Source organism: Castanea sativa, chromosome 12, assembly GCF_040712315.1.
Source record: "Castanea sativa cultivar Marrone di Chiusa Pesio chromosome 12, ASM4071231v1".
Lineage (NCBI taxonomy): Eukaryota > Viridiplantae > Streptophyta > Magnoliopsida > Fagales > Fagaceae > Castanea > Castanea sativa.
In genome coordinates this window covers 10,254,952-10,327,040 of record NC_134024.1, presented here as the reverse complement: position 1 = coordinate 10,327,040, position 72,089 = coordinate 10,254,952, and the positions used below count along the sequence as shown (strand labels likewise).

General features: G+C 33.2%; 5 protein-coding genes across 5 annotated transcripts; 4 read left to right on the top strand and 1 right to left on the bottom strand.

Annotated features, from left to right (window-relative positions):
• Window positions 1–15,205: 15,205 nt before the first annotated feature.
• On the top strand, window positions 15,206–16,114 carry LOC142618912 (late embryogenesis abundant protein At1g64065-like). The gene has a single exon (XM_075791970.1). It carries the CDS (start codon window positions 15,308–15,310, stop codon window positions 15,863–15,865), a length of 558 nt encoding a protein of 185 aa, XP_075648085.1. The 5' UTR covers window positions 15,206–15,307; the 3' UTR covers window positions 15,866–16,114.
• Window positions 16,115–32,121: 16,007 nt separating this feature from the next.
• LOC142620017 (late embryogenesis abundant protein At1g64065-like) lies at window positions 32,122–32,907 on the top strand. Its single transcript, XM_075793454.1, has one exon. It carries the CDS (start codon window positions 32,210–32,212, stop codon window positions 32,843–32,845), a length of 636 nt encoding a protein of 211 aa, XP_075649569.1. The 5' UTR covers window positions 32,122–32,209; the 3' UTR covers window positions 32,846–32,907.
• Window positions 32,908–41,406: 8,499 nt separating this feature from the next.
• On the bottom strand, window positions 41,407–43,251 carry LOC142618435 (membrane-associated kinase regulator 5). Its single transcript, XM_075791375.1, has 3 exons — window positions 42,009–43,251; window positions 41,820–41,882; window positions 41,407–41,725 (listed from the first exon to the last, which is right to left on the bottom strand). The coding sequence occupies exons 1-3, from the start codon at window positions 43,000–43,002 to the stop codon at window positions 41,646–41,648; spliced, it is 1,137 nt and encodes a 378-aa protein (XP_075647490.1). The 5' UTR covers window positions 43,003–43,251; the 3' UTR covers window positions 41,407–41,645.
• Window positions 43,252–51,072: 7,821 nt separating this feature from the next.
• Window positions 51,073–53,297, top strand: LOC142620154 (uncharacterized). Its single transcript, XM_075793566.1, has 4 exons — window positions 51,073–52,062; window positions 52,111–52,271; window positions 52,355–52,432; window positions 52,574–53,297. The coding sequence occupies exons 1-4, from the start codon at window positions 51,073–51,075 to the stop codon at window positions 53,295–53,297; spliced, it is 1,953 nt and encodes a 650-aa protein (XP_075649681.1).
• Window positions 53,298–64,567: 11,270 nt separating this feature from the next.
• Window positions 64,568–67,247, top strand: LOC142621241 (reticulon-like protein B2). Its single transcript, XM_075794560.1, has 5 exons — window positions 64,568–64,807; window positions 65,974–66,154; window positions 66,236–66,377; window positions 66,656–66,725; window positions 66,824–67,247. The coding sequence occupies exons 1-5, from the start codon at window positions 64,606–64,608 to the stop codon at window positions 66,991–66,993; spliced, it is 765 nt and encodes a 254-aa protein (XP_075650675.1). The 5' UTR covers window positions 64,568–64,605; the 3' UTR covers window positions 66,994–67,247.
• The last annotated feature ends 4,842 nt before the right edge of the window (window positions 67,248–72,089 follow it).

The following is a 72,089-nucleotide window of genomic DNA, read 5'->3' as shown; positions in this document are numbered from 1 at the left end:
TTGATGTCTTGTCATTTGTTAAACAGAACCTTAGTTATGCCGGGTCCTCGGACCTCCTACTTTGGGAAAATTAACATTTGAAGCTATTGTTCTTAAAAATCAAACAGAAACTTGGTTAAGTGTAGTCCCCGGACCACAAACCTTGTGGAAATTGATGTCTTGTCATTTGTTAAACAGAACCTTAGTTATGCTGGGTTCTCGGACCTCCTACTTTGGGAAAATTAACATTTGAAGCTATTGTTCTTAAGAATCAAACAGAAACTTGGTTAAGTGTAGTCCCCGGACCACAAACCTTGTGGAAATTGATGTCTTGTCATTTGTTAAATAGAACCTTAGTTATGCCGGGTCCTCGGACCTCCTACTTTGGGAAAATTAACATTTGAAGCTATTGTTCTTAAGAATCAAACAGAAACTTGGTTAAGTGTAGTCCTCGGACCACAAACCTTGTGGAAATTGATGTCTTGTCATCTGTTAAACAGAACCTTAGTTATGCCGGGTCCTTGGACCTCCTACTTTGGGAAAATTAACATTTGAAGTTAATGGTCTAAAGAATCAAATGGAAAATTAGTTAAGTCTTGTCCTCGGACTATAAACTTGATCAAAGTTAACTTCTTATTGTGTAGAGTTAGTGCCTTACCGTTCAATAACTCGGATCTTAAGTTTTATTTCTTTAAAAGTATTAAGCAAATTTATGTGAGGAAGGAGTGGTCCTCGGATCTTACATCCTACTAAAAACAATGCTACACATTATAAGGTTTTAATCGTTATATGAGGTCTCTCTTTTTTAACCAAGGCATTGTTTAAACATATTAGCCATATCACTTTTTATTAAGTTTTTAATAACACACGAATGACTGCGTGGAGGTTATGATTGTGCAAAACTTGAAGTTAGATTTGTTTGCTCTGCCCCTTTTTGACCATGTACTAATGGCAATCTTTATGACCAATATAACAATAATAAAGTAAAATGGATGCGACATAAATGAGAATCAAACGAAATAGTTCTTCATTAATCACTTAAATGTACATTACATATTTAATCCGGATGAAGAAAAAGAGAAGTCCTAAAGCTAGGTCCTAAGCTTTTGGAGGGGGGGTTTTGGCGGGAGGAAGTGCGTGGCCTCGGTCTTTCTCAACTCCAAGCCTCGAAGGAGTCGGGACTTGGTTTCCTTTGTCTGTTGTCTTCGTTGGAAGGACGTTGGGTTCCACTTTTTGGCTCAAGTCCTTCTCTGCATCCCCGCCTCCTTCCTTCTCTTTGTTGGAACCTGAAGGTTCTGTAGGATCTGGAATTAGCTGTGGGACCATCGGAGGCAAAGCAGGGAGAGTTGACTCAGGGGTAGGAGTAGCAGCAGCCTCTTCAATCTCCGTATCTCCAGGGAAGCCAAACGTTCTCGGACTTCCTCGGATGCGAGGATAGAGGAACTCCGGCTACGTTTAGGGCTTCCCCAAGACTTTCTCGACAGGTACTCCCGCAAAGCCGCGAAGGCCTCTCGCGTCTCCTCGGTGGTTGCTACCCCTTCCTCGTAGCTCGTCTCGCTTGGCCGCACAGTAAAGAGTGTTGGAATGAGCCGGCTTCTTCCTTCATCGGCGCGAGTTCCTTTTCCAAATCCGAGCGTTCCACTTTGGGCTCGGGAGAGCTCATCATCTTTTCGTGAAGGAGCTTGCGCTACCCTTCTATCCGGGGTCTTCATGGTCTTCAGATTCGCTCGGCCCCATTCTTCTCTCTCTTTAGATCAGCCACCTCGAGGTAAGCTTCGTTCTCGGCCAAGGGTCGTGCCCAAGGACTTCTCGCTCCATCCTAATCTCCCGCTCGTTCGGCCTTCTTCCGAGTGTCTTCTATGAACTTCTCGGTTACAAAGACCTCCTGAATGGCCTGTAACAAAGTATGATGGAATCAGGAATAGTAAAAAACTTATGAATATTGTTAAAAGTGGAATCTTCCTAAAAAGGGGTAAACTTACCAGCGCTAAGTCCCTTTTTAAAGAGAAGAATAGTTGTGGCTGGCTCATTCTTTCCAAGGTTTCCATGTCCTTGGGCAGCAGAAGAGGGCGCTCCAACACTTCGGCCAAGTGGTGGGCATGGCCTTGTTGAACCGCCCTTATACTGGATTGGTAGGAGATGGGTGCACCATCCAGCCTTAAGTCAGGGGACCAGGTGGCCGGTGCTCGGCGCACTTCGGCCTCGTCCCTGATCTCCCCGCTTTCAACTGAGCGGGCCCTACCCTTGCCTTTGTCCAGCTTTTGCTGCTGAACCGGTGGAGGTTGTTGTCGTGGTTTTTTGGGTTCCTTGCCGCCTGTCCCCTCAGCCTCCCCCTTTCTTTTCTTTTTAGGATCCTCGGCTGGAAGTTTTGGCTCAGCTAGAGGAGGGGGAGGTGGCAAGGATGAAAGAGCTTGGGACCCCCCGTCTTTCTCGTAACAACCTTCGCAGCTCTATTGGTTAGGAGACCCTTCATCCTGTCCATATCGTCTTCGGATTCGTCCTCTGGTCGGGCAACGATTAATCCTGCAACTCTAGAGGCCTCAGTGGCTTCTTCTTCCTCATCAGAGAGTACGACGAACTGATTCCCTCGAGGTCTTTCGGTGTCTTCAAGTTGGAATTGATCTATCTCTTCGTCTAGTGTATGTGAAGAAGACACCTGCTCTTCTGGAACAACAGTTGCCTGAGAGTGCACGGCGAGGGAAATTGCCGCTATGGGCTGGTTGTACAAAACGGTGTGAGGGGCGTCAGGGAGATCGTGGTCGTCCAAAAAGTGGGGCCGGGCTACGTTTATTCTCCTTCGTCTTCGATCACCCGCGATTATGGCGTTTTCTATCTCCTGGAAGTCCGAAGAGATGGGAGTGTACCCCAGAATCAAATGAGCAGCTCTAAGTTGTAAGTCCTCGCTGACAAACACCTCGGAGCGAAGCACTCGGTTTAGATCGGCAACGCTGCAGTGGCTCAGGCGTGGACGCACGTGTTGTTTATCTGCAAAGAAAGACGTGAAAGTGAACAACGTGGTCAGATTCACACAGCAAGTGATAAAGTTAAACATATATAAATACATGTTAGTGTGCATGTTTGTGAGTATTAAAGGGAGTTGTGAGATGGGGCGGTTAATCCTAAGGTGTCGCACCTGGATCTCCCCACTCAACTGGGCAGTGGAGGCCGTCGTGCCAGTTCTCAGAGACGATCAGGTAGTCATCCTTCATGCCTTTGTTGGATTTGGGCAGACAGGAGATTAGCCTAACGACGCTGAAGCGGGATTTAATGTAGTAACCTACTTTGGAGAGTTTATGGGACTCGTACAGAAAGACGACGTCATGCCAGGTGAGGTTTAGACCCATTTGCTCGTTTAGAGTATCGACGCTACCCAAAACTCTAAAAACGTTTGGGAGGCACTGATCGGGACACAACCGATGGTTGTGAAGGTACTCCCTGGTTACAGGTTTCATTGGGAGGGTCATCCCACCCTCTATAAAGGCTATCATTGGGATGATAACCTCTCCCTCTTTTCTAGAACCGGCCACGGCTTCTGCCGGGCAATATTTCAAACCTACATCGCCGGGAACGTTATACTTGGCTCTGAAGCCTTCCATTCCAGCGGCGGTATCAACTAGACACTTAAACCTACCCATCAGAAAAGAACGAAAGGCTAAACTCTAAAGGGGAGAATATCTACGAGAACAGCCGAGGATTATATCCGAGGAGAAAAGGTTAAGAATAGAGAGAGCAAGAACTTACAAAGTTGAAGGTGTGCAAATTTCCACGGTTTTCTGCAGGTAAAGTATGATTGCTGATGTTTTGATGGGATTAGCCCCTGGGGAATTAAATGAGGGCGCAGGTTCCCGAAGCGTCACGATGTGCGGAAAAGCGGCCTCGAAATTATATTCGTCCCGCCCAAATTTTCGTGAAGTAACGAGGACCGTTGGATACCTATCTCGCCGTTGAACGTGGGGGACAAAGTGTAGCTTACAGCAATAAATGGGCGCGTTTTTGAAAATAAAACCGCCAAGTGGCATCTTCTGGGACGCGAAGCGATTTCCACACGTGCAATCATTCACAAAGTGTGTGGAGTATGTTCTCGTCAGATCAAAACCCTATTTTTCTCCTCGGACGTTGAAAATTAGAGTTTTGAGGGGCTATTGTGGGGAGTAAAAAGGCTCTGATGGGGATGTGGGCCTTTGGGCCATGCTAAGGAAGGCCGACCTGCTCTTGGGTTCAGAACTTGTTAGTACTACGGGTCGGCCCGTACGCCGAGGATCCGAGGGTCCAGCCGAGGATGAATTTCCCTTCAGACGGACACCGGAGAACCCGGGACTTCATGGTAAAGGTTAGGGAATGACACGGTCAAGACCAATGGTTAAAGAGGGTGAACCCTTGAATGTTCTAGAAGCACCGATGTTAGAGAAATATCAAAGATAAAGGCTGCCACCTCCACATTAAAGACCCTGCACCTACCACCCTGGCCGCATTAATGGGGAAGTGACGCCTGAACAGGTGGAAGGGAAACTTCTGGTTACTATTCAAAGGCACTGAGAAAAGAAATATCTGGGTTAAGGGGGAGTTGGGGCAACACGTGTACAAAGTATCAAAAAGAAGAGTATTTAAGGAGCAACCTGGAACAGGGATGGGGGGCTTCCTTTTTTTTGTAATCAAAAAGAAAAAGAAAAAAGAGAAAGAGATAATATAAGAACAGCTCTCGGCTTACGTCCAAGCAGGTGGATTTACAGTATTCCTTGTTGTTTTCAAGTGTTTGCAATCTTTGGCTTGTCATTTAATCCTCAGACACTTCTAACCTGGGTTTCAAGCCCACACTCTACAAATTCATATTGTTTAAGGCTCATTGGGCCTGAGCCCATAACTGTTCTTGGGGCCAGGTGCAATTGTGCGCTTACAAATGTTTAATTAGCAACTAAATACCAAAACATTTATCAAAGTATATGGAAAATATTTTCCAAGTTCTAAGTTTCAAGTTTAAAATCCAAAATAAGTTAGCAAATGGAAACTAGCTAATTACAATATGAAATCCAAAAGCAAGATGAATATTAAAGTGAAGTGAACATTTAATTATTCCTATTCTAAAGTTCTTATATCCACCATCCTAAATTCCTAATCATCATTATTCGTTTCATCATTTATGTAGAAATTATATATTTGTATACTAGAACTGCAAAAAATATCAAGATACAACTTCACGCTCAATTATTTAAGTTATATCACTCAGCAACAATTACAGAGCATGCTCAAAAAAATTAATCAATTAATATACAAATACAAGCATAACTGATAAAATTATATATGATGAAGCATTCATGCATTAATATAAAAATTTTAGTAATATTAGAATTAGTATATTGATTAAACAAATTTAACAACATTATAGCTTAAAATGCAGCAAAATCAACAACAAATTCTTCATTTAGAAATGATGAAGCATTCATGCATTTTGATTACAATTAAGTAAACTAAAAACTAGAAAACATTTGCTTAGGTTAACATGATTTTATAAAATAAAAAAAAAAAAAAAAGGCATACCATCACAGCACGAAAAAAAAAAAAAAAAAAAAACCCTTAAAGCTTCATCAAAACAAAAAATTTATTTCATAAAAAAAACCAAAAATTTATGTTTTTGGTAGAATTGGTAGGATCCCATACGATCTTACGTAAGCTCCTATCATTTTTACAATGCTAGTGTGATCCTAAATGTTTTGATGAGGTGAGATCATAAAATTATGCAATCCTACGATTCAGATCAAAATTTTGACAACCATTAATACATATCCTAAAATAGTTACATACTAATCTTATATCATTCAATGGGAGCCTTATCCAGTCTAAATAACCGTTGGTTTTACCTAGCTGGGCAATAGACGGGAGATTTGGGACAAATGTAGTTGCCATCAATCATGTCTGTTTCTCTAAAAGAAGAAAAAAAAATCATGTTTGTTTCAATGTGTAAATATGCTCCAACAAAACCTTTTTTAGTGTGTTTTTTTTTTATTTTATAAAATTTAGAAGAACCTCCATTAGTTGAGCAAAGGACTTCTCTCAATGCTAGTTTCTTTTTATTCTTTTGATCAGTAATCGATAATAATCTATAGAAGATAATAATCAAGTTGTTATTAAATTAATGTAATGAGTCCAATGTCCACAGCTATCATGTACTAGAATGGATGTTAACCTTAAAGCCCTAAATTCTTTAGCACTCTGACCCAAAAGTTGGACAATGTCTAGGGAACATTGGCATGATTACAAGTCCCAAGTTTAATCTTCCTAGTAAAAATCATTATCATTTATCTTGACCACAAGTTAAAGTAAAACCTCGTCAAGTAGCAGATTTAAGTGATGCCGGAAAACACATGGGGTGCATTTGGATATGTGGACATTGCTTGGGCGTAAAGAAATAGGGGCTAGGACCACAAGTGGACTTAATTAATCGCATAGAACAAAAACAAAATCATTAATTTTTTTTAAAATTTTTAATAGTAAGATAGTTTAAGTATGTATAAAGTGTTTTGTCATCATCATTAGATAAAAAAAAAAAATCATTAATTTTTTTTTTCTAATTTGATATAGTAAGATAGGTTAAGTATGTATAAAGTGTTTTGTCATTATCATCGTATAAAAGGTTTGTCATTAAATCTCTCCAATATTGACAAAAGAGGTTTAAGAAATGGCATATCAATATTTTCCTATTTATTTAGTTCATGGATTATATGACCTCCAAAATTAATAAAAATAATTTGTTGATTATAGGGGTCCAACCAGACCAAAGCAGGCTTAGTTGGGTCATATGAATTGTTTCGCATTGCTATAATTTATGTTGGTCACGATGAAGAGATAGAAAAGAGAAATAAATAGATAGCAAAAAGATATATAAATTCACTTGGTTTTACTTTTATTTTAGAGTATTAGTATCGGGTGTGCCAAATGCCAAATATTTGACATTTGGTACAGCAAACACCAAAAAAGCTCCATTATCAGATGTTTCAAATTCAAAAACTTTTAGTATGAGTGAACACTACCCTTTCAAATTTGGAATAGTACTGTTCACAAATTGTAAAATTTTTATTATTTTTTTATTATACTCTCTCTCCTCTCCTAACCTACTGTTCACAATTTTTATTTTGTATTGGGATGAATTTTAAGTAAATATTATTTTAATGTGTTTTATATATTATTTTAATATATAGAATTGAAGAATAGAACATGTGTTGTAAAGTGTATTGTAAAATAATGTGCTAAAATAATAAAGTAGACTTTTTGATGTATTAAAATGATATACTTTGCAACAGTTGATACTGCTCTTACGTTTATGTCTACGTGAAAATCATAACATTTTTATTTTATTAGGTTGTGTATTACAATAGACTCCCTATAGAGTATATATTAGAGAAATATTGAGCCTAGTATGATAACCCTAAAATTAGAGTAGCATGAGGTATAACAAAAGCACGATAGTCCATAGTATTAAATAAAACCATGATCTACATATTTAGGGTACAGCTTATTGTATGTAATGTATCCTCTCGAACTCAAGGTCAAGTTGAAGAGGCTTGGAGTTTGGAATGTAAAGACCATTAAAGAAAATATGACCAAGTTGGATCAGATTGCATTTGTAGAGAATGACTATTATGGCTAGAGGATGGCTTCATTGGAGTCAAAGGACAAGTGATATGAGAATGGCTTCGTCGTTGCACTACAACAAAATGTATATATTTTTGGTGTCGTGACGCTATATATGTATTTTTGGCGACGAAAAATTTTTCCTCGCTAATATTTATCACCAAAAATACATTTTGATGTAGTATTGGTGGGAGGACATTGGTAAAGAAATAGTGACTGAAGGATGGCAAAAAGTATTGTGAAAATACGTATTGTGTTGTTTAAATAACGAAAACTATTGTTTAAATAACACAACCTAACACCCCCTAAACCCCACACAAAAGCTGCTTTATGCTACACAAATTTGTGGATTGGATCAAAATTTCTGGTCCAATAAAGCATACTCTTTTCAAATTGACAGGGGAAAAAAAAGGACCAGATCAATTTGTAAGTTGCAACTTTGCAACAACTTGAACCCCAACTGTGAAGAAGGGAGACAAGGTCGTATATAGGAGCATGAAAATGACTAATGAGTCATATAGAAGCTTATAATACCTAAGTCAAAGTTGAGTGACTCTTGGGCCCTTGGTGTTTCGCAATTGACAAATGTAGCCTAAGAATAATAATTTTTCTCAGCACAGTTTTCCTTCACTTTCAAGATAAATCAATAACTTTCACATCCAATGTATGGACGAGAAAGATAACAATAACAATTAAAAATGTAAGAAATGATTAAGTGCCTTCGTACGTTTTGAATCTCTTGCTTTGTAGTGGGAAAATTAAAAATAACATGTATTATAGCACATTTCATATAATTAGCAATAATTTTGAGTTCCGTTGATTGTGTTTTCTAAAAAGAAGTTGGTAAAAATTGTTTTTAGAGAGTAAAAATAATATTAAATAAAAATTTATATTTTCTTCACAAAAAAGAAATATTAATTTTATATTTAATTATAAGGTGAAAACAAAACACAGTTGAAAGAAATGTCATTTTGATGTTCTTAATATATATATACTAGTCTCATCACACGCGCTTCGCACGTGCGATGAGACTTTTCTTTTTTAGTGGTTCTATTTTGTAGAAAAAAACTATATTTAATTATTTTATATATATATGATTTTTATTTCAAAATTTTAATTTATAAGTGAATAAATCAATTTAAAAATTAATAGGAGAGTTGTCCTATTTTTTAGACAATATTTTAGTAGGAGTTGGAGTTGCATTTTTACTGGATTGTCCTTTAGTTTTGTCTTTACTTAAACATAAAACTGTAGGGGCATCTTTGAACTAAAAAAAATGAGTTTTTACCGGATTGTCATTTTGTTTTGTCTCTATTTAAACATAGGACTATATGGGTATTTTTGAACTAAAAAAATAGGAATTCAAACAGGGGAAGCCCCTTAAATAGTAGTATAAATATATATATATATATATATATATATATATATATATATATATATATATATATATATATTCAAGAATAATTCTCTTCAAGTAATTTCTGAAAACACATTTATGGTAATGGGCTTTTACATTGTTTACTTTTTGTTAATTAAAAAGAATATATATTTTTTGAAACACTAACTAAAGTACTAATTAAACTACCTCAAATATTCTTTTTCTTTTTTAAAGATATTTACGTAATATATTTATATTTTTTTTTTTTGAGAAACTATTTTTATATATATTCGAATCTAGGTAATTATATTTTATATATTATATCTAAGGAAGTCAATATCGTACTGGAGGTTGTACCACTTTGGACAGCAGTACGATATATTTCGGGTACCAATCAATACCGGTGTACCGTTTCGGGTTTACCGCTATTTTATATATATACACACACACACACACACAAAATCTCTAGAACCATGTTTATAAGTATATAATATTTCACTAATATTATAATAAATATAAAAGTTTATCATAAAACATTACCTCAATTCAGAACAAATTATTCATATTTTTAGACTTTAGCATCAATTAAAAGAAAAAAAACGCAATATAAAAAAGAGAAAGCTTAATTGTTTATTGCATACTAAGAAAACAAATAATACTAATAAGTTAATGTAAATAAGTTACCATTATGCCCTTACAAAAATTCAAAAATTACAAAATTATAAATAAATAAAAAATTTTAAAAACTTTTTTTTGTACTGGCCGATACGCCCGGTACCGGTCGGTATTTCCCAAAATTGGCCGGTATAGCCGATACATGACCAGTACAGCCAATATTTAAACCTGTACGAAACGTTATCGTTTCAATACTGGTATATGTACCGGTACGATATCAACTTCACTGATTATTTCTAGTTTTAAATTTGTGGTGAAATAGTACATAAACATGACTTCATGCATGCTTAAACATGACTTCATGCATGCATCATTGTCTCATTGAATGCGCCCCCTTGTGGTAGGGGCCAAAAGTATAGTCGTTGTACTAGACCAGCCACCAATTCATATGTGTGTATATATATATATATATATATAGACGAAAATCACATTTTCGGCCCTACATTTTCAGGTGATTCCCATTTTGGTTCTTATCTTTTATTTTCATTGCTTTTAGCCTCTATTCTGGAAAACGCGTCTTATTTTTGTCCATGCCGTTATATCAAAGACAGAAAAGTCATAAGTGGTAGATGGAACTATTAAAATAATAATAATAAATTTTATTTTGGTATTCAATAATGCCACGTCAGCATTTAAATTAAAAACAAAATTAATTTATTAATTTTAACTAAATAAAAAAATTAAAAACCAAATCACATGAATTGAGATCTAAATGTCTCTTGAACAAGAAAACAAGAACACAAATTTTTGACTTTATAATTTTTAAAATTTTAATTAAATTAATTTTTTTTAATCTTAAATCTAAAATTGTGGTAAAAAGTGGTCAGAAGTTTTGAGGAACACTAATTAATGACCAAAGAGAAATGCTATACCTGGTTGGATTAAGACATAACTTTTACTTGTTTAAATAATAATTAAAGTGAAGTAAGATGAGGAACAACAAATAATAATTATAGCATATCGACATAATAACATTTATATTTAATTATAGGCTAAAAAGAAAAACTTACATTATAAGTTTTATCATTTTTTATTTCAGTCCTTTAAGTTTGTATTTTGCCATTTCAGTCCTCTAAGTTTTAATCATTTTCAATTTAGTCCTCCGTTAACATTTCATCCATTTCTGCCATTAGCCTGCTAAAAACTACATCGTTTTGTCCTTAATTTAATATTTAATATATATTTTATTATTTATTTCTTAATTTTAAAAAAAACGTTAATTAAAAAAATCAAAAATTAAAATAACATTCATCCTTATCCGAAGAACACGAATTGGATAAATGAACACAGATGGAACCTTAGATAAGTCCAGCTTTTCAATCATCTTCTTCAGTCAACACCAGCTCCAACAACCCTACCCAAAACCTCATCTTTGATAGCAGTGTCCAGATCTAGAACATGCCCATCTCCATCACCTTCATACCCAACAACTCCATCCGACCATCCATCCTAAAGGGCTGAAACATAGGCATTTTCAGAATCCCCTTTTGAAACTAAAAACCAAAACAAATACACAAAGCACCCATTCAAGGCACATTACACCTAGCTTGCACATGAGATGTGAAATGATCGGATAAAAGAGAGAATATAAAGGTCGTGAGTGGGTGGGTTTCAAGTCGTGTTCTTCAGATCGAGAGGGTTGCTATGTTAATTTCTGGGGTTTTTTTTTTTTTGTAATTAACGTTTTTATAAAAAAAATTAAGAAATAAATAGTTAAAATATATTAAATATTAAGTTAAGGCCAAAACGACATAGTTTTAGGCAGTTTAACAGTAGGAATTAATAGAACGCTAACGGAGGATTAAAATTAAATTGAGCAAAATTAAAAATTAGAGGACTGAAATGACAAAATATAAACTTCAAGGACTTAAATGAAAGTTGATGAAAAGTGATGACAAAATATAGCAACATTGAACATGCTAACATGTTTATGTTAATTAATGTAAATAAATATAAAATTAATATCAACATCTAACACCCTACTATTGTACAAATTATGATTAAAATTGACCAAATATTTTTACTTTACTTTAACCCCAAGAAATCATCCCGAATTTACAAATTAAAAACTACCCAAATTTATAAACAAAACATAATAATTGAAGCAAAATTCACTACAATACACATAAATATATGCACACAAAGAAACTCTTAATTCAATAATTACAAACTATATAAATTTCTAAACATTAAAAAAAATCTGGAATTAGAGTTAAAGTAAAGATACTCACATGAAAATTGAATTAACTTTGACAGCAAGAGGGAGGCAAGCGAAGTTATGTAGATTTCGCATCACCTTAAATATCCATTGTTTTTACATCGCAATTAATTTTCGGTCTATATTCTTTGTGGAATGATGTTCATTATCATAGTGTTGGATGCTCAAATCTTGGTCTCATGGCTACCTGTGGGATCTACAACATATTGGAAAAATCAGTGATAGTACCTTTTATATATATATATATATATATATAAAACAAATCTTTCAAAAAGAAAATAAGATTTTTGTTAAAATTATTCTGTTAGTTCTCATGGAAGATATACCATTGATTTTTGAAGACCGTAATAAGCATATAAATTAGATCCAAGTTAGCAAAAATAACTTAAATAAAAGACAATCCGCGCACAAAACATATTCAATTTGATGAAAAAAAATAAAGAAGGGAATTTTATGAAAAAACAAAAAGAAGAAAGCAAATACATACTTACAAGTTTCGTATGTAAGGTAAGAATGAGAATAAAAAGAATACATCAAGAAACCGTATGATAGGAAAATGGGAAAAATACACCAAAACCATATATATACCCCCGCTTTTATACTGTATTAAATAATATAAAGTTGTGAAGAAGTTGATAAATTAATATGAACAAAAAGAAAAAGAAGTTTTTGTAATCAAGAAGTTTACATTAATTACATATTAGTTCTTTTTTTACATTATCCCAAAAAAAAATTAACATCCTTAGATTTTTTTTTTTTTTTTTAAATTTAGTTTACATAAAGTTAATACATATTAACTTTTTTTTTTTTTGATACTTTATCCAAAAAAAAAAAAATTTAGAAGAAAAAATAATACTTTTAAATTTGTTACTTTATTATTAGGATAAATGTTTATCCCAAAAAAAAAAATATTAACCTAAGCTAAGAGTAAAGTTGTTACTTTATAAAATAATAATAATAAATTTAAAAAAGAAGAAGAAGAAGATAATTAGAACACTTATTGTTACTTTATCCAAAGAAGTCGATAAGATCAAAAACATTTTTTTTTAACCTAAAAACTTACTGTAATTTAGTGAAGTCACTTGACGCAACCAATTATATATATATATATATATATATATATATATATATATTAAATCTTAAAAAAATTCTACAATTTGGTCTCAAAAAATTTCTACAATTTGGTGAAGTCACTTGGTGCAATCACAACTTCTAAGTCCAATTTTTATTATATATATATAAGCTTCCACCAAATATATGTATGACATAAGATATAAATATTCCAGGTATGTATATAGGATAATTACTTGTATTGAAAATATTTTTTCGTAATTCTTATACTAGTTCTTGACTATAACCTATAATTATTCATAAAAACAAAAGAAAATTTTTATTTTAAAAAAAACCCCATAACATATGATTTAGTGACTGTTTACTATAAAAAAATTTTAGTTTTTTGCCATTTGTCTTTGATGTTTTTTAAAATAAAAAACATTAATTAATAATTTTTAACTTTTTATTATACATTTAGTATAAAATGACCAGAAACTATGAAATAAGTTGCTGGAAACTACATAATACTCAAATGTTCAAATATAATTTGCCTTGACCAAGTTTGATAGATTTTTACCCAAAAAAAAAAAAAAACACACAATGGAGTTGCTCAAATTATGATTGGTTTGAATTGCAACTTGTTCAACTTTTTTGAGTTATGGACAACTCTTTAATGATTTTTTAAGGTATTTTATTTTTGTCTAATTTACAAACAAAATGACTTAGTGAAAAGAAGTTACACCAAATTAGCCCCAAGTGGGACTTCAGAGTAACCCCCACTAACTCTAAAAATTATTTTGAAAAATTTTATATTCCTTCACATAATAATAGTAGATCTCGTTGATCAAATTTGTTTATGTAAGATGAGGGACTCTCATAATATTACATAATATTTTGATAAAATAGATACAAAATTCATTACTTTAAATTATCGCATTCAAGGAACCCATCTGTCTATGCATTTTGAGGGCTTTGTACCCAAACCCTCCCTTTTACTACTACTAGTAAAATCTACTAGATACCCTTTTTATCAAAATGTTATACAACTTTCTTTGACATTTGATGATGACCAGAATGGCAGAATCATCAACTCAACATAGGTATTTTTTCACCAAAAAAAGACTCAAGATAGGTATTGATCAATTAGGGACCTAGTGTTAACACTGCAAGATCAGTGATGGATGAGTACCATGAAGAGTGTGTCAATTGGGTTTCTACTTTCTAAGGACTCAATAAGTAAAGTCAGAAGGTGAAAATGAAGTTCAAAAGATTGGAAAAACTTAACCTATAACTCAAGTATAATAAAGGTGCAATAATGCTGCTCATAGTAGTTGAAATTTTGACCACCGAAAAGCCGAATAACAGTAACTCTCCTGTAGTCCTGGAAGATCCAAGTGATGTAAGTTGGGATTTCTTTATTCCAGAACTACTTCACGCCGTCACGGAAAGCTTGTTCACCCTCTTTTGACAGCCACACGAATATTTCTAACTTGTGCAACTCACTTTCATCAAAGCATTTGTTTTTCTCTAGCTCATGCCTTCAGCGTGAAACATTCTTAGTCAGTCTTTGAGAAAATTTCAAACCACATCTCTCTAGAAGATATATATAATCAACATCTCTCTAGAAGATATATATAATCAAGCAACGTTCAACACACTCTCAAGTCATTTTCCACCATGGAAACTGAACCCACTTTATTTGACTTTACAAGTCACTTTCTCAAAATGGGACAGACCCAAGTTACATAATTGCATCACATATAGGGTTCAATTTATAGGTTCAATTGTTGCTTATATAATTCAATTGGTAAAGTTTTTTATAATTAAATAAGAGATTTGAGGTTTAATTTCTGTTTAAATAAAAATAACTAACTGGTATCTTGATTTAATGATAAAGATCGGATTCCTAAGTTGAAATTCTCTTTAAAAAAAAAAAATTAAAGTTCGATAAGTGTGTTAATTGGGTATATATTATATTTCACTAAAACATGGAGCATGACTTTCGAAAGAAGAAAATACTGGGACATCCGGGCTAGTTAACACTAATAACTCAGCCATTTTTATAATTCACCTTGAATTTTAATTTTTAAATAAAGAAGGTTCTATAATCATTGAGTCATATAATTTATCTTATATCAAATCACAACGGCTATATATCATCAATAAAAGGTTTAGAAATTTGGGATGAAAAAGTCACGAACAACTAGTGTAGGTAGGGCCGCATTTATATAAATTATATCATCACCATCACACTATAAAAGTAGACCTTATTGCATCCAATTGCACACCATTCATTCCTACTTGAGCCTCTCAATTCTTTAGCTTCAATCCAAACCCAGACAAAGTCTCTCCTTCCACCTTAGTAAAAGCACTCAAAAATGACGAACACCAACAAAGATTCACGCAGTAAAAGGAAGAAGTGCTTGGCATACATAATTGCTGGGGTCATAGCACAAACCATAATCATAGTTCTCTTTGTGCTACTTGTTATGCGCATCAGAAATCTGAAGGTACGAATTGATTCAGTCTCTGTGGAGAGCCATACATACACTAATTCCTCATTTACTGTGAAACTAAATGCTGAAATCAGTGTGAAAAACACCAATTTTGGTGAGTTCAAATTCGACGACAGCACTGCTACAATCTCTTACAATGGTACTAAGGTTGGAGAGTTTACTATAATTAAGTCACGAGCAAAGTTTCGATCAACCAAGAGGTTTAATGTCACGGTGACAGCGACATCAGCCAAAGTTTCCACCAAATATCTATTGGCTAGTGACCTCAATTCTGGAAAATTACCATTAACAAGCTATGCCAAATTGAGTGGGAAGGTACATTTGTTAATGATTTTCAAGAAGAAAAAATCTGCAGAATTGAGTTGCAGCATGGCTGTTAATACCAAGTCACAAGCTATCGAGAATTTGACATGCAAGTGAAAGTGCTCAACTGCTCTTTTCTTTTTCTTTTTTATGGGTTTGTAATTGGATCGTTGATTTTCATCCTTTTTTTTTTTTTTTTGGATTTGTTTGTGTTTTTTTTTTTTTTTAAAGGGGGGAGAGTGTATGTTGAAAGCCAATTTCCCTATTTGCATATTCTTTGTAGCTTTTGTATGTGAAATTTGTGATTTTGTTTTACCTGATTTCAGTTTTGAAGTCATATTAATTATGTCCATCTCCTTTTATTAAGTTCTTTGCTTCATCTTCTGATAAAATAAAAATAAAAAGTTCTTTGCTTCAAAATAAAGGACAGGCTAAACAAAACAAGGACAATGAGTTTGGGTTAGCTTTTTCCTTTTAAAGTTGTAACTTCTTTTAAGATTTTTTTCTTAGGTATAACTATATTTTTGTCAAATTTAACTAATAAAAAAAATTAATCCAAATGCACAAGTTGAATAACCTTGGCTTGCTTAAGATATCTTCATTCACCTCAGATGCCTTGCAGTATAAATCAATATCATGACATTATCTTTGTAGGGTTCACATAGAATATATGTTTATGATGCCCACTAAGATCTTTAGTGAGAAGAGAGGATCTAATTCTGCAGAGTGCAAATCTTAAGTCAATGGATCATTAATGGGTTTGGCATTTGGGCAAGAACAAAGCTAGCTTTAATATTTTTATTAACCAATAAATGAGAAGTAATCTATCAAACCAAAATAATAATTTTACCACTGCACACCCTTAGTGCGATAGTCACTCCATAAGTATAAATGCTTGTGGGATATTAGGGGCATAGGCCGGGATTCAAGTCTCTAAGAATGAGCTTCACACACATATATACTTAGATTTAGGCTAGAGTAAAATTTCTATCTTATATAAATAAAAAAAAGGTAAAGCTGAGAGAAAATGCAATTAAATTCTAAATTGAAGTCTAATTTTGTGCCACGTGTCTTATCTAATTTTAAATTTATGTGTCAAATAAATTATTAGATGAAAAAATCAAAGAGTCTAAATTCAATTAGATTATAAATTGAATTTTAATTGAAATTCAATTTTGAGCCATGTGCCTAGGGATGGCAATGGGGCAAGGATGGTCTGAAAGATGAGGTTTTCGCCCCCGCCCCGCAAGATTTTGTCTTGCCTCATCCCCGCCCCGCCCCGCCCCACATGATGGAAAAAATTTCTTGCCCCATCTCTGTCCCTTGGGGTCTTGCGAAGCCCCGCCCCACCCCGTAAAACTCTATTTTTTGTTAATTTATCTTACAACTAGTATAATATTTTTAATGAAACTTATTTCATTAATAAAAATATACTTTAAATTACAATTAAATTTATCCCATCAAATCAAATCAATTTAAAAAAAAATTGAATAATATATCCAAGTGTTTAACAAGACAGTCATAAAAAAAATTTCATAGTATAACACATGATAAAATAAAAGTAGAAAATCACATTGGGTAGAATAAAATATTTTAGAGTATAAAAAATTTACAATTATAACCCTTAGTAACGCAAGGTGAGGCAGGGACGGGAAGGAGCGGGGTGGGGTGAGTCTAAAAGATCTAAACCCATCCCCTCCCTCCGCCTCGTGGTGCGGAGCTAAAATCTTGCCCCATCCCCATTCTACCACCTTTGCGGGGCAGGGAAAACCAGTGTGAGGAAAACCCGTGCGGGGCGAAGTGGGTAGGGGAGGGTTAAGTGGGGCGAGGAAAAATTGTCATCCCTTGATGTGCTCCATCTAATTTTTTTATTTTTGTAGCAAGTGAATTATTCAATACAAAAACCGAAGAGTCTAGATTCAATTAGATTCTAAATCATGTCTAATTTTGTGTCATGTGTCTCATCTAATTTTTTTATTTTTGTGTCAAGTGAATTATTAAGTGCAAAAATCAAAGAGTCTAAATTCAATTAAATTCTAAATTGAATTTTAAATGAAGTTCAATTTTTTGCCATGTACCCCATCTAATTTTTTAATTTTTATGGCAAGTGAATTATTGGGTGTAAAAACTGAAGAGACTAAATCCAATTAAATTTTAAATCATATATATATATAATTGTAATTGTAATTAGTTTTAAATATATATGTACATATACACAGAATTATACGCTAGTAAAAGTAATATGAATGAACGGTCTATATCTCAAATTTACTTTGAAAATTGGGATCATGATAGTTATTTTCCAACGACCAGTCAATCAATATGCAATATCATTCTACCGATGCTGCCATTGTCACAAAATTATTTCACCCACAATCATAATTGTCTTTCTAAATTATTACATAACAAAGACATTATCATATAATAAGATAAAGATGGCATAATGATTTATGGTCTTTTCAGAATAATGATCGAAGAGCAAGTTGTCCGAATATGAACTGTTCTTGAGTTCCATAAGTGATTAGACCAAAAATCATGTGGATTTCTTTGGAAAGTGAAAACAAAGACAAAGTCTGGAGGGTCACCACACCACTTGCTGGGACAGTGGTACCAAATAGTTTATTGAATTTGGGGTATGGATCCAGGAACCAGAATACAAGTAAACAGTACATAGTCACATGTTAAGGCCATTCCATGCATAAAAAAGTAACCCCAAAAAAAAAAAAAAGCTTGAGGAGACCATAAGAAGAGAAAGAAAGTAAAGGGCCTACTATAAAGTAATCAATAAGCATTATTCCTATATAAATGTGGTACTTTTACTTTCGAATAACTTGAAGAGCAGATTTAACCCAAAAAAAAAACTTAAAGAGCAGAAAAAATTTAAATAGCAGAATTTCCTAGAAAATTAAAAAAAAAAAATCTAAAGAATATAAATTACATTATTTGTTTCAAAGTTATATAGTTGGGAAAAAGTTGGGATACAAATTTGTTTGTAGTCAATGGCTACAACTTCTACTAAAAAAATTATCATTGCTACATATTTTGAAAATCTAACTGTTGAATTGCATGTTTTTTATTTTCTTAATATGTTAAATTTTGTGTCAATCGGATGTTATTTATTATTCGATTCATAAACTTAGTTTTTATGCATAAGTTCATACTACAAAAATTTGAAATTTAAATATTTAATTAATAATATAGCTATTGATTTCTAATTTTTTGAAAATTTTACAAGTATGGAGAATATAAGAAAAAATTGTAATCCAATAATAGATTGATCAAAATTCACATTTAAGAAAAAAAATATTAATTGAAGCTGTAATCATTGAGTACTATAACTAAGTTTGTAATCAAACTTTATCCATATGGTAGTAGGCCTAACCCAGGCTCTAATTTGAGAAGTCCTTAAATATCATATTATCACAATATTATGTCTTGCTCGGTCCATTTATCTCATCAGATTAAAATCTAATTTATATTTGTAATGTGAAATAACATGTTATGAATTTTGAAGGAATACGAGTAACGTTTAAGGCAAATCTTCTACGAGGGTCAAGGTTTTGAATACCAAAAATGATGATGATTCCAAAGGACATTTTCTAGCTAGTGCGAAACTGCTGTCATGATTAAGATACTGGAACTTCGACTGTGGATCTAAAAGATTGCATTTGATTAAATATTAATATCATATATCTTTAAGCTTATGGGGCACTTGATTTTAACCTAAACTGGTGCAGGGCAATCTTAATATTATATACCAAATTATGAACTTGCTCAAATTGATTCTCCAACCAAAGTCTTTTTTGGATGAGTAAACTCTCCAAGCAAGCATTGTCCCTTTGTGTTTGTAACTTTTTTTTTTTTTTTAAAGAGCTTCAACCTATAACGTTCGCTCTTGATGATAGCTTTTTATCATCAGACCAAGACAACAATCAATTTTTAGTATAGGCGAAAATTGAATCCCTAATATCTTATACAACCATCTGAAACTTTATCAGTTGAGCTAACTAGAACTCACTTTGTGTTTATAATTTTATATAACAAATTAGTCTTACATTTTGTCTTCAGTTTATATAAACATTTTTAGTTTACTTAAAAAAAAAAAAAAAGGTTAGATGTTAAAGAAGTAAATGCCAAGAAGAAGAAGAAGAAATTGCAAATTTTGGCTACACATAAGGTTAGGCACCCGCTCTTATCCAAAAAAAAAAAAGGTTAGGCACCCTATCTCTATTTTGTTATGAGCAATAGTACGCACACACTCTTTGAACAAAACACGGCTGACATGGTTGCTGGAGTGCAGTGGTCCTTAGGTGGTCCCCGGTCTCAAGCTTCAGTGACGCGTGAGGCCACCAGGCAAGAAAGGCTGCCAATGGTCCTCCTAGATGAGTCTTATGGAATTAGAGTAGGGACGAAGCCATTGGTTGATTTCGCAATTTTTTTTAAATAAAATTATACTTGCCAAGTTGCCCCTCTTAACAATATCAGTGTTCCTCTTAAACGTCATAAATATATTTATGGATCAAATATCCAAAAACTAAAATTAGCAAGCCCAAAAAAAAAAAAAAACTCATCAACAAAATCACCAATAGCAAAACTAAAGAAACTTTAGCATAATCAACCAATTTTACCAAAAAAGAAATGCCCTTTGAACAAAACTAATCTATGAACTAAACTATATGGTTATTCCATCAAATTCCAACTATGAGTGTCATCAAAACTAGCATTCAAAACAAAATAAAAGAACATTGTTATGACATGTTATACAAATTCAATATTTAGTGATTTTCGAGATTGTTTTAAAAAAATGTCCAGTTCAATGTGATAAGAAATAATGATCTTGTGTCTTTGTTAACAATTTGTTAATACTAAATAAATGCTTATTTGGAGTTTTATAATTTTTTTTATGTACTTTGACGCTCTAATTCCAAGTTTTAGCTCCGTCCAAAACTATGTGAACAATGGAAAGTATCCTCCGCTCAATCTCCTAGGAGCTAGAAAAATGGTTTTCAAAATAAATTGAACTCTTGAATACTAGAGCCAATGCATTTTTATTTTTATTTTTTTAATCTTAGATATGCCCACTTTCCAAGTTCAGCAAGTGTTATAGATGGAGCCTGGAGAAGCATTGGGCTTCATATTGAACCGCACATTGGAGTCCTTGTCTTTTATTCTTTTGTAGCTAACCCCCAAATCTTAGGGCCTGAGGCACAATTACAAATAATCGATTCGATTTAGTTCAGATTGATTGGCTTGGGCTTTGATGTTAAATGGGCCTTGATTTTCATTGCTTAAAATGTTCACTTTGGGATCAACTGATCAAAGGGCCTTTTCGAGTCAAGCTTTCCGATCATTAATCTTACAATAGTTCCACACCCATAAATCTTCATCTTAAAAAAATTCCCATGTAAAGTTTTTGTCTATTTTAATATAAGAATTTACTTTTTTTTCAACAAAAAAAAAAGTATTTTTTTTTTCACTATCACTTTTCAAAAACACCTATACTAAATTATCTATTTTACACTACATTTTATTAAAATATAATTTTTTATCAATTTTTTATTACTCTCTCCAATCATCTCTCTTTTTATGTATATGAATAAAAAAGTATTAAAAAATAAATTGAATATAAATAGTAACCATGTAAATATACACATTTATAAATTAACTAATGTAGATACTTTTCTAGCTTAAATATTAAATTTTACATTTTTTATTATACATACACTAATATGAGTGCTTAACAGTATAAAGTAAGATAAAGTTCAATAATTAATCTCTAAAAAGGGATTTGTTAACAAATATAAATCCCATTGATTATGCCAAAAAAATAAAAGTTAAAAGATTTATATATATATATATATATATATATATATATATATATATATATATATATATATATATATATATATATATTTTGTAGAAAATTACAGCTAATACAAAAGTTGAAAATTTTCAAACCCTCCAAAAGTCATTAAGAACTTGTCTTCAACCCTAAAAATTGAATTTAAATTAAATATTTATTGAAAAACTTTTCTCTCCCTGGCTCCCTATAGTCTTGGAAAGTTTTTTTTAAAAAAAAAACTAACTCGCATTTCATAAAATGAGATTCAAACCTCTCAAATCTGAGCTTTAGGTTGTGGTAGGGGATTTTGTTTTTATGCTTTGCTCATGATCCTTACTTCCTTCTCCCATTTTTTTTTCCTGCTATCCCCTATTTCCTTTCTATTCCAACATGGATGGTTCTTTGGTGGAATTATGAAAAAATTTCGATTGACTAAGAAAGAAAAATGTGTTATGGCTGTTAATTCTTAGGAAATGGCTTTTCTCCAAACAACAAGCCCAGTTTAGTCTTCTGTTCAAATTACAAATCAACAAAGACTACAAATAAAGAGGCTTTTAAATCTACTGTTCAACAACTTTGGTGCTGTTCTCATAGTGTAACTTTCAGAGAAGTTGGGAATAATTTATTTTTGGCTATCTTTGTCAAAGAGGAGAACATGATTGAAGTACAAGAAAAAAGCCTTTGGTCTTTTGATAAAAGACTTATTTTATTGAAATGTTTCAATGGTGATTTCAGTCCCAGTAATGTTACTTTTCAATATTCTCCCTTTCGGATTCGCGTTTTTAACATTCCCATCAAAAGTATGTATAAGGTTGTGGGTACTCGTATAGCCAACAAGATTGGTAATCCTCTTATGGTTGATGCTCTCAAAAGTGGTTTAGCTTGAGGTCCCTTTTTTCATATTAGGGCGAATATTGATATCACAAAACCCCTAATGAAAGGTAAAATGATACATATTGCGGATTTATAAGAAGGGTGAGTCTTTTTCAAATATGAGAAGTTGCCTATATTTTGCAATCAATGTGGTATATTGGCCATAAGGATCAGGAATGTCATAAAATTTAAATAAATTAAAAAAACGTTGTTATTCGTCAGATGATGATGATTTTCAATTTGGTCCATGGCTCCGTACTATGGCTCCAAGATTTGTTCAGAAAAAGGATAACTCTAGTCAATCTTGGACTAAGAGAGGAAGATGATGTTGAAGTGCATGTTTCCGAGGAAGAAGAAGGCGACTCATCTCAAAGCTGCCATCCATTGGAAGTTCCACCTCTAGCCAGGAGCACCAGTGACAAAATTAGGGGTGGCAAAGTAAGCCCAAACCCATTTGTCCGCCCAAACCCATTTGCCCACCTACTCTAATTGAACCTAAACCCACCCAATTATTAGTTGGGTTAAATGGGCATCAACCCAATTAGACCCAATGATTATTGGGTTTTAACTAAAAACCCATTGAAGCTCATTTAACCCAAAAACAATATACCTAAATTCAACCCAGCCATTCCCATAAAAAAAAAAAAAAGAATAAAACATAGTTTTTAATAATAAAAAATATGGACTAAACAAAAGAAAATTAACCATCTTGTGAGATTTTCTTAGTAACCAAACAGAGTCCAAATATTTAAGAAATTTAAGAGAACATTTGAAACTCAAAAATACAAATTCTCTTTCTCTTTTCCAGCATTTTTTCTCCAACCAAACAAAATATTACTCACAAACAAAAAAAAAATATAAAAAAAGAAGAAGAATAAAACATAGTTTTTAATAATAAAAAATCTGGACTAAACGAATGAAAATTAGCCATTCTATGATTTTCTCGGTAACCAAACAAAGTCAAAATATTAAAGAAATACGTTAAGAGAACATTTGAAGCTCAAAATCCAATTCTCTTCATCTTTTCCAGCATTTTCTCCATAGCTAAACAGAATATTACTCACAAATCAAACACTTTTTTTTTTTTTAAAGTCAAACAGTTTTTAATAATAAAAAATTTGGACTAAACGAATGAAAAATAACATTATGATTTTCTCGGTTACCAAACAAAGTCCAAATATGAAAGAAATTATAATTATCCATGGTGCATCCACGCCTTCTCCGATGTAGAATCTAATGATGATATCGGACTCGTTCGCCTGAGACGCGATTCTCGCGTGGTACCGTGGGGAGTTCACGGAGAACGCGATCATCAATGCGCTATACGCGCACTTACCTCAATTGGCTGGTATCGGAGTCGGAGGGGTGGCGTCGTTGGAATATGACGTGGTGTTCGTTGCAATACACTACCGGAGGCTAAACTGGATCCCAGTGCTCCAAATGCAGAAGTACCACTCCATCGCCGACGTTACGGTCGAGCTCCGACAAGTCGCTACCCCAAAGAAAAAGTATGATACAATCAATGAACAAGATTACACGGACTTGACCACCAAGGCTGAGACGAAGAAGAGCGAGGAGGTGAAGGTGGCGAAATTGGATGAGTAAGATCAGAAAGTTGAAGAGGAGGAGCAGAGCGAGAAAATCGATGAGAAAGTGACGGAAAATTAAAATGTTGATGTTAGGGGGGTATTTTGGTAATTTTAATAATTGGGTAATTGGGTGGGCTAGGGTTTAGCCCAGGGTGGTCGATACCGTACCGGTATCGGCCAATGCACCGGTACCGGTACACTTCTATTTTGTACCGGAAAAAATACTGGCCGTACCGGCCACGTACCGGCCATACCGGCCAATTTCGGGCAATAGCGGCCGGTACTAGGCGTATCGGCCGATACAGAAAAAAGTTTTTTTTTTTTTTAAGTTTTGTAATTTTTGAATTTTTGTAAGGGCATAATGGTAACTTATTTACATTAACTTATTAGTATTATTTGTTTTCTTAGTATGCAATGAACTACTAAACTTTCTATTTTTTATATTGTGGTTTTTTTTTCCTTTTAATTGATACTAAAGTCTAAAATTATGAATAATTTGTTCTGAATTGAGGTAATGTTTTATGATAAACTTTTATATTTACTATAATATAAGTGAAATATTATATGCTTATAAACATAGTTCTAGACATTTTGGTGTGTGTATATAATATATATATATATATATATAAAAAATAGCGGTAAACCCGAAACGGTACACCGGTATTGACCGGTATCCGAAATATATCGTACCAGTGGCCAAACCGGTACGGCCTCCGGTACGGTATTGACTTCCTTGATTTAGCCATTATAATTGGGTTGAGTTAGGTTTGGGTTAGAAGTAATTAGTTAAATGGGTTTTAATGGGTAAATGGGTTTTATATACCCAACCCAATTATACCCAACCCCAAACTACCCATTTGACACCCCCAGACAAAATTGAATATTTCTTTTCCCCAACAGTTGATTCCCTTTGGGCGGGAGAGTAATCCTATCCTTTCATCAAATTCAAAATTTCCACTTACTGATAAAATTTCTAAAGATAGTTTGGATTCTTTCAAAGATCCTTTGGTGCTTTTACATGATATGATCAATCTCTCAACCGATATAGTTGTTTCGAAATCAGCTACAACAGTGGCAAAGGGAGATATTGAGATAAGTTTTTAATGTATATATATCCAACAACTAGCAGATGAAACAACTATATCGAAAATTTCCCATATGATAAGGATAAGAATAATTAGGTATTTGAAGGAGAATTGAATTTGGATGCAGATACGGATAAGCAAAAGGTTAGTAAGGGGGATTTAAATCCTGATGTAGATATGGAGATAATTTCAAATATCTCGAATGTTTTTTTGGGTCCTACTAAATCCCTTTGGTCTTCGAAACGCGCCTCATACGTAAATCCAGCAACTCTTTCATTAATATTGAAGTCTCAAATATATTCTTTTCTCCAACTAAACCTCCTTCTGCGGCTATTGACAATATTTTTTCACCTTTGGAAATATCTCCTCATAAGAGACAAGCAATTGGTAGAGGTAAACCATTAGTATCTCATTCCACCCTTGGTTTGTTCTTCAGCCTCCTCTCCCAATATGAAAATTTCTCCACATCACACTGTTGCCTTAGTTAATCAAGAGGGTGTTGTTTGGCACTTTAGTGGTTTTTATGAGCATCAGAAAATTTTGAAAAGAAGATATGTTCTTTTGCAGTAACTTGGATTCTTGAAGACATTAAACTTATTTGTGATAGTTATGATTCACAATGCAATCATGCTGCTTTAGCTTGGCTAGTGTTGCAAAAGAGAATAAGGAGGTTATTGTTTGATTAGAAAAATGTCTCTTTTTATTTCCTATTGTATAACATAATTGTGTATAAAATTATAAATAAAGTCTACTATTGTTTCTCCTCCAAAAAAAAAAAAAAAAACTTGTCTTAAACCCTAATATTCTTCTCACATGCACCATCTCAATGATAACCCAAACTTGCTTCTCCTCAAATCTAAACTAGAGAAAGCAACGGTGAACTTGACCATTCAAACAAGTTATTGAAATCCCAAATTGTTAGATTAAGCATGTACAAAGTAAAATAATAAAATGTTCATAAAATAAAACTCATAGGCCTACAAATTGTATCTCAGATTAGTTGGAAAAAGTAACATATAATTTGCAACGAATTCCAAATATATATATATATATATATATAGCTACATGGGCATAGTCACCGAAATATATACATAAAAGTCATAAACATAATTCAGTATATGAAATATGATATGTACAATGCTTTTATATATATATATATATATATATATATATATTTCGGTGACTATGCCCATGTAGCTAGGCTGGGGGTTAGCTCCATAAGAAATCAGTTTATGTGCCAAATTATCATAATTATGGGTTTTCATACTTATATCATAATATCATTGTTCAAACACATATTTCAGTATGGTTCCTTTCGCTGAAGTTCACATTCTTGATTCAAGTTCGAAGGAAAATATAATTTTCTGAATAGCCAACTAATTCAAAGTCATAACTTTTGAATAATTAAGGAAGAAATTATGGGTTTTTTCTTTTTATTCAACGTAGCTAAAATGAATACATAAAAATTTGTAGGAAAAAGCAAAGGAATTTATAGATAAAAACATCACTTATCGGATAAAAAATAAAACAATATTGTATTTCGAACAAAATAAAACAATGTCAAAATTACTAAATTCCCCCTAAAAAAATCTTCTTCTTTTAATATGATGCGAACATTATTAGAATATTAGGCCGTGTGTGATCTTCATTATATCTGAACAAAGATAATAGAAGAAAAATATTCTCAACTAAATTATTGGGGGTTACAGATAAAATATTCACAACAATGCCCATTTGTCAACAAAACAAAAGACATATTTTTCATATTTAAAAAAAAGAAAAAAAGAAAAAGAGATATTTCTAAGTAAAATTATGACCTTAAAATTTTAAGTTCAGATATGAAGTCTAAAATATCTTAGTCAAAAAATGAAAAGTCTAAATTGTCTGTTTCACATTCCATAGTCAAACCCGAAGAGGAAATTTGTCTAAGATATGGGTAGCGGGGCCACTAGGAAATTTGCCTCTCGGGTCAGTTCTACAAGGCTATACCTACCAAAGTGATAATAACACTACAACAGTGCTCTTTTTTTTTGGGTTAAATAATTTTTTTTCTTTCTTTACTTTGGCTTCAATGATCAATCCTAATAAGGTTTAGCACTGGAATGACTCAAATTATATACTTTATTTTAGGGTTTGGTTTATCTTAAGTATTTTTTTTAACTGAACATGTAGTTAGTGTGCGTTTGGGCTAGAATTGAAAATTAAAATTATTTTACTATTCAGCTTATTTTTACTACTATGCATGAACCCCATTGTACTTTTTGTACTATTCATGAGCCTACTGTACTATTTTGAATAACTTTTATTTTTATCTACAGTACTTTCAGCAATAATTTTTTAGTTTTAGCAAAATAAGTAGTATCCAAACATACTCTTAGTTTCTCCTTTAGATAGAATGATGCAGCAGTGAGTTTTAATCTCTATCATATGTTTAGTTAGTACTATGTAGATGACATAACTAGGAACAGAGTCAAAACTTAAAGTTAGGGGAGCAGCTCTGCTACTAGCTGTGCGCGGCAATTCTGGCCCTTGGGCTAGGATTGAAAATTAAAATTATTTTACTATTCAACTTATTTTTGCTACTATGCATGAGCCTCACCGCACTTTTTAACTGTATTCATGAGTCTTATTGTATTATTTCGAATAACTTTTATCTTTATTTACAGTATTTTCAGCAATAATTTTTCAGTTTTAGCAAAATAAGCGGTATCCAAACATACTCTTAGTTTTCCCTTGAGATAGAATGATGCAGTAGTGAGTTTTAATCTCTATCATATGTTTAGTTAGTACTCAGTAGATGACATGACTAGGAACAGAGTCAAAACTTAGAGTTAGGGGAGTAGCTCTACTGCTAGCTGTGCGTGGCAATTCTGGCCCTTGACTCTACTAATTTATCACTAAGAATTTTTGTTTAAAACTTTTTAAATGACCAAGTTTTTTGTTTTGGGTAAAATAGATTGATTTTGCTTAATTTTTTTTAATTTTATTTGTTAAAGGCACTCGTGTCTCCCGCAATGTTGTCTTTTGGGAACATCGCCTCTTTGTCAAGCTCTCTCACTTCCGTGCTTCTTTATTTTCCTCTTCTATCTTAGATCTATTTCCAGATGAGACGCAAATTCCTTCTGTAGCTGCTCCTGACCCTCCTATAGCTGATCCTGATCCTCTCTCTTCCATGAACGGACTAAACACATCGAGATCGATTGTCATTTTATCCATTATCATCTTGTCCATGGTGCTCTCAAGCTAATCTCAGTCTCCTCTACAGATCAACTTGCAGATATCTTCACCAAGTCACATCCTAAGGGACGCCTTCGTACTTTGGTTGACAACCTCAAGTTGGTCTCACATCCACCTTGAGTGCACTCTTACTTGTACTACACTCATATTTACTTGTACTGCACTCATATGCCTCCTATATAAAGGCACTCATGTATATTCTTTCAGGGTGAAATACAATACTATTGAATTCAGTATTTCTAACATTATTAATGGTAATTTTTGTTGTTGGGCTAATTTTTTTGGACTTGTATATTTTGTTTTAGATTTAACCTATTAATTTTTATGGCCTTTAAAAAGTGGAAAATGTTAAAACTACAAAATTTTTACAAATCGCTAATGTGGTGAATTGTTATTGATAAGTCAAAAGTGATGCAAGTGTATAAACTAATAAGAATTTGCTACTTCAATAGTTTGTAAAAATGTTGTACAAAAGTGTGTGACTATAACATTACTCTATTAATGGCATTGTTAAAAGGACAAAATGTAATTTTATTAAACAAAATTATTAAAATTAGTACCTACTATTATTAATATACTAATATATTTTATTTTATTTAAAAAAAGGAGGGGCCATTGCCCCTAGTCAATATATAAATTTGTCTCTATGGTAATTTTTCATTAAAATAAAAAGAAATGTATGGTTAAAAAAAACCAAAAAGTAGCCCAGATCTTTATTTTAAGTATTTTGACTTTGCTCAATTGAGAAGTTGCCCATAAGTAACACGCCATAAATGTCATCAATATTATTGACTTTGAAAAAATGATACTTTGCACGTCAATTAGGAGAGCTTCTGCGTCCTCAGACTACATCACACGTGTCTTTCATGGTCTTTTCCTCCTTGGCAAAAAAAAAAAGAAAAACAGAAAAGAAAAGCTTAATAGTAGCATTTCCAGAAGCAATTAACCGCGTTTCTTATACAAGCACAAAGATATACGGATCCATTTAGGGACAGATCATTTAGTTGAAATTAAAAATAGAAAAAAATTGCTTAAAGTGAAATATAAAATTAAAAATTAATTAAATAGTACAATGAGACTTATTAATACTATTAAAAAAAAACTAAAAATACAAATAAGCTAAATTTGTTACTTATCTTAAACAAGTTTGGTAATATTTAATCAATCCAACCTAAAAACCTATATTGGCGTGTCATAAGGCACCACAGAACCCACCACAACCTCTTAAAATGCCATCTTTTGATGGTAACAAATTCGTTCATAATCCTCTACTTTGGCGAGCAATAATTAGAGCATCTTCAACAACTTAATTAAAGTCAAAAAATTTATATTTTAGAGAGTGAAATCTTAAAATGAAGACAATTAATTTTTCGCTGATGACTCTCTTTGTTTGGAAAGTCATTATTCATTAGTAAAAATAAAAATAAAAACACACTTGGGCTTAAAAAATAAAAAGATTATGGATTCTATCTTAGTAACTCCATACTAGAGTGGCCAGCTTTGAATAACCAATTCTCATTAAATTTATCTTAAAGGGATATTTTGTGTCTCTATAGAAAGAGATTATGGATTATATATTGAGAATATATGTTCCCTCAACACTACATGAACACTACATGCGATTACTTAACATACTAAGGTTTTTAGCGTTAAATTAGATCTCACTCCTAATATATCAAAATAACTTACATTTCATGATTAGGTTCACTATCCTCTCAAGTTTGAGAGTCTATGAAATTAGAAGTCATGAGATTAATTATTTAGGTGACAGTTGTTAATTAAATAATTAATCTCATAGCGGTTTTGTTCAATATGTCTTCCACACTTAAGACATATCAACTAGAAATCTCTACTTCCATGATCAAGACAAACCATCTTAGTTAATGTGTTATAATTTTCACAGATAAAACGCCATATTTCATTACCTACTACGAACTACATTTTGATTTATATCTTCTATAACTAAATCACATGCAATGCATCTCAAGGACTATGATAATGTCTAATTAGTTCATATATAAATGTCTCGTATAATTAAACAATTTAATTATTTATAACATGCCAATAAATTCGATTTTAGGGCATAAATCCTAACATAGAGATTATGAAAATTTGGCAACTAATTAATTTTGATTGTTTCTATTGTCAAAATTTTAGTATGAAAACCAAATTCATTCTTTGTTTTTTATTTATAATGATTACATTAGTTGGTTTACATAATACACATGTTTTAAATTATGCAAGAAATATTTTTTAAAAATTGCATACCAAATACCAGAAAACATTCTTAAGCTCATTTTCAATATTGTTACCACAGATTAGAAAATGAGACAGTTTTCTAAAAAATGCTCTTAGAAAAATGAATCATTTTTCAAAAAAAATATTAATATTAAAACAAACAGAACAATACATTAGTACATAATGTGGTAATTTCTCATTAAAACAAAAGAAAATGTCAGATTAAAAAAGCACATAAAATACGCCAGATCCTTATTTTAAGTATTTTGACTTTGCTTAATTAAGAAGTACGTTTCCCATAACTAACACGCCATAAATGTCAAAATTACTAGCTATACTAATACTTTGAAAAAAAAATTATATTTTGCTCAATAAGGCACCACAGGACCCACCACAGCCTCTTAAAATGACACATTTTGTACGATGGTACGAAATCCGTTCATAATTATCTACTTTGACTGGCAATATTTAAAGCATCTCTAACAACTTAATTAAAGTAAAAAAAAAAAAAAGTAAAATCTTAAAATAAAGAAAATTAATTTTTCGCTCATGACTCTCTTTGTTTGGAAAGCCACATTTCATTAGCCAAAAAAAAAACTTGGGCTTAAAAAATAAAGAATGAATGAGAAAGTGTGTTTGAAAGAATGAGCCAAGAGATTCTTTAGGAATGAAGAAAGAGATAATATATAAATAAGATAGCGAAATGAGAGAGATAGTTGAAAGATATATTTAAAAATGAAGGTAGAGGAAATGATAATAGTAACTTTCACTCTTAAATTTGGGTTAAGAATGTATACACTGCTAGAAAAGACATTATATCTTTTAGATATTGGGCTAATGGAGTAATACATTGCTACAAAATACATACTCACATGTCATATTTTTATATGCAATTATATAAAATTGTGAGTGTGTGTACTTTGTATGCAATTGTGTGTGTAAAATAAACATCGCTCTTCTTCTTATACTTTTTTACCCGAAAATGATTATTCTAAGAATGAGCGAATAACAACTCCAACTCCAAGCAAGAACATGCACAAAATAATTCTTTTTGTATATAGCATATTTGGTGGTTGGGGGTGGGAATAAACCCAACTTTCCTTTTTCTATTTTTAAATGGTTGTGTAATTTACCTCTTGAAATAGGTTTTGGTCAAAAGAAAGTAGAAGGCAATATATGCAATTGCTGGGCTGTCAACTTCTATATAATATAGACTAAGATTTTCTTTCGACCCCATCCGCATCGAACGTTCTGTACTAATTCACTATTAGCTTTATAAATATATCTTTGAAAACATAGCAAATATCATTTTCCACAATTAAAACTAGCCCATGAAGTCAAATTTTAAAACGCCGGACAGGACACGTTTTGGTATAAGAAACAGAAGAGTAGAAAAATTGGCCTTGATTGACACATATTCAAATGATAAGATTTTTTATTTTTATTCTTCTCACAACTTGTTCCTTATCATATTAAAATCAAAGCATATATCTATATATTCTTCATCTCACCCCCACAATTTTCACCATCAAACCGCATTTGAGAGAAACTAGAACTGAAAAGAGTTTCAACACCTTTGTGAAGAACATAAAAAAAAATGGCAGAGAAGGGGCAATCACCCTATCCCCTAGTACCAACCAATGGCCATGCCCGAAGTGATGAGGAATCAGACAAAGGATCTGCTTCAGAGCTGCGTAAAAAGAAGCGCATGAAGTGCATAGCATATATAGTTGCTTTCGCTGTGTTCCAAACCATAATCATAGTGGTCTTTGCACTATTTGTGATGCGTTTCAAAAGTCCTAAGTTCCGGGTACGTGATGCCTCATTTGTTAGTACTTATGATTTCACAAATTCATCATTCGACTTGGTAATGGGTACTCAATTCACAATAAAGAACACCAATTTTGGTCACTTCAAATATGAACATGGCATTGTTAGATTTTCCTATGACGGTATGAATGTTGGTGAGGTCCAACTTAGCGAGGCACGAGCCAGGGCTCGATCAACCAAAAAGGTCAATGCTTTAGTGACCCTGAGTTCAAGCAATTTGCCTACCAATTCTAAGTTAACAAGTGATCTGGGTGGGGGTATTTTGCCACTGACTAGCAACTCAAAGTTGGATGGAAAAATACACCTGATGAAGGTTATCAAGAAGAAGAAATCTGCTCTAATGGATTGCACTTTGGATGTTAATCTTGGAATGAAAAAAATCCAGAATGTGCAATGCAAGTGATAGTCTTTGGTTATGTGCCTAAGTTTAATTTTTAAAGATATATATATTCTTCTTTTCTTTTCTTTTCTTTTTTTGGTTTATTTCCTTTCTCTTTATATTGTAACTAGTTTGTAACCCCATGCATGTGCATGGATACACTTAATGATATATAATAAGATGCATAATATAATTCCTATATATAATTTAAATACTATTGATAGTCATTTTTATATTTTGTTAACTCTTTAAAAAATTTTGTAAGGATATTATTAGGTATAAAATGCAAATTAATCCATAGTTTTTTTGTTAATTATTTGAAGCTCTTTTTTTTACGATTAATTTATTCTAAATTATTTAGTTTTTGTACTTAATAACTCACTTGGATGAATATTCATGATGTGGTCCCGAATTTAATTCTAAAATTAAGAAATAAAACTCTTTAAGAATAAACAATTTAGAACACATGGCACAAAATTAGAACTCTAATTTAGAATTCTAATTTGAGTTTTCTCAGTTTCACCTATTATTATTATTATTATTATTATTATTATTATTATTATTATTATTATTATATTTGTGAACCAATTACTACCAAGGGACAACTTTTGTTGATTAGAGTACTTAGTCCCACATATGGCTACTCTTTGTATTGCGGTGCTCATGTTGAAATTTTACTTATAATTAAGCGTGTGATGAAATTTTTATCATGAAAAATGAAAATATTTTTCAATTTATAGCTCCATTACTCAGTATTTAATTGGCATTTTTTTTAATAATTAACTTGATAGTTTGAGATAAATAAATATGAAGTCTGTAGTGTTTGGACATAATTGTTTTTATCACTCAAATCTTAGTTTTGTTAACTCATTACTCAAAATAAGTGAGTCCCATGCATACAAACGTTGTTTCGCAATATTTCCTCCCTCAATTTCCTTAACTCGTTTCTCAAAAAAAAAAAATTTCCTTAACTCATTTTCCACTTTTTTGAGTTAAGAGTTACAAGCCTGAGTGAGGAGAAAAACTTGTTTTCAAAACACCAAAACTGAGTTTTTATGGCAAAGTTGTAAATACTCGCACACATATGGGCCCCCACGACAATGACTGGTCACATCACCCCATTAGTCTTCACTACCCCCAATGATCACATGCACTCCCATCTCAACCAACTCGCTTCACTCTCTCATCAGACGACCTAAAGCAAGTCTCAAGTTTCTTTTCTCCTCTCCCAAACCCACGGCAACACCACACGGTGAAACAAGCTCCAACCTCCAATCTTGCACACCCTTCCTGACCCTTGAAGCTCCAACTCCAGACTCTGAACATCTTCAGCTCCGCCGCTCCAATCCGATACAAGGCACTACCGCTCCCTCCATCGGTCTCTTCCACTTCCAAAGGTTACAATGTCTTGAGATTGTAGCAACTTTTTTATGAGGGACTATCCAACCATATTCCGCCATGTCATCGTATGGTGCAATGCCATTGTGGGTCCTAGCGAGCTGGTAGGATCTTGTAGTGAGAGTCATAATGGAAAGGAAAGAAGGGAAGGGAAGGGAATTTTATTGGTAGGTTTGGACATGGACATGGACATGGGGGAATTTCTCTTTTCTTTTCCTTTCTAAAAAGGAGTTATAGTTCTATCCACTTGGGTCCCACATTGCCCACAACTTCTTTTGTTGGTTCTCTAACTGTTAGTTCTTTCTAGTTTTTACCTCACATATTCTTACGTTGGGTCAACAATTTTCATGAGTTTCTTGCTATTTTTATGTGATTTTTAGTTTAAGTTTTGGTTTGTTTAAGGTGGGTTGATTTTGCTTACTTTAAAAGTACTTTTGCTTTTTTAGCAAACTTTCTGTGTTAGCGTTTGTTTATTTTTGGTTTTCAATAAAAAATGGTGATTTTGTGAAGTGGGTTGGTTTTAAGTACTTGTGAGTTAGGGAAAGGTGTTTGAGGAATTTTCTTTCCAAATGACTTTAAATATAAAAAAATTTAGTTACTTGTCAAGCTTCAAAACAATACGGGAAACTAACATCTTGAGTATCTAAAACTCGAGTTCCAAAATGAAACTCGAGTTTTTAAGACTCGAGTTCCACCATTTTCTTTCAGAGGTGAATAATATTTTTCGTGGAACTCGAGTTTTTCAGACTCGAGTTCCACCATTTTCTTTCAAATCAGACTATTCCACAGATCAGACGATTGTCCTACACCAGAACTCGAGTGTTTGAAGCTCGAATTTGTTACCAAACTCGAGCTTTAAACACTCGAGATGCTATTTTTCAGTTTCGTTTCCGCCGCATGCTAACCTATTATATCGTTTCCTCTCACTACGCTAGTTGGAAAATTGCCTCGGTGTTTGAGAGATGAAAGTGCAAAGCTAAAAATGAAGGGCTCTCCGCAGGTAATCGTTTTGTGCACACTACATAGTGGTCAGCTCATAGGTTCCACAAAAATGTGAGTTTTTTTTTTTTTGAGTTTTTAGGCAAGAAACTGAACTGGGATTAATTGCCAAACAAGGGTGGGAGTGTTTTGGGGATTTTTAAGTTATGAGAAATGAGTAATAGGGTGATGAGTGATGAGATCTGAGTGAGGAGTGATGAGTTACCTATCACTCAGCAACCAAACAAGAGGCACTTTGTCATGGATTCCAATGACAATGATGTGTAAACCAATTGAACTAATAAGCTCTTACATATCAAGAGGCACTTTGTCATGGATTCCGAGAATAGATTCATGCATAGCTTCTTGCTACCTATAAAAGCGTCTAAATTGCATTCTCGAAATCTAGAGAAGCAAATACGAATAACCATCCTGATGAAAATATTCTGGATTTTTCATTTGTAGTGATAGCAGAAAACAACTTGATTGGGCCTAGTTGAGGGAAAGGGACAATCAGCAACAGCAATGGTGTAATATACCATTTTTATTTTTTCTTTACTGGTATTATCTAATAAACTACATCACTAACTGAGTTACTCAGCAACACAAAGAGGAATTTCACTTAAAAAAAAAAAAAATCTATATAACTAAGTTACCTAACAAAGTCAAAGTCTTGCAGCTTAACTGACATCTTTTAATATTTTTTTAAAAAATATTCACGTTTTAAATAAAAACTATATCAATAAGAATATATTTTTTTTCACAATAACTAGGTATGGCAACTATATAATATCAGGAAATTGAAGCATAATGTTTATTGTTGTCACATTTTTGTTGAACCACATTAATGTAGTATTTTGGTTCATTAAGTTAGTTTGGTGATGCTTTGGCAAGAGAGAATTGTGTAGAAAGATGAGCTGCTTTATTGACAACTATGTCACATACTATGATATTGGTAGGTTCTTGATAATTCAAATACATTTTTCTTATATTTTTAAAGTCTTGGATTTTTTCCCCTAATGTAAGTGATGGATTTATTTATATGATTATATCTGCTTCCTCTTTAGGTCATTCAAGATTTATAGAAGATGAACCATTTATAAGGAAAAACAAATTTCAACCACACATTACATTATTTTCAAAATATCTCTCGCCTTATATAATAATTGAATGTAAAATGTATTATATTTTCATAAGGAAATTTTTTTACAAGATTTAAAATACTTTTAAATAACAAATATAGATAGCTTCATTTAAAAAATCCAATATATTGTATCAACTATACTTTGCTAGATATTGATTATATCATTTTAAGAATAGTTTAGGATTAACACTTATAAGTCTCGTTTACCATTTTCATTTTTCACTTAATAAAAAAATAAATTATCAAATTTTTCCATGCATCGCACAAGTCTACGATTAGTGTTAATAAAAATGGTATCAGTAATATACTATCTATATAAAAGTGATATAGCTCAAATTGCAATTTGTGAAAAATATTGTGGAAAAAAAAAGAGTTAAAAAAATGCTAAAGTTACTACAAATTTTGTTGTTAAGAAAAATATTAATGTTATTACAAATTTTATATATAAAATAAAAGTTATATATCCTTAGGATTGCTCCATCTAGATGGTTGGCTGAAAAGTCCTCAGATTAATTAGGTACCCTCTGGTATTCCAACCTCTTTATTTCAACATTGATTCTTTGACCTTGTAACTTGTATGCATCATTAATTTAGACCAAGGTGTTTATCACTTTATCGCCCCCACATCCTTATGATATATTATTTCAATGTCACATCTTAGGTTGAAAATTTACTTCAAATTTAGATCAATTACGGAAAAAAAATTAGGGAAATAATTTTTAAAATGTAATTTTTTCAAAAAGATTAGGTTTATGGGTTGGATCAAATTTATATTATATTAATTTCTCTTTTCTTTTTTTCTTTTTTAATTTCTCTTTCACACAAGACTTTCACTTGTACATGTATACAACACTATAAATTCTTCCTAACAAACACAAGGCACGAGAAATACATACCTCGTGTGGACATCTAAAATCATATAAATCACCTAAGTAATTATTGAATATTTGAATAGTCAAGTAGCATAAGATTTTATATATAGATAATTCGATAATTACAATGGTAATGAAAGTATTTGAACTTTGAATGTCGTTATTTAAAACATGAAATACCAATTGAGCTACCAAGCTCTAGGCTATTCACAAAAGATGTTAACTGTAAAGTGTGCATTTAGTTCAACTTTTGTTGATAACTTAATTAACTTAGTTACTTATTTATAGACCAAAACAGCTCTTTTTTTTTTCCCCTTTTTTTTGGTAATAAACAACTAATAATAATACAAGTTTTTATTTTTTGGGGTGGGGGGTTTAGTTCCAATCTTAATTCTTAATGTTTGAATTTGAAATGGACCTCTTGGAGACATCTTTCAACTCGGCATGCCAGGCCCATTATGTATTGCTTGGTGGCCCGCTTTTGTTTTTTATTTTTTAGTTTTTCAATAAAAATATTTTTTCATTCTCGCCTCATGAAGCCCAACGAAGCCCATTCCGCTTTCACGTTGTCCATGTTGTTGTAGATTTCTTGATTCAACAAAATTCCGAAACCTGCCAAACGGGTCATCAAATTGGGTATGGATTAGAAACTTATATACTTCTAAAACTTTTTTTTTTTTCTTTTTTGGATTCCATCCTTACCATAATTTTAATCGACTCACTCAATTTCAAAGCATTTTTTTTAAAGAAGAAATACCTCTAATTTTCATTGAAAAAATTTGCCATAATCTACAAAAGGAACATTAAAATGAATGTGGTAGAACACTCTCTATCCACGTAAAAATACCACTGACATGTCTCGGAGATTATAATACCTACACATGGAACCACCAGGGAGTACTTGGTAAAGTGAAGTTATTATGCATCAACTTTTGATACACATGTTGACACTTAAATATGTTGTGAAATTTGGTATAGTTCTCGGTATGTCATAGTTTTCCTTCTAATTGAGACATTTATGGTTCAAATCTTCCTTTAACAATTGAATTATCAAAAAAAAAAAAAACTCTTAAAATCCTATGAATATTCTAATGAGGACTCGCAATATAAGACGGATGAGGTACATGTAGAAATGAAAAGACCCCATTAGCAAAGACAGATCCAATGAACAAAAGCCATGAAAGACTAGTTCCAATTGTCCAGGGGTTACCATACGGGAACCTCGTTGGACCATAATGTTTCCTGAGTTTGTCAATTTTCTCTTAACAAGGAAAGCAAAATATTGGAAAGTGAGCTCACATGGTACTGCAACCATATACAGTGCCTTGATGCAGATGCCACACTAAACAGCACCAGAAATTGCGACATTTAATTAAGAACAGAATGAGACACATAATCAGTGGAGGAAACAGAGAAAATCTATATTCCTTGGACGAAAATATGGTGTCGGGTCTTTGTTTGTGTTGTGTCTGTTGGTGCATTGCATCCCCCTTACTTAAATTTTCTGAATAACACTCGTAAACCTCAACATCTTCGACGGGTTTTTATAATAAAAATTGGTACAATGAACCATCTTTTTTTGCGTCCATTCCTGAATTTATAGGCACACTTCTTTTTGTTTTACGAGTTACGAGCAATTTCATTATAAGAATAGAATATTCGTCCTAATAATTACATACTAATAAGTGTTATATTTGTCTAGTGACTTCTTTATAATTGTACATTTAAAAACTACAGTTTAAAATATTCAATATGTACAACATTGATGCTCTTAAGTTGTACTTAATTCCGCTAGTAAAGTAATGATTTAGAATTCAATAATCTGTTTATACTAAAAATCAATTGTTGTTTTAACTTAATGATAAATAACAATTATTATAGAGTGAACATCATATTTTTGGAAAAAAAAATTATATTTAAAATTCAGTCTTATAACTTAACAGTATTACTTGTTTTCTTTACGTAGATAATTAGGATTCTAATTCCCTCTTCCATTGTTGTAATTAATAATTATCGAATTAAAACAAAACAATCATTATTCTTTATTTCAACCAATATATATTCTCAATCTTTTTTTTCTTCATTTCTTATCATTTACTGATCTAGATTTCTCTTTTCACTTTTAATTTTTTTCCCAATCTCTCTCCAGTGGAAAATTTGTTTGGATAAATTAATTAGAAATAAATATTTGATAAAAATATTATTTTTGTCCTTAGAATATAGTATACAATATGTTCAACTTTTTTCTCTAACATTTAAAAAAAAAAAAAATTCATCTCTGAAAATTTAAAATGTCCCCTATTTTGTTATTTAGTCTAGATTTATTGAGTTTTTTTTTTATCAATATGTTTAACAAAATATATATTTTAAGGAAACAAAGATAATATAATTTAGGTTTTATAATGGTACTTGAAATAACAAAGTTTACGTATCTTCAATTTAGATGACAAAAATACTTAACATAAGTACATGGTATAGTGATTGATAAAGTAATCTTCTCTTTCAAGAAATACCTAAGTACAAGTAATTACGATGGGGCAAGATGAATTGTGGATGTCATGTCCCCATCCATTGCTGCTTTTAGGGCCCGAAAAATTTGTGCAATGTGAGATTAAGATTATGCCAAGTTGGGGTAGAGCAGGGCGTGGGGTAGAGGCATTTTGTCATTTTTAATTAGTGGTTGTATAGGTGATGAACGAGAAATGAGTAATAAAAGAGAAGGTTGTCGGCGAAAACATTGATACAAGAAAAGATAAATGTTTTTAGGAGATGATAAAATAATAGGCATGAAAAAGACATTTTTGACAAACAATTAGGTTGGAAAATTTGTACTAAATGTCATTTGAATCTACTACTGATAGTTATATAACGCTTTTACTTACTACTAATAATCTACAAGGCAATATTAAAAAAAAATTGTCAAAACTTGTTGCCTATAGACTTTCTCCATGGTTACTTGAGTGTTGTGACGCGTGAATTTGAGATTACCTTGTGATTAGGGGGATGGGGACCATGTTGACTAAGGTGCAATGTGAAGGTCCATGAGACTTTTTGGCCAAATATGCAATGAGATGCACCATAAAAGTCAGCAATGGGACATGGGCCACAATAGTTTGGTCATATTGGCACTTCATGTCATTTATTATAATGGTATGGAAAATTGGTTATGTTTGCAGCAACAGAGAGCCAGAGCCTTCGTCCTCATTTCATTTATGACTTCAAACAAACAGTCTTGTCTTACCCTCTTTTCAACTTCAAAATTTGAAGTTCAAATTTTCAACCGTCTCAATCTATATGATGTGTGGAAGTTTTAATTTTCAGCCGCCTATGGCATAGTGTGGATCTTTCATCTTTGTGCTTAATTCTTAGCTCTCTTCCATAAAAATTTAGTAGAAATGGTTATAATAATTATTATTTAGTTGCATCAGCCAGATTTCATATGCAAAATTGCAAATGTTCATCTCAATCTAATATAATTGTTGGTTTAGTAATTTTCAAAAGATACAAAAAAGTTTATGTTGTTGTGGAGTCTCCAATATTAGAGTTTCTAGTAATGCAAAACTAGTTTAATGGGGGGCCATCAATTGGGCAGCATATAATAATAATAATGGTGGCAAATTCATCCTTGCTTAAGTTTGGCCCAAAAAGGAGTAGATGTGCTTGACAACAATTTTTATGTTAGCAAAGCATATATTTCTGATTCTATTAATTAAAATCAAATCATGTCAAGAGCATAGAAAAAATATAATATAATTTCTTTTTAAAAAAATAAAAGAAAGAGAGGAGCTTTTCTTAGCATTCAAAAGTCCTTTTTGAACTTATCAAAAAAAAAAAAAAAAGTCCTTTTTGACAGCAAGAGCTTTTGCCAAGATGACATAACATTAGAGATATTATATTATGCAATTTTATAGCCAATCAGAAATTTGGTGTTTTTCATTAAAAATACATATATTCAAGGTAAAAATGTAAAATCCGAAATGGTGACATAATGCTGGCAGAACCTTGCCTCCAAATAATCAATGAAATAAACAGAAAAACAAAAGCAATAGGAACTGTCAGTCATTTCAATCTTCAAACGCAGAGAAATGATTATATCTTTGATTTGAACAGCTATCTCACAAATTAAAAGAGGTGACATAATTCTTGAATGGAGGGTCCAAAACAACTACACACACACACAGACACACAAAGAAGATCCCAAATCTCTATTCTTTCAATCTGTTCATAATGACCCATTTTTTTACAGTCACAGACAACGCCAAGTGAGTGCACCCACTGGTCATCATAGCTAATAAACAACAAAACTACCCTCTCCTCTGCTATTGCTTCTTTCTTTTTTACAACAAAACACAAAAACAGAGGAACAAACAAGTCCCCTGTTCGGATTCATCCTTCTACAGCTTTCAGTTTCATAGAAAACCATTTTCCTCTCTCAAATCCCTTCCTCAATGCAATTTCTGATTGTTTTCTTGTCAGAAGGATCGCTTGCAGATCTCCACAATTGGGAAGAATCTGAAATTAGATTCCAAACATTAAAGAAAAGTAACACTAAAACATACGTACATAACTAAGCAAACTCAAAATTTTGGAACAGAGTGAATTGTACCTCTCGAATATGAATTGCTTGTTTTTTCATGCAAAGTAACAGAACGCGACAAGGAAGAAGATTCTGAAACAAAGTTTAGAATAACTGGTTAGAATACACCAAAACACATTCAAAGTTTTAAACTTTAAAAAAATATTTGAATCTTTATTTTAGAAACACATTTATACATAAAATCCTAATATCCTATACCTCTAGAACCATTGAAGGATCTCTTGCAATGAAGAATGGCGCTTTGAATCCCATCATGCTGTTGCAACAGCGAATCATCTCTCCTATTGACAACTGGTACTGCTCCAACAGCCGATGAAGATTTGCTCTTACCCAAGTGCTTACAAACCACTCTGATCCCCGCCGGAATATTCCCCTGCTTTTCCTTCTTTGGCACCGCCATTGTCGCCGGAGACGAAGCCGGTGAACCCACTGATAACTCATCAGAAAGCTTTATCTTATCGCCGTACCTTTTTGAGACTTTGACGTATAATGGCTTAATTAGGTTCAAGTATTTTTGCATCAAATCCTTTGAGAATCGCTCTGTTTTCGAGTCCTCTGAAGCTTGGTGGTTTTGTAGTTTGCTTTCGTTTTTTCTCGAACTATATGCTCTGGTGAGTCGTGAGTTGTTTGGGTCTTCTTCTTCAACTTTAAATTTCGAAGTGGCAGCTTTGCTTTCTTGCTTTCTCAGCTGTTTTTGGTGGGTGTCCATGGAAATGGTTTTGGACTCTGTTCTCTCTGATTCTAGTAGTGCTGCCATTGACTTTGACTTTGACCTTGGCTTCTTGAACTTGAGGACTTGGAAGTTTGGAGCTGATTTTAGCAGAGAAATTGGGGACTGAGGCTTGGAGTTGGGCTCAATTGGGAGAATTTTTCTTCTTGATATAGAATCATTAGGAGACAGAGAAAGGGTTGGGTCTGAGAAATTGAGGACTGCCTTTTTGGACAGATTGTTTTCGTTGGAATCAGGCCTGGTTTTGTTTTCTTTGTCATTGTTGGTTTCTGGGTCGGCGTTGGTTTTGTTTTTCTTTATGCCTATATCAGAAACAAGGAGCTCCAAATCGAAGAAAGAGTCTTCTTCTTCCTCTTCTTCAAATTCATCCCATTTTTTAACAAGAGGATTTGGAGCTCCATTGGTTGTTAAGGGGTTGATGGTGGTGGGCCTCCAGAACTTGAGGAAGTTCAGAGCATCCATGGTTGAGAGAGAGAGAGATTAGAGAGATGGGTCTGGTTTGTTTAGGGTTTTGATGGGTTTTATAGTGGGGTTAACAGAGAAAGAGAAAGAACGTGAGGGGTAATGAATGAAATCAAAATGAAAGAACTTTGTTTAATTTTTCACTTCGTTTTATGGCTGCGTTTGTAGCATTGGGAAGCAGAGAGTGAGGTAAGCTTTTCTTTTGCTTTCTGAAGAGGGGTAGAGAGAGAGAGAGAGAGAGAGAGAGCAAGAAAGAGAGAGCTTTTTTTTTTTATATAGTTTTTTTAGTTTTGTTTTTGCTTTTGTTTTATGTTTCGTGGTTTACTTATTACTACATGAATTTATGACGTGCGTTTTAACGAGTGAGCACGTGAGACTTGTCTTTTGAGTGTATGTGTATGTGTTTACTGTCTGTACTTTGTATAGACTTCACAGTGGTATACCCTATAAAGTGTCAATGTGCAGACTATAGGTATACAGATTACACATTCAGTTCAGATTTTAGTAGACCCACGCGCACATAAACTGTCTTAATAACTTGCTTCTAGTCCTAAAAGAATAAGGGTGGTTTGGTAATATTGTTTGGCTAACTATTTTTTGCAATATTGTTTTAAAAAATTTTAAAAATTGTCAATATTTTTTCAATTTTTGAAAAAATATTTTCAAAAATAATTATTTATTGTGTGTCCTAATTAATCCATATTGTTTTAGTAACATTATTTAAGTGTTGTAAAAAAATGGGTAGAGAAAAAAGTTTTATGAAAATATGTATTGTGTTATTTAAATAATAAAAATTATTATTCAAACAATATTATCAAACGCCCCTAAACTTGCTTGTAGTCCCAGAAGAAAGATGGCTTGAAATTGGAATATGATTTTAAAATAAGGTTTGCCTTAAGTTATCAATTAATAAACTATTTTTTAAAAATAATAAAAGAAAACGACTAACTTTTTTTTTACTTTTTTTTTTCCTATTTCCCCTAATTAGAATCTTAAAATAATAGTTAATAATTTCTTCAACTTGTTATATATATAGGAATTTCTATGTTCTTTCTACCTTTTTTCAAGTAAGGGTGTTTACATGTCGGTTTAGGTCAGGTTTGTGTCCAACCCGCTATTGAGCTTTCCAAATTTGATGGAGAACTTCTAGACCCACTGTTAACTAGTGTGGAGTCTGATCAAATTGGTCAAATACACGTTGAGAGACGGCTAGTCTCGATCAAAGTTAGAGAGGAGAAAATCTAGCCAAAACTCGTCGAAACTGACCGAAATTCCTCTGAATCTAGTGAGATCTCAATGAGAACTGGCCAGATTTGTTGAGATCTCACTAGATCTATATGAAATTTGGCAAGATCTAACTAGAAAATGCCTCATACAACGGAGAGTAATAATTTTTATGGGTGGAGATCGGTCGAGTTGTTTGGAATCGACTTTTGATGCAACAACCCGCCAGAATCGATTTCTGCAGGGTAAAACTTGTCTCTGATCATCACAAGCATCGAATCAAACTATTTTCGAGTCAACCCGGTTCGTCTGGACAAGAGGGTTGGACAAGCTGCTTTCAAGTACAAAAAAAAAAAAAAAAAGAAAAAAAAGGAAAAGTAAAAAAGAATCAGCATACTTCAAAATTGAGGTTGCCATTCTTTTGATCAAGTTCAATTTTACACGTCTAATATTGTCTCTACCCCGATTTGATATTGAATATTAATTATGACCCTTTTTTATTTTCAAGATGGTAAATGCAAGCTCACATGTTGCCCCTAATTGTCAAAGTCAATTGAGTGCATTTCCATTCGTTGGAGCTTATAATATAGTCTATAAAATATCAGTTTACCCGTTAACAGGATGCTATCATTCTATAGTGAAGAATGACCAACAAAGAACATAAAAATTAATTGGTATAAAACTAGAAGAAAATATTATATATATATTTAGCGCGTGGATTTCAAATATTCAAAATAAGTCTAAGTAGGGTTTTATTTTCATTCAACGTGTAGTTTTGATGGGATTCTGTTTTGTACAGAAGACGAAAGGATGGAGACGGGAAGCTTCCAAAAAGTAGAGATAAAGAAAAAATTGAAAGAGAAAAAGGCCAAAAAGAAAAGACTCTCAGAAAAGAGAGTAGAGAGCAAAGCAAAGAAAGCAAAGGCAAAGTAGCAAACGTAAGGTCATACTTTTACTTTTCTACAGTGAGACTTGCTATAAAAAAGATCTGCTATGAGTCAGATAAAAATTTGGGTTCTTTAACAAGGCAAGGTAATTGGCGCAACTGGGTCACGCATGTTATGCTTAGGCCCCTAGGGGACCCTCCTAAGTCTACCTTTGAACTTTGAAGAGGTCTTTTTTGTTTTAGTCTCTATCTCTTCACTGTGCTTTTGTTGAGCAAATTGGTCCAAGTCTTTGCTATAAAAGGTTTGACTTGTTTATATGGGATTGTGAGTTGTGATGTCTCTAGCCCTTTTTTTTGTTTTCTTTTTTCTTTTTCTTTTTTGGGGGTACAAGTCACAAGTGGATATTTAATCAATATCATAGAGACTTATTAAACACTAGCTAGAATTATTACAAATATTTACAAATCAAGTTGAAACCGAGTTTGACATGTCAAAATCTCACAAAGATGTGTAAGTTTCAACGAAGTATGGTATGAAAAACACAAGAAAAGTCTTAAGAGCACCCAAGCTTAAATACTTGATTTCCTTCATGCTAAGAATGCACTAGATTTAGAATATTACATCTTTGAGAAGAGTTTATTATAAGAAACAAGAACTCTCTTCCATCTAAACATAAAAATCATCAATACTCAAAGTTAAGCTTCAAAAGCCTTTCCTTCTACTTTAATCGGCCCGGTTGGGCTTTAATGCTGCAATGAACCTTCCCCTATCATCTAAAGGGAGCTTTAATGATATTATTAATATGTATTAGAAAATGTCCACAGTTCAACATCAAGTTCCACTATATGATGGGTGAAACTTGAAAGTCCAGGTGCTAAAGGACCATTTTTCACTAAAATCGTAATTGTCTTGTAGTTGTGCACCATTGTACCAATACGACGTTAGCGAGATTAGGTATCACCGTATCATATTACATATTTGAGAAAAATAGTCTCACATCCGATTCATGAATCATCCAACACATAGAGCAATACAAGAAAAAAGACATAATACAACAAGTATTATTGCAAAAAAAATAATAATAATAACGGAGGTAATATATATACTATTACATCTCTAGGTTATTTTTTTTGTTGTAATAGTAACTTAAATTTATTACATCTGTGGGGACACAATTTTCAGACCAAGTCCAAAATGTAAGGGATCTTGGCCTAGTGAACCCAGTACAATAAATTTGTAGAGAGTGGGTCAAAGAGCTAAATTTCAGTGCTTGGATAACAGTTAATATGGTTTTGAATGATGAGCCAACAAGAATTGAACCCGGTTTGGCGAGAAAGTTGGTTCTCGGCACAGTCCAAGGAGCTCTGTTCTAGCATATATTAGATGACCATGGTTACAGGAGTTGTTGAGATTCCTCTAGTGCTTTCTCTTTTTCTTTCTTTTATCCCCATTCTCTAAGATCTCTACCCTTATTTACATTACATCTCTCTCTTCATCCTTACCCTATACGTGGACCACATGTGGACAATTGATGGTTGTCCCATCAGCCCCCTCTAAAAGTCTTCTGGGGTGGCTGTAAGGCTGCCATAATACTATTCAGAGGTTACTTCCTCATTAATGCGGTGATAGCAGTTTTTTCCTTAGATATTTTTGAGTTTTTATCCCTCTTGTACGTTCATAATGCTCGTTGCTATCATTAGAACTTCCTGGAAGGTCATTCTTGATCATTAGGATCTATACCAAATTTACGTTTGGCTTTATCCGAGGAGATAGTACTCCTCGGACTCGGACCACCCATGCTTCTCGGCCAAATCCACATGCTCTCGGCCAAAACCACATGCTCTCGGCCAAATCCCAAAATCCATGACCCCACAATAGCCCCTCAAAACTCCGATTTTCTCCTCGCATCCAAGGAGAAAAGTGGGGTTTTGAATTTCTCCTCGCATCCAAGGAGAAAAGTGGGGTTTTGAATTCTTAAGAGTTTATTCTGCTTTGATCCTTTAATTTACACTTGTGGGAGTGTTGTTTCAAGCGCCCCATATTTATATTGTGAATTGCTCCTTTCAGAACTACCAATCTGAGGATTTTGTTATAATCTTGGGCCTGTCTTGACACTTAGTGAGAAACAAATAGATGTTGTGGAATGATAATTCCCCAAAGTATGTAGTCCGAGGATCGAGACATGATCAAGTTTATAGTTTAAATACCTTGAAGAGAGACGTCATGAAGTGTTAACTTTCTCACATCATTTAGTCTGAGGACCAAGGTATGATGGAGTTATAGTTTAAACACTTTGAAGAGAGAATGTCATGAAGTGTTAACTTTCTCACATCATCTGATCCGAGAACCAAGGCATGATTGAGTTATAGTTTAAACACTTTGAAGAGAGAATATCATGATATGTTAATTTCCCCAAAGCAGGAGGTCCGAGGACCCGGCATAGCTAATGTTCTGTTTAACCACTTCAAAAGATGCCAGTGTGTGTTAATTTCCCCAAAGCAGGAGGTCTGAGGACCCAGCATAGCTAAGGTTCTGTTTAACCACTTCAATAGATGCCAGTGTGTGTTAATTTCCCCAAAGCAGGAGGTCTGAGGACCCAGTATAGCTAAGGTTCTGTTTAACCACTTCAAAAGATGCCAGTGTGTGTTAATTTCCCCAAAGCAAGAGGTCCGAGGACCCAGCATAGCTAAAGTTCTGTTTAACCACTTCAATAGATGCCAGTGTGTGTTAATTTTCTCAAAGCAGGAGGTCCGAGAACCCGGCATAGCTAAGGTTCTGTTTAACCACTTCAAAAGATGCCAGTGTGTGTTAATTTCCCCAAAGTAAGAGGTCTGAGGACCTGCCATAGCTAAGGTTCTGTTTAACCACTTCAAAAGATGCCAGTGTGTGTTAATTTCCCTAAAGTAGGAGGTCTGAGGACCCGGCATAGCTAAGGTTCTGTTTAACCACTTCAAAAGATGCCACTGTGTGTTAATTTTCCCAAAGCAGGAGGTCCGAGGACCCGGCATAGCTAATGTTCTATTTAACCACTTCAAAAGATGCCAGTGTGTGTTAATTTCCCCAAAGCAGGAGGTCCGAGGACCCGGCATAGCTAATGTTCTTTTTAACCACTTCAATAGATGCCAGTGTATGTTAATTTTCCCAAAGCAGGAGGTCTGAGGACTCGGTATAGCTAAGGTTCCGTTTAACCACTTCAAAAGATGCCAGTGTGTGTTAATTTCCCCAAAGCAAGAGGTCTGAGGACCCGGCATAGCTAAGGTTCTGTTTAACCACTTCAATAGATGCCAATGTGTGTTAATTTCCCCAAAGCAGGAGGTCGGAGGACCCGGCATAGCTAAGGTTCTGTTTAACCACTTCAAAAGATGTCAGTGTGTGTTAATTTCCCCAAAGCAGGAGGTCCGAGGACCCGGCATAGCTAAGGTTCTGTTTAACCACTTCAAAAGATGTCAGTGTGTGTTAATTTCCCCAAAGCAGGAGGTCCGAGGACCCGGCATAGCTAAGGTTCTGTTTAACTACTTCAATAGATGCTAGTGTGTGTTAATTTCCCCAAAGCAGGAGGTCGGAGGACCTGGCATAGCTAAGGTTCTATTTAACCACTTCAAAAGATGCCAGTATGTGTTAATTTTCCCAAAGAAGAAGGTTGGAGGACGAAGGACCCGGCATAGCTAAGGTTCTGTTTAACCACTTCAAAAGATGCCAGTGTGTGTTAATTTCCCCAAAACAGGAGGTCTGAGGACCCGGCATAGCTAAGGTTTTGTTTAACCACTTCAAAAGATTAGAAGATGTCAATATATACCTTCAAGAACTAGCCCCGCCACAAAGCCCCTTTGAATTGCTCATATATTGCTGCCACTTCCTCTAATGGAGGTTCAGCGAACTCGGCCACCAAATTCGCGAGGACCTAGCCCCTGTCAGAGGTACGAGGCATGTACTTGATGTCAGAAGCCCCCAGAACTGTGCCCCATTCAGCAATCCTCCCCGTATAATCTGCACTTTGTAGTATAGACCTGAGCGGAAGCTAAGTTAGGACAACAACTGTGTGCCACATGTAGTGACTTGCTCACATAGCAAACTGGCCACCATAATGGCTTTCCCCAAGGACTCTTACTGATGGGGGGCTTAATTGTATCGTATCTAACCGTTGCACTCACTATCACACAAGCTTTTCCCACAGATGGCGCCAATTGTGGGGACACAATTTTCAAACCAAGCCCAAAATGTAAGGGATCTTGGCCTAGTGAACCCAGTACAATAAATTTGTAGAGAGTGGGTCAAAGAGCTAGGCTTTAGTGCTTGGATAACAGTTAATATGGTTTTGAATGATGAGCCAACAAAAATTGAACTCGGTTTGGCAAGAAAGTTGGTTCTCGGCACAGTCCGAGGAGTTCTGTTCTAGCATATATTGGATGACCATGGTTACAAGAGTTGTTGAGACTCCTTTAGTGCTTTCTCTTTTTCTTTCTTTTATCCCCATTCTCTGAGATCTTTACCCTTATTTACATTACATCTCTCTCTTCATCCTTACCCTACACGTGGACCACATGTGGACAATTGATGGTTGTCCCATCAGCCCCCTCTAAAAGTCTTCTGGGGTGGCTGTAAAGTTGCCATAATATTATTCAGAGGTTACTTCCTCATTAATGCAGTGATAGCAGTTTTTCCTTAGATATTTTTAAGTCTTTATCCCTCTTGTACGTTCATAATGCTCGTTGCTATCATTATAACTTCCTAGAAGGTCATCCTTGATCATTAGGATCTATACCAGATTTACGTTTGGCTTTATCCGAGAAGATAATACTCCTCGGACTCGGACCACTCATGCTTCTCGACCAAACCCACATGCTCTCGGCCAAAACCACATGCTCTCGGCCAAATCCCAAAATCCATGACCCCACAACATCAATATGAGATTGTAGCAATAATTATTATGTTACATCGAAATGTGTTGTTGTAATAAGTAACCCTTATTATACATTAAGATATGTCGTTGCAATAGGTAATCTTTTATTTCACATTGAACTATATTGTTATAATAAGTTAAATCTTTATTTCACATTAAATTTTGTTGATGTAATAGAGGTGAGTAATTGAATAGCAGGAAAATTGGCGCTATTTTTTTCATTAATTTCCTCTCTCTCACCCATGTCTATCCCTTTTTTTTTTTCTCATCTCAATTTCCCACTTTCTTTCATTATATTTATCTTCCTATTATTTTCTCATCTCAAATTTAAGTCACACCCACTCCTATCTCTCTCTTTTCTTTTTTTTTTCATCTTAGTTTCCCTATTTATCTCACCCACCTCTATCTCCTATTTTTTTGCTCTTTTTAAAATTAAAAAAAAATTTCTCAAATTCTCTCTCTCTCTCTCTCTCCTACCTCTTTTTCTTTTTTCTTTTTTCATCTTAGTTTCCCTCTCTCTCTCATCCACATTTATCTCAATGTTTTTCTCATCTCAATTTCTCTCTCTCTCTCTCTCTCTCTCTCTCTCTTCTTTTTCTTTTTTCTCATTTCACTTTCCCTCTTTCTCTTATGCGTATCTCAAAATTCAAATTTATCTATTAACTACAAAACTTATCTCTCAAATTTTCATCTCACTCTCATATCTACTAACTCTAAATTTTCTCTCTCAAATTTCAATCTCTCTTAATTCATAATCTCCTTGGAGAGACTCTTTCTCAATTTAAAGATTTTCTCTCTAACTTTCAGGTAATCTTTTAGTTCTCTTTAAATTTAATTTGATTTTTCTTTGTTCAATTACACAGTCTTCAAGTAGATTGTTGTGTATGTGTTTTTTTTTTTTTTAAGAATCAATGATGGTGTATATTGGTGTCATTGTGTTGTATATATATGATGTTTTTGAACTTTATACTTATTTTCTTTTCTTTTTTTCCAAAATAGGTGGTAAGTCAATTGGAAGTTTATTCAATTTAAATTTGGGGTTTAGCAGCACTTTATCGGATGGATCATGGCATGTTTATCTTCGGTCTCTTTGAAGTTCTTGTGAATGGGGGAAAATCAAATCATTTTGTGCCAAGGAGAGTGTTAAGGCAAGGCGACCCCCTTTCTTCATACCTTTTCATTTTAGGCCAAGAAGTACTCTCAAGAATGCTTGTTAGAGAGCTAATGAAGGGCAACATCAATGGAGCTAAAGCGAGTATTAGAAGTCTAGCCTTAATTCACGTTATGTACACCGACGACATTGTCCTTTTCTCAAAAGCGGCAAGGCATGATGCTAGAACTCTCTCCAATTGTTTGGAAAAATACTGTGACTGGTCTGGGCAGAGCATTAATAGAGCCAAATCTAGTATTTTCTTCTCTGAGCACACATTGGCCAAAAATAGAAGAGCAATTAAGCATAAATTTGGAATGAGGATGCTAAAAAAAGATGTCATTTATCTAGGAGCCCCTATGTTCCCCACAAGATCACCATCAAGAGATTCTAAATTCTTGGAGGATAAATTGGAAGCCAAACTAGCAGGCTGGAGAAGCCGTTGCCTTTCATGGGTTGGTAGAGCCATTCTCATCAAAGCAATCACCCAAAGTATCCCTACATACACCCTGTCAGCATTCAATGTGTCGGCCAACACCTGTAACAAGCTAGATTCAGCTACTAGGCGGTTTTGGTGGAAGCATAAAGATAGAGGCAGCAAATACATAGCTTGGACAGCATGGGACAAACTGTGTCGTTCCAAAAAATATGGTGGGCTAGGTTTTAAGAAAACAAAGGAGATGAACTTAGCTTTGATAGCTAAATTTGCGTGGTTCGTGGCCTTAGATAGACAAAGTTTATGCATGGATGTGTTGAGATCCAAATATAAAGTGAATAGTGGCTGGTTTACAACGGATCTAGTGGATGCCGCCTCTCCAACATGGAGAGCTATTAAAGAAGCCAAGAAGCTTGTAGCGAAGGGTGCATGTTTTCTTATCGGGGAAGGTAAGTCCATACAGGTGTGGTTAGACCCTTGGATGCCTGCAATTGTGAATTTCATTCCTTAGCCAAGACTTGAGGAATACAGGAAGTTGCCCATTAAAGCCAGTGATCTCATCGACTCCATTTCCAAATCATGGATTTCATATTTGGTTAAGGAACTATTTGCTCCAACCGATGCAAGAGCCATTCTTAACATTCCTATTCTGATGTCCCCTAATCAGGATAAGTTAGTTTGGCTCCCTCACTCAAAAGGTCGGTTCTCAGTTAAATCCATCCATAATGTTGCTTTTGCTCATCCTGATTGTGTAGGTCAACCCCAAGCTTGTTGGTCCAAGCTTTGGAAGGCAAACTTCCTAGAGAGGCTCAAAATGTTGATATGGAGGATAGGCATCAACGCCATGCCAACAAAAGCTAATCTCCAAGTTTAGCTTAGCCATGTAGATGCATCTTGTATGTTATGCAATGCTAAAACCGAAGACAGTGAACACATTTTTTTCAGATGCCCATTTGCTTGAGCTCTATGGTCAGCTGCTTGTTGGGTCTTCAAGTTGATAGCGCAAACTTTACCTCTGCTAAGGATATAGTATCCTTCATCATGGAGCCACCTGCCTCACTTATCCCTGCCCATGAGACTTGGAGTGTGTCCTTCAACATGGCATTGGTAATTGAAGATATTTGGATGTCAAGAAACCTCAAACAATTCAGTAACATCAACCCTGATGCGATGAAGGCTTGGCAGAACATTCAAACCAAATTCAATGAAATAGTTAATGTCTTTTCTTCAGCTACCCAACCACCTAAAGAGCTAAGCGGCAAGACTTGGTCTCCTCCCCCTTCTGGCTGCATCAAGCTGAACGTGGATGCTGTGACAGGGAGCTTGGGCTCTGCTTTAGCAGTTGTTACAAGGAATCACTTAGGTGAAGTTCTATCAATTTGGGCCAAAAAACATCAAAGCTCCTCCCCTGCAATTGCCGAAGCTGAATCCCTTTATCGGGCTATGAATCTAGCGGTCAAGCAGGGATGGAAATCTGTGATATTTGAAGGAGATGCAAAGAATTGTTTTGACCCACTCATCAACCCAGACTTATCCCCTGAATGGCTTACTCACAATATTATCTGTAATATTCGTAGCTTAGCTGTTACTTTTGATTCTGTTAATTTCTGTTGGGTCCAAAGAACACGCAACTTTGCAGCTCATGAAGCTGCCAAGTTTGCATTGAACTCCGATTTAGAGTATCGCTTTAATAAATGAAATCCCCCCCCCCCCCCCCCCCCTCCTTAGAGGCCGTTTGTAGGGATGATTCCTTAGTTTGTATTCCTGTTTCTCCCTAATAGAAGTACTGTTTACCAAAAAAAAAGAAGAAGTGTATCATCAAATAAGAAGTACGAAAATGTAGGCCTTTAAACTTTTATAGCATGAATGTAAAGCTCCAAGACCAAACCACATAAACTCTTAGGGTATGTTTGATAACATTTTTTTCCTTCTTATTTTCTATTTTTGAGAATAAAAATCTTGTTTGGCAATTCAAAATAGTAGAAAACAAAAACTGTTCTCAAAATCTAATTTGTGAAAAAAAAAATTGAAAACGGGCAAAAATGTTGTTTTTTCAGTTTCTAGTTTTCAAAACCAATGAAAACATGAGTACGTTCTAATGAATCCATTTCATTTAATGAGTTAGCGTTAGAGTTCGAATTCTAGTAACAACATATTTTAGTATCTTTTTTTATATTTTTCTTCAATTTTAATTTTTTTAATTTTTTTAATTTCAACTAACTAAACATGTTTTTTATTTCAAAAATACAAAAATATTTTTTTTTTCCTATTCTTTTTAACTTTAAAAAAAAAAATTATTACCAAACATAATCTTATATTTTCTCTCTTTTCTCTTTTCTTTTATCTCCCTCAAGTCACAAATTTCTGCACAACCCATAAATTGATGTCCTAAAACTAACTCCCACTCAATACTATTTTCAGAGCTTCAGGTTCCTATTTAGTTGGATACAGCAATTCTTTATACTTAGTCAAGTACAATATACAATTTATAAAAGTTGGGGCACGCCTAGTTGGCTATTGTGGTCCTAAACTGCATCAATGTCTTCAAATCTAGCTAAGACTTTCATAAGATGTTGTACCTGATGGATGAAGGTAGTATATGTTATTTCCACATTTTACTCTTCATAAATCATATAACTTAAAATTGTTTCTTCTCTTTTCAATAAAAAAAAAAAAAAGACTTGTAATGATTTTTTTTTTCCTTTTTGGCTAAAAAACCAAAGCTTCATTAAAAAGATGCATTGAAACATATACAAAATCTTTACTCGAAATTGCTAAATTTTTGGTTGGCACCACCAATGCTGATGGTCTCAGAGAACTTGATCTGCATAATTGAGGTGTTCAAGGACTGTCCTCTCCACATTATTGATGGCCTGAGTGCATATTAATTTGGTTTAGTTCTATCGTGAAACACCTTATTCCTCAAGTGTTATATTGTCTCACTTGTGACTATCATCTGAGTATTGACTTGAAGTAACTCCTCCCTATAGATCTGAGAAAGGCGTAAGGAAATAGGTTCACAATTTTCATTTTGATTCTCCATGTTTTTTTTTTTAAAAAAAAAAAAAAATTCATTTTCATATTGACTCTATCATTTATTTTTGTTAATAATCTAACTGCCATAATATGTTTTTCTCCCTACAACAATGAAATTCCTGCATCTCATAATATTTTAGAGCTAGTATTTCATAAAATAGTTAAATATGAGGACACTTAACAATCAAATTATGAACAAAAATGAACGGCATGAAATATATGAAAACAAAATCAAACATGAAGGATTAAAATGAGAATTTTAAAATTTAAAGGACCAAAATAAAAACAACCTCAAATTTAAAGGGTTAAAATGTAATTTAGTCTTAAATATTTGAGACAGATGATCAAAAAGATATGTTGTAAATATTTGAATAATCAAATAATGAGTTGGAACTTGGACAAGAATGTTTCAAAATGGTTTAAAGAAAAACATTATCGTATATGAAGTTCTAGATTTAAAGCCCTTAAAATACTTGTGTAACTAGTCAGTTTTTTAAATTAATTAATTAATAATCTTAGAAAAAAAAAATAGGGATTAGTTTCCTTAGTGGCCTGCACGATTCAAATATGCTACCTACTCATGCTTAACCTGACTCCCATTTTAATGGTTCTTGGTCGGTAGAAAAAATCACTAGCTGACTAGTAAAATCTTTTACCTTGGTACATACTACTACAATTCTTTTCATTTTCAATGCATACAATCAATTAGGAACTAGAAGTGATACTTTAAAGTTGAATTTTGATCCCATGGAATCATGTTTTGTAAGATTCTGCACCCAAACTTTAGAATTTTGTTTTTTGTTTTTTTGTTTTTTTTTCTACCAAAGGAGAATTGTATTCCCATTTCCCCACCATCATCATTTCCAATTTTTTCTTGTTGTCATCTCAGGTGGCTAGTCCCTGTCTAAAATTTCCTTTTCCCACTCAATAGCCTACTAGGACCTTTTTGTGTTTCTATTGGCTTTGGTTGTTGGGTGTTCCTCTTTCTGTCCCTTCAAGAAATTCACAATTGGTTGGCTAGTCAAATTATTCCTCAATGAATTCTATGAATGGAGGGGTCTTTAAGTTTGGAATCATAGTATTTTAGTGTTTAATAAAAGGCTAATTGCTGAGCAGTGGTTAATTACTGAGATCTTGGCATATGAATGGGAAAAGAAAAGAGTGTGGCCTTTTACTTTACTGGGGAACCTTCCACTATAATCAGAAATGCTCAAAATTTTCCTTTGAATTCAATCCATCATAATAATTGTGCAGTTGCTCAAAGCCAATTTAATCTAGATCTATCATATAGATTACTTGTAAAAAATAAATAACAATAGTGGTTTTTGCTGATATTGTTGCTATTATTATCACTATAAGGGGGTTTGGTTTTCTGTAATGTGTCATTGATGTGATGCACATTACGATGATGTGACATTAATATTTTTGATTTATTTTATTTTTTCTAACATTACTATAATATAAAATTACAAAATATATCACATCATTTTAATCTCATCACATTTCTAAATAATTTAATGTTGTATTTTTGTATTGAGATTACATTAATATAAGATTATAATAATGTAATATTACGGTGTAATGTAATATTATAGTGTAATGTAATATCACATCACGCGAACCAAATGTCCCTAAATGAGAATGTAAGGACACAAATTGAGCCCGAATCCACAGTCAGAAGGGGATGGGCCTGAAAGACCTTTTTACAATAAAATTTGTAGAGAGTGGGCTTGAAATCTAGGTTCTAATGATGTTAGATAACAAAGAACGATGGACCTGCTCACAACGATACACACAAGGAACTGTTTATATGAAAGAATCTCCTCCTCGAACACAAGTCGAGGATGATTCATCTTATTTCTTCCCAAGATCTGTTACAATTATGAATAATGAGGTATACAGTGTTTTTCTCTTCTTCTTCCGCTTTCCTTCTTGAAGGTCTATCCTTCCTTTTATATTATCCATTTTCTTCTCTTCCTCCTCCACGTAAGGGTTCAATTACTTTTTGAGATACTTGTCCCATCCCCCTCCTTGGAAGTTTTTGGAGACAGAAGCAAAGCTTTTCCCTGACGCTCAGGTCTCACTTCCCCATTAATGCGGCCAGAATAGGAGTTGCAATACATTTAATGCGGGGGCGGTGGTAGCAGCTTTATCTTAAATATTCCACAGCCATTCTTCTTATCTCCTACGTATACCATGCTTACCCTTACCTATAGGATCTTATTGAATAGTGTTTATGGAGGTCAATCAGTCTTTCTTCAACCTCGGCTCAAGATAACCGTGGACAAATTCCTCCTCGGACCATTCTCTTAGATATGCTTGACCAGATACCACTTCTTTACCTTTTAGCATTGTTTCGTGGGCTGACATTCATACATCCTCGGACCATTCAGTATCCTCGGATTGGGCCTTTTGTCCAATAAATACCTTTGGGCCACCCAATATGTGTTACTAGGCCTATGGACCCTACAGAGAATATCCTAGCCCACTCAAAATTGCCAGGCAGTAGGATTTTTGTTTAACTTAATTGGTGCAATGCAAAATAAAAAGTTTGAAAAATGTTAGTTTAACTCTGTAATTTTTTAATTTTATCCCGCTCATTTCACATTATTAGAGCATTCCCATCAAGTGTGTGAAATGTCAAATATTTGGCATTTGACACATCAAACTCTAAAAAACTACTTTCATCAAGTGTTTTATATGCCATAATATTTGGCATTGATAAACAATGCAATCTCAAATTTGAGACCGTACTGTTTACAAATTGTAAAACTTATATTATTTTTTTATTCAGGTGGGATTCGCTTTTTTTTAAAGAAAGAATAAAAATCGAATGGAGTTGTAAAAAAATGAATAAAAATATTAAAGAAATAATATTTAAATGAAATTGTAAAAAAAAAAATATAAAAAGAATGTTTGATGTTTGGTATATTGTAAAATAAGGTGTTAAAATTGTAAAAGTAGTATTTTGAAATTGTAAATGCTAAAATTTTTATAATTGTTGATGAAAATGCTCTTAGTACCATTTCTTCCCTTATTATTTTTGTCCTGTGGAGAACCATTTTTACAATATTTTCTGGATCAGTAATGGGTTCATGACTCCCATTTACAAGTAAATGAAGCTAAGAAAATTTTTGGACACAATTTTTGTGTCATTATTCCTGCCACAATCTTGACATGTGTGAGTTGTGATTATGTTTAGTGAAAAAAAGTGGCGTGCCCAACACGCGTTATCAAGTTGTGAAAAAATGTGTAGTTGAGTCAGCACTCAGCAGAACGTTTGCCTAAGAGCATCCACATTGAATGTGGCAAATGGCAAATGGAGCCCTTCGTTGCAATTTTTTTTACAATTCAACCCAAAGTTCCAACTCCATTGAATGTTGTATTTTGCAACAATTGTAAAAAAATATACAATTGAGCTACAATACCATCTTAAATATAAGATGGTACTGTAGCTAATGGGATAAATTTTTATTTTTATTTAATTCTCTCTCTCTCCACTTTTACCCCAGAATTTCTCTTTCCTTTGTCATTTTTTCTCTTCTTTTCTCTCTCTCCCTTCTCTCTTTCTCATCTGCTCTCTCACTATTCAGACTCAAGACCCCGTGGGTTTGCTCCACGGTGGAATCGCATGGCTCCGATGGGTCGGCATGACGGCTCCAATGCTTTGAATCGGAGCTTCGATGCTTTGAAGGTGTGGGTTGCAATCGGCGCGGGTTTTTTTTTTTGTTGTGGGTTGCAATTTTTTTGTTGTGGGTTGTGATCGGCGCGGGTTTCTTTGGAGGTGTGGGTTGCGATCGGCGTGTGGGTTGAGATGGATGATAGAGGAGGAGTCTGGGTGTGCGATTGGCGTGGGTTCCTTTGGAGGTGGTGGGTTTTTTTTTTTTTGTGGGTTGTGATTTTTTTGTTGTGGGTTGCGATCGGCGCGGGTTTCTTTGGAGGTGTGGGTTGCGATCGGCGTATGGGTTGAGATGGATGATAGAGGAGGAGTCTGGGTGTGCGATCGGCGTGGGTTCCTTTGGAGGTGGTGGGTTTTTTTTTTTTTTTAGTTTCGCCGATTGGATGATGGAGGAGTTGTGTGGAGGAGTTTGGTTGATATGGATGATGGAGAAGGAGTGGAAGATCGGCGTTTGTGGTGGCTGTGCCGTTGATCGGCGTGTTTTTTTTTTTTTTTTTTTTTTTTTTAAGTTTCGCCGATCTGGAGTTGTATGGAGAGTCTGAAAGAAAAGAGGTGAAAAGAAAAGATGAGGATAAAATTGGAAACAAAAAAAAGGGAAAAAATATTTTATTGTAAAGATATATTATTTTAATATGTAGAATAGAAAAATAGAAGTTTTGATGCTGGGAAATTGTAAAATGGTATGGTATAATTGGTAAAGTAGTTTTTTAGATGGTAAAATAGGATAGAATTAGGAAAAATAAATGTGGATGCTCTAAGTAAAAAATATGAGAAGTCAATCCCTTTTGCTTGCAGGTGGTTATATATTTGGGGGCAAGAATTAGTTACAGAACTGAGGTAGGTGCTGTTATTGAAATTTTCCTTTTAAAATTTTGTTATATAGATTTTTTTTCATGAGATAGAAGTGTATTTTTTAATTAAGTAGTTACATGACTAAATTTTAAGAGGAAAACATAAGGAATAACACATAAGATACTGTTCCTAAGTTTTGTCCCCACACTTAAATCCGTTCTATTTTCTTTTTTTTTTCAATTTTTGGGCCGAAAGTGACTCTTTAGTACCGTAGTTACTAGGCCCATTTCAAAAAAAGGTTCTCCAACAATCCAATGTTAGTTTCCAATTATTTATGGATTTTAATATTTTATCCCTCCGTATTGTGAACTCTAATCTAAGGCCCAAAATAAGCAGTGGATCTGTAAGCTTAGAAAAGCAACTCCTAGGCCCAAAATAAGTTTTAGAGTTTCTCTTACCCTGTGCTTCGGGAGAGACGGGGGAGTAAAGAAGCGAAAAATGAAAAATGACTAGAATGTACTAAATTTCAGCATGTTTTGGCCACTTTTTCTTATGCTCTCTCTCAAAATCTAACAAAACCTCAAATCCTATCATACTATTATGCAAATCACATATGGCAAATAACAATGACACACACAATAAAATAAATTTCACAAATTTTTTTTTTTTTTATAGAATTAGTTGAGGTACCATATTGTGATTAATGTAATATCATTTTTAGTGAAAATCACTACTAACATTATTTTTGTTATACAGAAATTATAATTTATCACTTTAATAATTATGAAAAAATTGTGAAATTATTGTGACTACACTTATTATATGGCAACAGCAACAAATGGCAAATGCATTATTAGGTAGCAACCACTAGACATTGGCAGTTTGATTGCATCCAAAGCATATTCTCCCAGAGGTTCCATTGTTCTGGTTACACAGCCAAGGGATATACCTCAGAATAATTATGTGTTTGAAATGATTTTCAATGACATAACTCATAAAGCCCCTCTTTTGTTGTTGGAAGTAAAGTGGTTTCTAAGCAAAGCTTTCCTCGCAGGCATGTCCCGCAGTACTGCTCATCAATTCCATCAGAAACCAATCCAGGTAATTCGACTATAACTTCTTTGGTATTTGCATCGTTCAAATTTCAATCAAATATGTTAAGTCATGTTGATGCTTATAAATCTTGGGTAAATTCTTGTTCAAAGTGGTAACTTTTTTGTCTGCTCGTTTGTAACAGTGGTAATTTTCTTGTTAACCAATGGTTTTTGAGTACTTGTTTTTTATGATCATTATCAGTTGCATTGCCTAGTTTCCTTCTTGTTGCTCTTACATTCATAGCCAATTTCACAATGAAGTGATTCACAGCTAGCTATTGATAGCTTGTTATTTGATCTCTAATCTTCCTTCTATTGTAATTCCTGTATGGTAACATATTTTGTGATGTACGTTTGTCCTTTTTTTGCTGCAAAGTCTGTATGAACTAGCACCTGTGATAGCTAGGAAGCATTCCATTCATTCATTTTATTTGAGTATTGCGTACAGTGATATGTCAATTTTTTTTTTTTTTTTGAGCGAAGAAACGGTAGAAAACTTTTATTAAACAAAATGGAGTACACGTCAGGCTAGCAACAATTGAAACTAGCAAAAGAGGGGCAACACCAACAGAAATGAAAACAATAATTAAGAAATTTATTTATTATGTCGTTGATGTGACATCAATTACTGTGTCATCGTGTTAGTTTTTTTTTTTTTTTTGACACTTTTGTAATAAAATTAATAGTATCTTTAAAATTTTCCCTAATTCCGATTCTCAAATGATATGATTCAAATTAGCTGCTTCTCCTCCTTCGTCCTCCAATAACAACATGACCCTGAAGAATCATTGTTGTGTTTGGACGTTGGAACGTTAGAACGTACCTCCATTAACAAATTTTCCTTTTGAACTTGTAGTTTCTCTGGTATAGTTTTCTATTTCCTATGGCTACCTGGGCTACCATTCCAATTCCTATAGGCTATAAGAGTCATTTTCTTTTCCTCTTCTTGTCATTGCTAACAATGTAGTTTAGGGCTATCTGAATACCCAAATTTCATCAACAAGAGCTCTTTGGTTATTAGTTATTAAATATGCTTTAATTATTGAAACTTAGCTTTCATCTTCGTATGAAACACAGACAGAATCCTACACGTTCACAAGCGACAATAGCAACAAAGTTAGTACCCTGATTTCAAAACTCCTAGTTTGTTATTTTGCATATGATCCAATTGTTCAGCATTTTAAGTTTCGGGGTTCTGATTTTGATTCCTTTATTGTCTAGCTCTCCTTGATTATGACAACAACATATTAAAATACTTTGTTAGTTTGTAATCTGAATCTCTTGAAGCCTTGAAGGACAATTTTATTCTTTAATAGTTATAGCAGGCTAGGGAAATATACTAATAGAATTTTACTACTAGTTTGCTCTCATAAAATAAATCCTGATGTGGCTCATTTGGATGCATACTTTGGTCTTTCACGCGCAAATGGCAGGGGAGTTGAAAATAAAAATCTTTCAACTTCTTCCTCATTGTAACATTGGATGCCTAATCACATAATTTTGTTTTTGCTTCACCTTTCCCATTGGTTTGTTACATTTTTCTAGCACTTCATTTCTTTCTTCTTCTTTTTTTTTTTTTTTTGGTTGAGCTAGATTGGTGTCCACCAAATTTAAAAGTTGTCAATTACTTTCAAATTTTCTCTTTTTGGTGAATTTCTCTTTTCCATACACATATGATGAAAGGGCCCTATGCTATTTATTTAAAGCAAAAGAAAAGTAATAGGGATGACAAAACCCCATTTATAGGTAGATATTGGACTCGACCTAAATAGAACGAGATTTAGCAGTCTCAATAGGATAATAAGAGGAGAAGAAGTGATTTTTTTTCCAGAATCAAATTTTGTGGGTTTGGAATGGATGGACCTAATTTGACCTTTATAACTTATTACGAAAATATAACATAACTTATGATACCATTTATTTCAAGAATTTTTCATATAAGTTTTCAATTTGCTTTTAGATGCCTTGAGTCACGACAAGGACCTTTGTTTTTCTAAAGGCAAAATATAACATATACATTATTATGCATTTATGCTCAAACGTCCAATAGATCTAGGGTACCCCTCAATCCATTGTCCCATAGTGTGAAGGTGATTAAATTTTCAAAATTTCTAAGATTTTTTTTTTTTTTTGGGTTTGGGGCCACCAATGGGAAAGTATGAAATGTGAAATGTGGGAGAGGTTTGTTGGCCAACTATAATTGGACCTTGGGCCCAAAAGAGTAGCATGTGTCAACCTCTTTGTGTAATCATTCTAATGCGTACCTGCACCGTCGTTGCTAAAGCTCCATAATTGCGCCACGTGTAGTTAACTACCCTCTGTTACTGGAATTAGTTGACGGCGCAGATTGCATCAACGTATAAAATAAACGGCTATCTCTCTCCCACTTGAGTCTCGTAAACGCCGTCAAATCCAAAACTAGTTCGGCCTCGAGCCATGCAAAAAAAAAAAAAAAATTAATTGTGGGCCCTCCAACGTAACAGCCTTCCTTGTCATAGATATACCACTTCTTGCTGAATTCTCATTCATTCTTATTTACTTTGTTTATTTATTTATTTCAATTTTATGGATGCATGCTCCATATATTTCATTGAAAATAGTATGAGGATCTTTACTAAAATTGAAGAACGTGTATAGCACAAATTTTGGTCTTATCTAACGTTGGGTTGATTTTATTGTCCAATTGTTTTTTTTTTTTTTAACGTTTATAACAGTATAAGCCAATTCAAAAAAAAAAAAATGACTTAGCAAAATCATGATATTCATCTATTTAAAAGAGGAGCTTCTAAAAGGATTAATTTTTTTCTCCTTTATAGATGACGGGGATGAGGGGTGGCATTTCAATCTAGACATTATCATTGGATTATTACTTATTATTTGAACCCTTAAAAAGATTAAAGGCTAAACCCTCCATATTCTAGGAAAAAAAATTATGCCTCATTAAATGGTAATTTTTAGTTTATAATTATTAAATGCAAATTTTTATGACTATGATAAATATGGGTTCTTTTTATATTCTTAAGTGTTTTTGTTATTGATAGTATGTTAATTGTCTAGTTTTAAAGCAATTCATGTCTCATTAACTGCTATTTTAAAAATAATTATTGAATGCTAATACTATAACCAATGAATATTGTTTTCTGCAAGTGTTTCATCATTTTTTTTTACACAAGATAGAAATTTTAATCTAGCTTAAATTTAAGTGTATATATATGTGTGAAACTCCCTCTTAGAGATTTGAATTCTAGTCCTTGCACCTTGCACCCAACACCCCACAATCACTTATATTTATAGAGTGACTATCGTACCAATAGTGTGCAGTGGTTAAGTGTTTCATCATTAATGATAAGCAAATTGTCTAGATTAAAAGAACCTCATGTCTTATTGAATGTTGTTTTTAATTTTATGACTTCTTTTTTGTATAGTTAAAAATTGCTAAAATTAGAATTTCTATTATAGCACATTGACAATTTTAATTTTAACATAGTTTGTATTAAAATTTTCTTTTTCATAAAATAAATCCATTCAACATGACATATACATTATCTCAATGATAATACTTTTTTGCAAAGAGCCTCAGAATTCAAAAATTACTCCTTTTTTATTAGGGAAACCAATATTCAAATCATCTTTTGATGAACTAATATTCAAAGGATTTTGCTAATGTGTGCCATAAGGGCACACAATAATTAATCATTTTTGAAAATATCTTTTCGAGAATTAAAAAAATATTGACAGTTTTTTCAATTTTCGAGAAAATATTTCAAAGAATGGATGGCTTAACCGGACCCATATTCAAATCATCTATTCTTAACTATAGAAAAAAAAAAAAAAATTACTTTACTCTTGCGGACTAAGCAATGTAGCATAGTGATCTTCTTAATAGATTAATATTTGTGACTTAGCTGAGCATTATTAATTAGCCTAAGGAATGACTTAGAAAATAATTAATTCCATATAAATATAGTATCAAATTAAAAATACTTATCATCATGAATCATGATATAAAATGCATACCAAAATCTCTCATTAAAAATACTATTCACAAGAATCACTGCCACGTGTAGTGGTGACAATAGAGGTATGCAAATAACTGTCACAATAGATTCTCCCCCCCCCTCCTCACTACTCTGTATTACTCTCTAATTCTGCGTCCGCCTGCACCCTTCTCTCCTCGTTTACCGTTACACTCCGAAATCCGAACCTCTCGTTCGTCTCCGAACCTGTAGGCTCTGCCACCCTGAGCCCATATAAACAGCCCAGCCCAAAATTGCACTTCTCTCGCTCTCTCTGTTTTCTCTCTGTGAAAAACTGAAACTTAAGACTGTGAAAGCTTTGGACGTTTCGTCCATTTTTTCCATTTCTCTCTGAAACGCGAGCTATCTCTCGGGTGTGGCGGAGATCCATGGCGGACCATGATCGCCGGCCGGAGTCGCTGATGGACAAGATCGTTGAAAAGATCCACGACCAACACGACTCGTCGTCGTCGTCCGATTCCGATTCCGACTCCGACGAGAAGTTGAATCCCTTCGGCTCTGCCAAAGCCAAGATTTACAGGCTCTTCGGCAGAGAAAAGCCCGTCCACAAAGTCCTCGGCGGTGGAAAAGGTAATCTCTCTCCCTCTCTTTCATTCTCATTATTGTATGATCTGTTTGTTTGATGAGAAAATGTAAGAAATTTTACGTTTTTGTTTTTGGCTAACTTTTTATTTATTTATCTAGCTCAAGAAATCGGTCTTTAGTTATTTGAAACTTTTCTATTGCCTGGTTCTGTTTTTTTTTTTTTTCTTGGCGATCAAACAGAGAGCCATAGATCTGTGTTGTGTTTGATTGATGTGAGGAAATGTGGCCAAAAAAAAGAAGAGGAACTAAAAAAAGTTTGCGTTTTTAGTTTGTGATTGAATGCGATTCAGGTTAATACTTGGTTTTGAGAATGTGTTTTTAATATGACTTCGAATTCTAGTTTTGTTTGGCTTGTAATCATTACGTATGGACTTAATAAGCCAATCCTCTTTTGTGTTTGATTTTTGATTTTGATTTTTATTGTTGTTGCTTTGCTGTTCAGTTATTTTTGCAATCTCAATCTCATGCATTTTTGTTTTGGCTATTGGAAAATAAAACAATTGGTGTGCATAGCCATAGGAGTGAATTACCAATGTTTCTGAGATATTCTCCTTCCTATGATATATCCTGTCGAACCAAGTTTTCCTCCAAATGGGTCTTGAGAAATCTCCTTCAATCCATTACGTGACGACTCATAAACCCATCCACGTTTATTTTTTAAACAAGTCACAAGACTCATGAAAAGTTGTATCATTCAAATTTTGGTTAGAACAGTTGCCTTGCCCCTCCTCTCTCACCAAACCCGTTTCTAAGTTATTGCTCAAATTTTATGTTGTTTTGATTATGTAGAAAAACAAATAAATGAACCTTTAATTAAACGGGTCATACTTTTTCACTCTCATGTATTTTCACACATGTTTTCAAACAGCAAAACACATGTTTTCAAACACATATACCAAACACCCCTGATTTTTTAAAGCTTTTTGGAAATGTTTCTAAGGAAGAGAAAATAAAATTTAAAGGATCCTTTTTTTCCCCACAGAAAGGCATATCGTTGTTGTTGTTGTTGTTGTTTTGTTTTTTTTTTTTGTGGTGTTAATCCCTTAACTATGCCTTTAAAAAAGTTCGTGGCAAAAGGACTGCCCTCAATTTCTGGTCCTCCTTATGTGTTTATTATCATTTTCTTATGCCTTTGGTTTTTTTGGTTGCAGTTGCTGATGTCTTCTTGTGGAGGAACAAGAAGATCTCTGCTAGTGTACTTGGTGGTGCCACTGCCTTGTGGGTTTTCTTTGAGTTGCTTGAATACCACTTAGTCACTCTGGTCTGCCATATCCTAATACTCTCTCTGGCTTTCCTTTTCCTGTGGTCCAATGTATCCACATTTATTAATAAGTAAGCTGATCGATACTTCTTTTCTCTATGCCTGTGTGAGGTAATTTTATGTGGCTTTTAATCAGTTTGTTCATTGACCAGGGCTCCACCTCACATCCCACAAGCTGGACTTCCTGAAAATCTTGTCCTTGAGGTTGTCTCTGCAGTGAGAATTGAACTCAATAATGCACTGGCCGTATTACGGGATATTGCATCTGGGAGAGATTTGAAGAGTTTTCTTATTGTACGTTGACTTTTCCCCTGCTTGCTTGTTATTGAGTGTCATTTTCTGATGTTCCTATTATTGCCAGAACCATTTGCCACTGGCTCTGCATTTTGAGCATATCAATTTACACTTGCATGTGAGAAATCTGAATGAACAAAACATGCATGCCAAAAAGAGCGGACTATTTCTACCTTGCAGTTCATTGCTCATAGATCACAATTCTGTTGTTACATCTTACCTTGTATGAATGCTTGGATAATGTCACTAACATGATTCTTTGCTGATCTGGATATCAGGCTATTGCTGGCTTATGGGCTCTTTCAATAGTTGGGAATTGGTGCAACTTCCTGACCTTGTTCTACATAGGTAAGGAATTCTATTCTCTCTGTCCCATACTTGTTAAAGTATTTGATCAAAGAGTAATTTAATTAATTTGTGTTGGCAATTTGAAATTTGTGAAACAGTCTTTGTCTTGCTGCACACAATACCTGTGCTTTATGAGAAATATGACGACCAGATCGATTCCTTTGCTGAGAAGGCAATGGTTGAAATCAAGAAGCAGTATGCAGTGTTTGATGCGAAGGTTTTGAGTAAAATCCCCAAAGGACCATTAAAAGAAAAGAAGAAGGATTAAAGATATATTGATACTACTTACTAGGTCCAAGTTGAATATCACTGTGTTTTGTCAAGTTGTTCTGGCTCTTATCCACTAGAATGTGTTTGTATTGTATTGTTCTGCTGAACACAGCAACAGTATAGATGAATGTCGTATTCCCTAAGATAGTCTCGAGCTTTAGATCTTACTTGTTGGACCTCCAGGGGGCTGATGATTAAGCTGGAGAATGATATTACAGTGAATGGTAAATAATGTTGTCAAGTCCAAATAAATAGTATTAAACAAACCTTAAAAATAGAAAAGAGTAATATCAAACTGTTTTTGTCAATTTTAACGATGTAATTGTACTAAAATAATGAAACAGAGAAAGAATATTAGCAGTATGGAAAATCTAATACTTGTTCCATTAGAGACTTAAACTAAATATTTAGTACTCGAGGAGTATCGTGACATAATACTCTTCTCAAATAATGGTGGTTTTGAGAGCATCACGTGTTACTTTGAAAAGAAAACAATTTAGCTTCGGAAAAAAAACCACCACAAGAAAACATGTATTCCTTTTATTTTTCTACAAAAAATATTTTAGTAAAAATATGATTTGAATCCTAAATTAAAATTATGCATTAAAATTCAATTTTTGTTCTCAAATTATTGATACTAGTACTATTATAACTTACCTCCTACCTTTTTTTGTTGTTGATAATTTAGTAGTACGACAGGAGAGAGTAATTTGTACTCTAGTTTTATTAATTTGGTTGATAATTTAGTAGTACAATAGGGGAGAGTAGTTTGTACTCTAGTTTTCTTAATAGATGAGATTAGGTTAGAGTTAAAAAATTCCTCACCTTGTATAAGATATTATTATTTTTAATATTTATTTATAAATACTATTTTAAATTACATGGAGGTCTACAAAAACAATTGATATTCAGAAAAAAAATATGAAATGTATGAAATTTGTTACTTTGGAATGAAAACAATTTAGCTACGGAAAAAAACCACCACTAGAAAACATGTATTCCTTTTATTTTTCTTTTGACATACAAAAAATATTTTCGTAAAAATATGATTTGAATCCTAAATTATGCATTAAAATTCAATTTTTGTTCTCAAATTATTGATACTAGTACTATTATAATTTACCTCCTACATTTTTTTGCTGTTGATAATTTAGTAGTACGATAGGGGAGAGTAGTTTGTACTCTAGTTTTATTAATTTGGTTGATAATTTAGTAGTACAATTGGCGAGAGTAGTTTGTACTCTAGTTTTCTTAATAAATGAGATTAGGTTAGAGTTAAAAAATTCCTCACCTTTTATAAGATATTATTACTTTTAATATTTATAAATACTATTTTAAATTACATGGCGGTCTACAAAAACAATTGTTATTCAGAAAAAAATATGAAATGTATGAAATTTGTTGCTTTGAAAAGAAAACAATTTAGCTTCGGAAAAAAACCACCACAAAAAAACATGTATTCCTTTTATTTTTCTTTTGAAATACAAAAAATATTTTGGTAAAAATATGATTTGAATCCTAAATTATGCATTAAAATTCAATTTTTGTTCTCAAATTATTGATACTAGTACTATTATAATTTACCTCCTACATTTTTTTGTTGTTGATAATTTAGTAGTACAACAGGGGAGAGTAGTTTGTACTCTAGTTTTATTAATTTGGTTGATAATTTAGTAGTACAATAGGGGAGTATAGTTTGTACTCTAGTTTTCTTAATAAATGAGATTAGGTTAGAGTTAAAAAATTCCTCACCTTATATAAGATATTATTATTTTTAATATTTATTTATAAATACTATTTTAAATTACATGGCGGTCTACAAAAACAATTGATATTCAGAAAAAAAAAAAAAAGAAATGTATGAAATTTGTTACTTTGAAAAGAAAGCAATTTAGCTTCGGAAAAAAACCACCACAAGAAACCATGTATTCCTTTTATTTTTCTTTTAAAATACAAAAAATATTTTGGTAAAAATATGATTTGAATCCTAAATTATGCATTAAAATTCAATTTTCGTTCTCAAATTATTGATACTAGTACTATTATAATTTACCTCCTACATTTTGTTGTTGTTGTTGATAATTTAGTAGTACAACAGGGGAGAGTAGTTTGTACTCTAGTTTTATTAATTTGGTTGATAATTTAGTAGTACAATAGGGGAGTATAGTTTGTACTCTAGTTTTGTTAATAAATGAGATTAGGTTAGAGTTAAAAAATTCCTCACCTTATATAAGATATTATTACTTTTAATATTTATTTATAAATACTATTTTAAATTGCATGGCGGTCTACAAAAACAATTGATATTCAGAAAAAAAAAAAAATGAAATGTATGAAATTTGTTACTTTGAAAAGAAAACAATTTAGCTTCGGAAAAAAACCACCACAAGAAAACATGTATCCCTTTTATTTTTCTTTTGAAATAAAAAAAAATATTTTGGTAAAAATATGATTTGAATCCTAAATTATGCATTAAAATTTAATTTTTGTTCTCAAATTATTGATACTAGTACTATTATAATTTACTTCCTACATTTTGTTGTTGTTGATAATTTAGTAGTACAACAGGGGAGAGTAGTTTGTACTCTAGTTTTATAAATTTGGTTGATAATTTAGTAGTACAATAGAGGAGAGTAGTTTGTACTCTAGTTTTCTTAATAAATGAGTTTAGTATTACATGGCGGTCTACAAAAACAATTGATATTCAGAAAAAAATATGAAATGTATGAAATTTGTAGCAGATATTACGGCCATGATGAGGGCATGAAGAAACCCAATTTAAAGGTAGAACTCCTCTTGGTTTGGCAGCACCCTTGTGGGTTTCCGTTAGACTGGAGAAATTATCATAATTGAAAACTAAATTATTGTTTTAGCCCTTAAAATTTGAGTTTACTTTTATTTTGATCCTTCATGTTTGAACTTGTTTTCATATTAACTATACTGTGAGTACTGTCTATTTCTTTTTCTTTTTATTTTTTCTATTTGTAATTTGACCGTTAGGAGCCTAATGAATGTTTAGTAATTTGATTGTTAATTTGGTACTAAATGGTCAAATTACTAACGAAGATGTATAACAATACTTGTATAACAGTACTAATATAAAAATAGAATCAAGCATGATAAAGCTAAAATGCAAAATTTTAAATATAAATGATTATAATGAAAACAAGCCTAGATTTTATGGACCAAAAAAATACTCTTTAGTCCAAATTTAACAACATAAAAGTAACTCATATAATTGATAAGAGACGAGTGTTGATAGAAAAAGGAGCACCTGCTCAACATCCAAGGACGAAGAAGCTTAAATTTTATCCACCTCAATGGCAGAGCTCGCAAGTTCATCTCGATCTAGGAGTGCCCACATGGGAAGTAGTGGCATTTGGCACATAAAATAAGGGGTACACATACATCAATCACAGAATGACACTGGTAATGTAAGGAAGAGAAGATACATTAGCTAGAATGATAGTGAAGTATAGGGACCTTTTCCCATGGTATTTTCAATTTTGATTGTTAATTAAATAAATTTTTTCTAATAAAAATTCGCCTTTTTTTGGTGACTCTTTGGCAATGACACTCTTAAAGATAGAAAGCAGGTAGCATCATGAGTTTATCTATCTGTTAGGGTATTACATTTGGAAATCTAAACTTAAAAATATTTATTTTATTGTAGATTTTTTTATAAGTATATTAATAATTATCCAACTAAGAGACAAAAAAGTTCATTTTGCACAACTTTCATCAAAGCGCAACTCTCTATGGTGATTTTTTTTTTTTGGGTTGAACTCATATCCTATTTTTGGAATTGAAATTAATAAATACTTCAAAGAAAATGTTATCAAAGAATTTGGATGATGCTATACTATTAATGTGAACTCATATCCTATTAATGCATGAGAAAGGCTTTTGATGTTGTACAGGGACCACCAAAAAAGTGTATCACTGAAAAGACAATACTATAAATAGCTGTGATGTAGGGAACAAAGTAGTAATCAACTAATCATTTAGAACTTTCGAAAATATATCTTCCTTTAGTAAATACAGAGCATGCATGTTAAGCAAAACATGCATGCCAAAAAGAACTGACCATATTTACCTCGCAGTTCATTGCTCATAGATCACAATTCTACTGTTACATCTTACATCGTATGAATGCTTGGATAGTGTCACTAACAAGGTTCTTTGCTGATCTGGTTATCAGGTTATTGCTGGCTTGTGGATTCTTTCAATAGTTGGGAATTGGTGCAACTTCCTGGCCTTGTTCTACATAGGTAAGGAATTATATTCTCTGTCCCTTACTTGTTAAAGTATTTGGTCAAAAAGGAATTTAATTAATTTGTGTCGGCAATTTGAAATTTGTGAAACAGTCTTTGTCTTGCTGCATAAGGTACCTATGCTTTATGAGAAATAGACGATCAGGTCGATTCCTTTGCCGAGAAGGCAATGGTTGAAATCAAGAAGTAGTATGCAGTGTTTGATGCGAAGGTTTTGGGCAAAATCCCCAAAGGGCCATTAAAAGAAAAGAAGATGGATTAAAGATATATATATATATATATATATTTTTTTTTTTTTTTGATACAATTGACTAGGTTAAAGTTGAAATTCAGTGTGTTTTGTCACTCTTATTATCCACTAGAATGTGTTTCCATGATATTGTTCTGCTCCACACAGCCACAGTATAAATGAATATGGTATTCCTAAGATAGTCTGGAGTTTTAGATCTTACTTGTTGGACTTCTGGGGGAGCTGATGATTAAGCTGGAGAATGATATGCAGTGAAGATATATAATGTTGTTAAGTCCAAATTAATAGTATTAAACAAACCTTAAAAAGAAAAGAAAAGAATTATATCAATCGTTTTCATCATGTCATACGCTTAAAAAGAAATCAACTTATTTTACAACTCTCACCATCAAAATTTGATTTTAACCATGTAATTGTACTAAAATATGAAACAAAAAAAGAATCCTATGACTTTTGAATGGAGCTTGTAGTGTGCTTTTGTGTTAGAAATCATTTCTCTCTTCCTTGTATGTGTGTTTGTTTCTCAAAAAGATAAGGTAAAAAAAAAAAGAAAAAAAAGAAAGAAAGAAA

Excerpts from the sequence above, each read along its gene's own strand:
- LOC142618435 (XM_075791375.1), bottom strand. The coding sequence starts at position 43,002 with ATGGATGCTCTGAACTTCCTCAAGTTCTGGAGGCCCACCACCATCAAC. Across the intron at positions 41,883-42,008 it reads ATCCTTCAATGGTTCTAGAG|AATCTTCTTCCTTGTCGCGT; the intron begins GTATAGGATATT and ends ACTTTGTTTCAG. Across the intron at positions 41,726-41,819 it reads AAGCAATTCATATTCGAGAG|ATTCTTCCCAATTGTGGAGA; the intron begins GTACAATTCACT and ends ATCTAATTTCAG.
- LOC142621241 (XM_075794560.1), top strand. The coding sequence starts at position 64,606 with ATGGCGGACCATGATCGCCGGCCGGAGTCGCTGATGGACAAGATCGTT. Across the intron at positions 66,155-66,235 it reads GTATCCACATTTATTAATAA|GGCTCCACCTCACATCCCAC; the intron begins GTAAGCTGATCG and ends TTCATTGACCAG. Across the intron at positions 66,378-66,655 it reads ATTTGAAGAGTTTTCTTATT|GCTATTGCTGGCTTATGGGC; the intron begins GTACGTTGACTT and ends TCTGGATATCAG.
- LOC142620017 (XM_075793454.1), top strand. The coding sequence starts at position 32,210 with ATGGCAGAGAAGGGGCAATCACCCTATCCCCTAGTACCAACCAATGGC.
- LOC142620154 (XM_075793566.1), top strand. The coding sequence starts at position 51,073 with ATGGATCATGGCATGTTTATCTTCGGTCTCTTTGAAGTTCTTGTGAAT. Across the intron at positions 52,272-52,354 it reads ATGTCCCCTAATCAGGATAA|GTCAACCCCAAGCTTGTTGG; the intron begins GTTAGTTTGGCT and ends CTGATTGTGTAG. Across the intron at positions 52,433-52,573 it reads AATGTTGATATGGAGGATAG|CTGCTTGTTGGGTCTTCAAG; the intron begins GCATCAACGCCA and ends CTCTATGGTCAG.
- LOC142618912 (XM_075791970.1), top strand. The coding sequence starts at position 15,308 with ATGACGAACACCAACAAAGATTCACGCAGTAAAAGGAAGAAGTGCTTG.